General features: G+C 35.4%; 1 protein-coding gene across 1 annotated transcript; it reads left to right on the top strand.

Annotated features, from left to right (window-relative positions):
* Positions 1-31,110: 31,110 nt before the first annotated feature.
* Positions 31,111-57,972, top strand: LOC120767694 (proline-rich extensin-like protein EPR1). Its single transcript, XM_040093885.1, has 4 exons — positions 31,111-31,162; positions 35,058-35,146; positions 43,115-43,332; positions 57,615-57,972. Exons 1-4 carry the CDS (start codon positions 31,111-31,113, stop codon positions 57,970-57,972), a joined length of 717 nt encoding a protein of 238 aa, XP_039949819.1.
* Positions 57,973-66,237: the final 8,265 nt, after the last annotated feature.

Below are 66,237 nucleotides of genomic sequence, written 5' to 3'. Positions count from 1 at the left end.
ATGTAATCAACCTACCTAAGGATAAACTCAGGCTCCTGTCGCATTCTACACGGGCTGAAGGAGAACTTATATAACAAATAGCTAGCTTCTTTTGCAAATTAGCGGTTCTGCGACAGGAAGCCGGAAGCTCCAGAACATCTGCTAATTGACTGCAGAGCACTTTGCATAAAGACCCTTGTATCAATGTTTCCAAATACGGATCACATCGCCTCACTAGAAGTTAAATACACCAGAGACATTAAATTTTAGGCCTAGTATGATACAAGAGGACTTTGCAGGAGCCGGGAGGTAAAATTTGGACGATCGGCGTGATACCGCTCACATTTCGATGGAACCTCCTTTCTCAGGAAGTCAATTGAGTCCGATACTGATCATATTTGGTATATAATGTTACCTTGACATTTCTCTCTTCCAGAGCAAAAACAAACGAAATCGGAGTATCACCACGCCTACTTCACAATTTTTGCTCAATTTTAAAATCCATCAGAGTCCTTCACTTTAAAGTGTACAAATCTAGCACTACAACGGTAAATTTTTTCCGAGTTGGCAGTCCTTGACCGTAGGGTAGATTCGACTGTGCGCTTAGTGTCTATGACCAAAAATTGTCCATGTCGGAGCAAAACTATTCAGGCCATCAGATACCGAATATGTGGAAATGCATTTTATAGAAAATCTCGGTTCATCTGTGAGATATACAGTATATAGACTATATGACAAAAAATTTGGTTGAATTGGATCAATAATATCTCTGGTTCCCATATACCAAATAGAAAGAACTTCTGGTTGACTTTATACCGCATATATTGGGAAATGTGTGAGTTGTTTTTCTAATAAAGTTGTATCTTTCTATCTAAAATCGATGAAATCGGGTTAAAGCTTGCTATAGACCTCATATGAGTATAACTTACAAGCCTTTAGACCTGAATGTATTAGCCCGGATTGATCCTGTCAAGTTGCAGAAGTAAGAAATATTCTGTTATACCCGAACTTATCTCGTCCGATACTTCTTTCTACAGCATTTATGATAAAATTATTTTAAAGAAATCCCCCTCTCCTAGGATCCTGTTGAAAGCGCTTTCGACAACAGATATACTTAATAATTCATCTTCCTAGCTTTGCCAAATGAAATTTTTGGTCCTTAGGAATTCGATTATTGCCTTGGTAGCAATGAATTATGTTAAGGAAACCATATCCAGATCACATGTCATTTCGGTGTCTTCGATTCCGTTTGGGTAAATATAATAACAAAGATGCGAAACGCTTGGGAAGGCCAATTGTAAAAAATGTTAATAAAACTACGGATACGCTTGGAACATTTTAAGTGAGGCTAGATACAAAAAAAACTAAGGAAAGTTTTGCCATGTGTTTGGTAGGGCAGGAAATCATCAACTAAGAGCTGCTCTCAGCCAAACTTTTGATTTGAACCAATACTGTCAATGACCATCTGAGCGAAGCAATCACGGCCAGCTATGGTTATTAGCAGTGTAATTGTATTCCATCAGGACAACATATCGATAGTGGTTCACCAGTAACTCCAGACGCTTGGCGGAGATATTCTTATATATCCATTTTATAGTCCGGACCGGGCACAAAGTGACTAGTACTTTTTCCTGCCTATGGCTAATGAATTTGCTGATGAAAAAATAGCCCCAAGAGCAGCCTGTGAAAGTCGACAGTCACTGCGTTTGCCAAAAAGAAAGTGGATTTCTATGAGAGTGGTATTATGAAATCACCATCAAATTGGCAACAAGCTACCGAACAAAACGGTTTATGCCTTTAACTACACTTGTAATATTATTATTACCTTCTTTATTGATCTTGAGAAAGCGCTAGGTAGTACTTTTATTAATGTGAAATTCTCTCGTTATTATCTGGGCATATTTCAGAGTTGATCAGATGTGTTCGGGGATTTGTGCAGAATATTATAGAGATGTTGTCAGACATTAGTAGATCCATATACGCCTATATTTGTACGAGGTTGAATTTTGACGCAGGACGCTGATCTAATTGAAGCTTCAGAACAAATTATCATATTATCAGTAGTCACTTTTGTAGATTAAAACATACACAATTTGTTAATATCTGCGACTTAACGACCGCATTTTAACGAATAATCTATCTATTGTTATTATACAGATTTTGGAATCCAGCAACGAAGAACAACGACCACCCAACGAGGCTAATGGCAATACATTGGCGCAACGTGCCTCCTGGTTAAACAAGTTGAATGCCATGGATGGTGTGGATACGCAACGAAAATATGGCACACGTGGCATCTACGACAATGGACGTTACTATTAAATTACAAACCGCGATGGAAAGAAGTAGAAAAATATGTGAAAAGAAGTTAAGTGAAGGCGTTGACGACCAAAAAATATAATGAAATTAAACCAAAACCACATTGAAGACAAACAAGAGTAAGCGCGAAGATTGTAATGTGCCAAAATGATCAAAGAATATAGAAAGTGAAGTAAAAGCGTTAGTTATATAAAAAGATATTTTTGATTTTGGAATTGCCAATTATTATTTAATGCACGTTTTTCATATATAATAGGGTAAAAAATATGTTAAGGAAATAATTTAAAAAATTTTCAAAGTTATTACAAGCTCCTTAGCAGAAAAGAGAGATTTAGATAAAAGCTATTAGAGATGAAATCTTTCGCTTTATTAAGTAATATTAGGGCTAGAAAGCTTTCACTTTAATTCTTTTAATGGTATTGAAAGTTTTTAAAGATAATTATATTGGGGTAAAAAGCTTTCATATTGTCTGTTATTGAATTATATTATTGCTCGAAAGCTTTCACTTTGGCTCTTCATGAGCTGATAACGAAAGCTTTCTTGCAAGTTGTTATAGATTTTGTTTTTGTAAATGCCTTTGATACAAATCCATTAGCTTATAACAGTATTCACCGAAAGCTATAAGAGCAAGCATTCTTTGTGGTTTGCAAAGCATAATTTAAATACCGTTACTTGAATTTTTGATAATTGAGACCTATAAATATGGTCATTTTTAAAAGTTTTATCTTCATTTTCCCCGCTGGAGCAACCGAGCTTTAAGCTCAAATGGCAGTGAACGCTTAAGTAGGAAACATTTTAGAGGAGTGAAATATTTTGCATTTTTTCTCTGCCCTTTAAAAAGTTCTACTTCCTGAATTAAAATATTTTGTGTCTTTGGAGCTTTCAAGTTCTGTGGAAATATTTGCAAAATCACAAAAGATTTGGTATGCCTATTTATAAAACTTTTGAAAAAATAAGAACGCTCTTAAATTTTGTATTTTAATATAAAAGTTTTTTCGAAGCTTTTTTAAAGCTTTTGATTGTAGCAAGTGAACATTTAATAAAAAATTACATGTTTTATGAATTTTCTTAATCAATCTATTTAAAAAGTAATGCCATAGTCAAAGTGAAAGCTTTTGAAGTAGCTAGCTTTCAGGTTATGTTACTAATTTTCTCTTTGCTGAGGAGCTTTTTGGGTTCATTTATATTTTTTGACCATTTTATCGTGCTAGTTAACTTATTTTAGTGTTTATTTAAATGTAAAAGCATAGAACTTAGTGAAAAAAGCAAGCTTACGCCTGCGAATAGAATTTTCGAGATTGAATTGAATTTTCGAGACTCATTGATTTTTAAAATCTTTGCAAATTTATAACAAAAATACTGTTAATTTCTCCCAACAAAATTATAACAATTTGTAGTATATACATATTCATCGATCTATATACTCGTATGTATGTGCTAAACCTATTTGAGTAAAGAAAATCTTTAAATGTTCCTATATATGCATGTAACAACAACAATAATTAACCATATGTATGTATATTATATTTAGCTTTTAGTAGAAAAATGTTTGCCATGAAAATGTTATTTTTAGCAATTTAATCATTCATATATGGATATTGTGTAATTGTATTTAAGTGAGCGGCGGACAACAAAAACAACTGTTATGTATTATATGTATATGTAATATGTACTAAACATCTACTCCTAACTATTATAACTGTAATTGTAAATGTTGACATGAAAACAATAATTTTTCGTAGTTTTTAGGCCAAAGCAAATACAAACGTGGAAAATACCGAAAAAAACATTAACAAACTAAATGAGTTAACAGTAAATATTTTAAATTAAATTATATATATACTTATATATATTTATAGTCAAGACGATAGCAAAATTATACGTTCTATACCAAATGAAAACATTTTAAGTGAAATTTTAAATAAATACTCACATATATACTCGTGCATATGTACATATGTTGTATCAATCAAACTTGGGCAGCTTTATGTTTGAACAATAAATAAAAGAAAACTAAAATATTTATTCTTGTTTTAATTTTCTTGTGACGCGAGAACGATTAATTGGAATCAGTGAAATAAATATTGAAAGCTTTCATATACATATAATAAACATTGAGAGCTTTCATGCAAAAGCTCATACTGAGAGCTTTTATGCAAAATCTCATACCTAGTTATGCTAATTCGGATTAAATAAGCAAGTAAAGTCCTCTCTCGACAAATAAAGATTAAATTCTACAAATCACTCATCATCCACGTCCTGCTATATGGTGCAGATACAAGAGATTCGAGAGAAAGGTTTATGGGCCTTTGAGCATAGGCAACGGCGAATACCGTAGGCGATTAAATGATGAGCTGTACGAGATATACGACTTTGACATAGTTCAGCGAATTAACAGGCTACGCTGGCTAGGTCATGTCGTCCATATGGATGAAAACACTTCCGCTCTTCGATACCCGCCACGGGAAGCAGACGAAGACCTCTACTAGGTTGGAAAGACCAGATTGAGAAAGACCTGGCTACACGTAAAATCAATTGGCTCCAAACAGCGAAAGGAAGAAGACTTACGATATATAATAAGTGATCCGTTATGAACCATTTCTTCGAGGATAGTAGCGTTGCTTTGGGTAAATATTCTTGCCAAGTTTGAAAACTAATGTAATTTGGCATAGGGGATCGCAGTAGCAAGGGACCTGAGGCCTACAACTCTTGAGAAAATGGGTGCGGCTACGCCCTCTAATAGGTTTAATATACATATATCCTAAGTCGCTTAAGGTAGAACATCCAAATTCGCTCAGGGAAGATCGCTGGAACCTCAATGGACACTGTAAAATTGGATGAAACAAAGTGATTACCCCGTCTACTTCCCGTATAACTGTTCCGTTAAAAACTAACAAAAACGCGGTAAATCTATAAATAATTACCAAGAGGCATTAAATTTTAAAGCTGAGATGATATTAGAGTACATTATAGAAGACGGAGTCCAAAATGCGCGATGAGCTTGGCATATTCCGGTGAAAAGCCATATCTCAGGACCTACTCTATTGATATCTATCAAATTTGGTACTTGTATACTATATATAGATATACGAGGATATTGTTATCTTGACATTCCTATGTTACAGTGCGAAATCGGACTACAATCACGTTTACTTCCCATATTACACAATTTTAGATTCCATCTGATTTTTTCATTTTCCAGAATGCAAATCAAGCACCAGAATGTATTAGGATAAAGCTTAGCCCGAATAGTTCTGTGGTGTTTCATCTTATGACCAAAAATTATGATGCCTATTTGGTCATACTAATATGTGGATCAAAGTTATAATAGCGAACTTTTTATCGAAAATATCAGTCAATCTGTGAGATATACTATAGAAAGTCGGACTCAATTCTTTGCCAATTATAGTGTTCCTATATCTGAAAAATCGGTTCAATCGGATTAGTAATTTCTTTAGCCCCATATACCTAATAGAAAGATTTTCCAACATCCAGTTGACTTTATACGCTAGACCTCATATAATTTAAAACCCATTGAACCTGAAGGTTTCCCTGGTTTTGACTCTGGTAGGTTGCAAGGGTGTGATATGTACGGTTATACCCGAACTTAGCCAATCCTTACTTGTTTAGAATGCATTCGAAGAATAAACGCTTGGGCCATGGCATCACTAACGAAATGATATAATTATTTTGAAAATTTGACAGGTTTCCTAAGTTCTCTGTATACAATTTCAAGATCATTTATTAACTCGCAATAAAGTGAGGTTATGTTCCCAGTATTTTTCTTTGATTGTTTTCTTACTTTATACGGTTTTTATCATCTAATTTCTCTGTCATGAATCAGTGACTTTTCAATTATTTGTTACAAAAACAACTAAACTGACAGAAAATTTGAAGGTTTAGAAAATGAGAAAGTTCTTCTATCCCTTACGCTTTCGGACTTAAATCATAATGAATGCTTACGACACTGGCTTAAGTTTTTTTTTACTGGAAAAGCTTTACGAAGAGTTCAATCATCTTCAAACACATCACTTAATAAAATATTATAATCAATTCGTGAAACCCCAACTTGTTTACTTCACCAAGTGCTTGTGCACTTAAAGGCTATCAATGAACCGAAATTATTCTTACAAATGTAATGTAACACCAAGGCATAGTAAGTAAGTGTATTCTCGCAAACTACGTCAGTGTGGGAGATGTCTTCAAAGAAATTTCCGAGAAAGGCGTGTGTGCAATAAATTTGATGAGGAAGGTCAAGGGCCTTCACCAAAGCGCGCCATCATTCATGCGTTCGCTAAGTATGTAAACAAAGGCGGCAAAAGAACAATGTAGATGATGACATCAACGCACACAAGAAGAAGAAGAAGGAACATACAAAAAGTACGCAAGTCAACCCAAAAACAAAAGCGGTTTTTGTTAAGCTGTTAAGATGTCATAATTAGGTCGGCGTTGTCACTTAAAAGCAACTGTCTTTAGCAACGCTTGTCCCTAACGACAGCAAAATATGGCCCTTGTGCCAAAAAAAGGTATGTTTACATATGCGTATGTTTGTAAGTAACTATGTGTGAGTGTGTCGTTGTTGTCTTTGGTGTTGGCGCTGCGGTTGTCACTCTTGTTTTGCGGTCATGTTTTGCGTTGTTGCCTGCTGATGACGTGCGAAAAATTATGTATTGCCACATGGAAACAGCGAAAAAAGCTGTAAGGAACGAACAGCATGAAAAAATTACCAAAAAATAAAAAAAATGGCACGAGAAATGTCAAAGAAGCAAAAATCAAACCATAAGCTATTATTGGCTAAAAGCATTTTCTGTGCCGTTTAAGCTTGTTGGGAAGTTTTTATATTTCTTCACAAAGGACAACTTCTACCTATTACTTACGCCAGCGCTTCTTCTAATCGTTGAAACACTTCTCAAACCCGATTTTTAGGATAGCCTTTAACTCTTTCAGCGAATTTCATCTACATGTCTCGTAAAACAATGGCACCTTAGATTCTCATTATTTTTGGAAGTAGGTAGAGGTCAAATAGAGCAAGGTCAGGCGAACACGGAAGTTGAGGCATCGTTACAGTAAGGTTTTTGGGCAATAATTCTTGAACAAGCAACGAAGTGCGACGTCTAACTTTAGCAGCTGCTAGAGAAGTATGCAATGAAGACAGCTAAAGAGACATTAACTTCGGTTGCACCAAAGCCCTTCACAAATACAAAATATTCCTTAGAAGCTATGTATGGTAGCAGAGATTACACCATTGACCCCAAACATTCCTTAAAACTTGTTAAGGAATGGTCTCAGAACCAAAATATTAATATAATGGAGTGCTCTGCCCAATCCCCGGACATTAATCCGATGGAACAGTTATGCGGCATATTAAAAAAAGAATTGGAGGCTTTAAACCAAGAAAACTAGGAAATAAATTCAGAAAATAGCAGGAAGAAGTCATTATTCGGAAACTGGGTTCGAACCCAACTCTTGTAGAATAGAAGTACCGCTCCGATATATGTATCTATACTCATACAAAATTGTTAACACAGAAAAGCACCTAAAACTGAAAAGTCCGAACATCTCAGGGAGAGATCAGAATACATTCAAAGCTATAAATGAATAAGAACAGATATACAAAGGTTCTTGGTAAAGTAATCACCAGAAACAGCTAGAACTACTAAACATCGAAGTTCTGACGTCTTATTAAACAATATTGAAAGTGTTCTATTCGGGTAATGATCAAACAGAAGTATGCATGTAAGCATTTGAATATTAAGATACTAATAGCATTGACAGACGGCAGCGTTAAACCAGATTAATTGCATTTTTCGGGATTAATTCAGGAGTTAGCACAGCTAACTCCGTTGCTGAATCCAAAAATAACTCTCAAAATTTTAGGGAGTTTGTGAGATTTTCCTTGGCAACATTGTTAAAAATGGCCAATTTTCATCTATTGTGAATGAAATACAAGCAACCCTGACAGCTGTTAATCAAATTCTCAATATAATATCAATAAAACTTCTATGTTATGATGCAGTTTTAAAAATAATGTGTTGACATGTTTTTGTAATAAAAAATGGTTTGTTAAAAATTGGTCGGCTAACAACCGTAATGTTTATCTTCTACCAATTTTCATTGAAAATATTATAAAAAGGACAATGAGCTGTTTATGAGAGTTTCAAACTCGCATAGCTGCCGTCTGTCACCTACAAATTTGGATCTGATTAAGTGCGCAGTTAATCCGGATTAACGCTGCCGTCTGTCAAGGCTATAAGATTAAAGAGAGATGTTGAGGAAGCACTAGGCAATCCGAATTTAGTTGTAACTATGTTTCTAAAAGTGATAACTGATCGGGCCAAACGCATTATCTACAATTTTCCTGCAATCTCTTTGACCAAATTTTGCCAGCTTAGGTCTTGAGTCTAACTCAGTCTATCCATAGACATACAAGTATTAACTTACTAATAAAAAACATGAATTTACATTACCTTAGTTACTGAAGAATATATCACAGTCATAAGAAATTTACCTGAAATAAGAAGAAGAAAGATTAATATTAGCTAATTTAATTTGTTAATTAATAAATCTATTTAGTTAAATTATAAGAAATTATAACATAGACCGAAGTCATATCTGAGCTTGCCTTTGTAGAAAGGAATTCGGCGAATATAAGCACGGAATGATATTAGATCATCACAAGTGTAAATGAAAACCGTCACTGTCCGGAAAATGCTTTCCGTATGTACATTCTGTTCGCTCTAGATTCTTGAAACTACCAGTTTCCATTTTAAGATCCATTTATTACATTTGAGGAATGTGACAGACAGATCGAGAAGACTGAAGAAAATGTCAAAATCGAGGCACCATGGAAACAATGGAGCTTCTCTAGTGCACTACTGGCCCTTCTTCCAAGAAACAGCGTTACGAAGTGGGTAAACTTCACAAAGAAGTTTAAAGTTACTCTCGGTAGTAAGGCGAAGTGAAGAGATTCCGCAGTATGACCTAATTGATCTCGTAACTGATCTCCATCTGGTATTGCAAAGCAACAAAACTGGCCTATGCGTGGCTCAATGCCCTACGTGACTAATCTAAACTATTACATTTGAAAAGATTTAGTAATGTCCTTACTGTTGTTATCAGGAAAGCTATTTTTTCTCTTTGGCTAGCGCTCACTGAATTCTTACTTTAAAAGAGGTCAGTTTTATTTGTATGAAATGGCAATTTCTCGAAGAGATCCTTTAAAAAATTTTGATTTTATATGTACGGTTTAGCCTTTGAACTTACATACATGGTAAAATTTACACACTTTATAGAGATTTTATAAATTTGACCCTCTCCACTTAATATCATCTCGTTCTCTCTTGGAAACCAGAACGCAATCTATATACATAACGATATACCATGTAGTTCTACATAATTTCCATTCTTCGACCATCCTTTAATGACCTTAAAACTTGCATCACTTTTATATCCGATTGTGTCAATGCAATTGAGGTCATCTTCGATTGGCTTGATACGAATTTTCACTTTTGAAGCGACTTGTCAAAAAAAGAATACTCCTTTCAATTGGCTGTTTTATTTACTATTTCATTTTCATTATTTTCAAATTGGTCATATCTTCTTTTGTAATATGATTACCACATTTTTGGCAATGTGTACGCGAATTATGCGCAAAACGTGAGCGCCGATTTGTGTTGACCATGAGACCATGCCGACGATGATGATGATCGTTCACAACGATTACCGAAACGTAAAGTTTTTACTACACGATAAAAAGTAAAAAAAAAGTTGGTACAAATATTCATACTCAATAAACGAATTGCACGAAAATATCTGTTGTTGGCGCAATGAAAGCAATAAATGACTGCGTTTTCTTAATGCGAGCAAATCAATGCGAAAAGCATGCCGCAAATGATGGCCATAAACGAATAATAAAAGTGAATTTTGGCGACTTGCGAAAATACAAATAAAAAATATTGAATTGTAAATTCGAAAGAGATCATAAAAATATTGGAAATGCAACTCTGCTATTTATGTCTTGCGTGAAGTCATACAAGTAATTGCAAAGGGCCTTAGAAGATTTTAGAAATGTTTTGAGACTTGATTTGCGTACGATTTTTTAGAAAAATAGAAAAACAAAATAGAAGGCATTCCTTAGCAAAGTATAGCTTAAAAATTTGTTCGGAGAAAATGTGGCTACACTTACGAGATATCGCAAACTAATCGAACTAACTTCTGCGTATCGCCGCTGAATCGCACGAAATCGGTTAATTTATGAAATAAATGTTTATTGGTGATGAAAAAAGTCCCACCTACAATAACGTCAGGTGAAAACTGACCTGGTCGAGCCGTAACCGTTGCAAACCGTGGACAAGCCAGGATTGACAGTTAGAAAGGTTTGCTATGTGGTTGGTGGAATTAACAGGTATTATCTGCAGTATTTTTTAAATATTAATATTCTATTTAACTAGGTCAAACTCTTGACTCGGACCTCTACTGTTAGCAAATGGACCGTCTGAAAGAAGCGACTAGCTTGACTAATTGGATAGGCATTGTGTTCCATCAGAACAACGCCAGGCCAAATACATCGACAATGACTGGCCAGAAGTTTGTTTGAGAGTTACTTATACTCTCACTATATCGTCTGGGTCCAGGTCGAATTGATTACTAATTGTCCCTATCCACGGTATATTATTATATATTGCTGGGCTCGTCTCAAGACTTGATTGTCAAAGTCGACTTGATAGAGATCTTTCAGGATATAATTTAAAGGATTATAATATATGGATTAAGATGATCCAAGAATAGAGGAAGAAATTGTGCACTACGTTTTCTAAGTCGACAATACTGCAGCCTTTTTCCTCATTTTTAATACCGTTGTCTCCTAATTCGCTGAACTATGTCAATGTCGTCGTATATCTCGTACAGCTTATCGTTCTACTGACTGTTGCCAACACGCAAAGGACCATAAATCTTCCGCAAAGCCTTTCTCTCGACAGGAGATATTTCGTCCTGCCCTCGTTTACAACCAGATCCATACGATTCGCTTCCTTATCCAGTCTGATATTATATCGATGTCGTCGGCGTACGTCAGCAGTTCTTGTAGAATATTGTACCTTCTCTATTCAGATCTGCAGCTCTAATTAACTTCTCGACTCGGAGAGTGAGTTTACACACCCAACTTCAGACTTAGCGGCATAAAGGCAGTTCCTTTTCGTGCTGTCGAAAGCAGCATGGAAATCGGCAAAGAGGTGGTGTTTGTTGATCCTCTTTTCTCGGGTCTCTTCCAAGATTTGGTCTGAAGCCGCATTGATAAGGTCTAATCAGTTTGTTGACTGTGGTGAGAGGAGAGACAACCGTAGTCTTAAGACCTAGTTTTAGATTATCTCATGAATATTCAATTCGAATGTTCTATTATTCTTCTATTATTGTACCCTAAACAAGATATATTAAATATACCACGAAGTGTGTAACAACCAGAATAAAAATCAGTGACCCTCTAAAGTGTATACATGAAAGATGAGTTGAGTTTATTTTGTCATGTGTGTCTGTCCGTCCGTTTGTCTGTCTTTATATTCAGAAAAAATTCTATCAGTTCTTGAGATATTGCTCTAAGTTTTGGCACACGACCTTTTCTCTCGAAGAAGCTGCTCATTTGCCGCTCTCATACAAACCCAGGATTAAAATCAAGTTCTTGAATGGAAACTTTTTTATATGTGAAGGGCGTTCACGTTTTTTCTTGATTCCGTTGAATTTAATATTAACTTAATATAGATTTATAGATATATGTAGTTTGATTATGGCTTAAATAATAATTTAAAAATTGAAAGTAATTACATTAAATTTATTAGCCATAAAACTTTCGTGGCAGCCAAATTTTCAGTCTTCTCTTGCAGTGAAGTAGAAAACTTTGTAGCACTGACTATCGATAAATATATGTACCTAATTTGATGTTTTAGTTTTATTTCCCATAATAAATGAAATATAAAACTTTTAACTTTCCGCATTTCATAATTTGTGTGATTTGCTTTGAAATAATTTCCATTTGTTGGAGCATATAAATGGAGTAAAAGTGACAGCAGGAAATGAATTTCAAAACATACTTAGTTATTATATACAAGATATATTATTGAATTGTAAATTGAAAAAATTAAAATGAAAACATTTTTGATTTCAAGGCATATGTATGTATGTAAAAATTTATGAGACTGTTAATCGAACATCAAAAATTTGAGGATACTCATCATTCAAGGCACCGCTGAAGGGTGAACGCTGGATTTTGTATACTATTCTTCTCTCATTCAAAGACGAACATCTCGAATTGGTTTAATGAGTTTCCAGTGGTGACATGTCGATTTCTGATGAGCCACGACCAGGTGCCCTGAAATCGTATTATAGTATACAACTCAAACGACCATACGTTTTACATCCTACATGATATACTGGGCAATAGAAATTCTTCTACACCATGTTTGCTTTCTCCGGACAATAAGTCCAACCGTGAAGTTGACGTGTTTGACGTTGATCTAAGCATTTGCGTCGAGAACACTTCCAAAACATTGATGTACTGGTACATACCAAAGACCAAGGAGCAGGCCAAACAGTGGACTTTACACGGCGAACATTCGGGAAAATTTCGAGAAAATTAAACTGCTGTATGGGTTGAGGAGGTGACGGAAAGATTGAAGATATTCTGAGATTCACGATGTTCAATCTACTCCGACTATTTTGAGAGCCACACAGTCAAAGAGCCAAATTGGTTTAATGGCATATATAATGGCAATGAACAGCTACACCATCTACCGTCCTATTCTGCACATTTTAGAAAGTCAATTCATGTGCAAAAAATTTAGCTGAATGAGAACTGACTTTGCTGACCTCCGAGACAGTATTTTTCAAACAGCTTGAGGAAGATTAAAACCCCCAAGCCAAGCATATTGGCCGACAGGGGTAATGCTCGAAAATTCTATGAAAAGATGCGTCGACTAACCGACTAACTTTAAAGACCGGAGCTTACTCTTGTAGACCCCCAGATCTGTTCTGGTGACTGATGCCCAGAACATACTGAAAAAATGGACGGAACACATCTCCAGCCTACTGAACGGCAGTGGAAGCAAAACACTAGGAGATCGTGAACCCGAATCCCCAATCGATGACGATAGAGCAGACGTTCCATTGCCCGACCATGAACAAAAGCAATTACTCGTCTGAGGAACAACAGAGCGGCGAGGGCCGATGCATTGCTGGCCGAGCTACTCAAATACGTCAGCGAAGACTTAAAGCTTGGTGGAGAATTTAAAGAAAATTTGCAAGGCTCCAACCTCGTATATACTTGTATGTATTCTAACTATGGTTTGATAATATCAATACCAAAATTATACAGCACTCGGGTCTACAATCTATGGTCAACAACTAAAATCGATTCCATTGGTTACCATTATGCATTCAAATTTATACTGAGTGCTCCTAAAATTTGTTTGGTTACAATTACATATTTTTTCTGTCGCAATCCCATATTGCACATCACATGATATAACCAGTATCAAACGCATAGTTCGCATAAAATCCCGAAATGTTGGCAAAACCGCTTGGAATCCAAAATTTATGAGCATAAAAATGCTAAAACTTTATTCCTCCGCGGCAAAGGCACGTCACTCATTCACAAGACAATATCATTGTACGTTTAATTACTACTCACTAACCAACCAGTGATATGTCAGCCAATGTACGAGCAGGCATGAGACAATGTAACAAAACTTCGCATGGATTCGCACTCGTATTTGTCTATTAACCGGCGATAATAAATGCGAAATGTGAAAAAGCCATGTTCGCAAATGCCTCCATGCCTGTGGGTATTAAACATTAAAACTGACAGTGTACAAATTCCATGCGGTAAGTTTTTATAAATTTGCTTACTAACAAGCCACATGCGAGCCGCGAGTGGATTCTGTGCTGTCACATAGGCCCTGCTCGCTGCGCATGCGTGAATGCTTAAACGCAAATAACAAATCGTAAAATGCACCATCGAGCGGCGCCACGAGATCCACAGTTTGTGTGGATTCCACAGCAGCACACATATTTATTTACATTTGAGCTGATGACTGACTATGTCGATCCACGGGAAATTTCGCGAAATTTATCAGGTGCACGTTGGCGAGAGAGACGCGGCAAATAACATAGTTTTAACTACTATAATCAAAACAAATAACAGCATGTGATTGAGTTGGTAGGCAACATATGAGAGCAGATTGATAGGTCTGTGGGATTTGGATTTAATATATTTGTTCGGAAAACATGAAACAAATTACTTTGAGTAGAGAAAAGCTTGAGAAAAGTTGGTTGAGTTAAGCTTAGGCATCGCTACTGAGGGTAAATTGTTGAAAGAAGTAGAGTCATATTGGAATCATCGTCAGAATAACCAGGTATTCGCGAAGGATACAATAAAAATATCACTCAGTGATTCCTCCGGCAGACCCTTTATGTGTTCGAGAAGACATGAGAACACCTACGATATAGCGCAAACCTCCTGTTCAAACTCCAAACGGTCCAACTTTAACGAACTCTATATGTACATAGATATACATCTTGAAAAAAACTTGGTAAGAATTTGACTAAATCAGTTTATATCCTTCCAATTTTAGATTTCAATGGCTACTTTCGGATGATGTTACCCTATAGACGTGAATGGATTTAGAAGGAGAGGATGTTACTTCCTCCATCCATGCCGACGGGTCTAAAATATACTGGGTCAGGGGTATACTCCAATAATCTTCACATCTCTCTTTCTATTCGACTGTCAAACTCAGCCAGCATTTTCCAAGCGGAAGTACTAGGCACAGAGCAGCCCTGCGGAGTTTTATTGAATAACTAGAGGAGGATACAGAAAGCAACCATATACACGGATAGCCAAGCGGCAATGCTGACCTTATCGACACCACAAATTAATTCCAGCGTAGTCAACAATTGTAAGAAGATCACTGGCAGGTCAACTCCACTAGTTCACAGTTTGAGTCCCCGGTGAACATTTTCGGCAACGAAAAGAGAGAAGAGTGGGTAAACCTAGGAGCTTTTTTAGACGAATCCGATACGGAGATAATACTATGCCCGCTGGGAACGACCAAAAGAGAGCTTTGCAATCGTTCTGAACAAATAGCTCAAAACAGAACAGTCAATAACTAGCTGCAATATAAGAAAGGAGATATCACCCAAGTATGACAGGAATAGAACTAAGAACTTATTTAGCTACAGAACTAAGGACTTATTATCTCTAGCTCTATCACAAACCAGACACAGAATACTTGGAAGTCTTCAGACACCAAGCCTGGAATGGCTGTCCACAAAACGCGTTTTCATTCTCTAAAGCATAACGGATATAAATAGTGTCACTGTGAGCACCATGGTTTGAGCGGAAACGGAACAGCCAGATTATATGGTCCTACGATAGTTTCCTCTAGACTGAAGACTATGACTGGGGTTTCAAAGTCACGTATTGAAATTAGTCAATCGAATGAAGACTATATATCATGTCATATAAGAAAATTAGTCCCTGGTAAGCTACCGTAAAGCTTGGACAATGCCTAACAATTCTCGAAAGTCCAACTTCCTACAAATTTGATTTATCCAATCACCTCATACCAACTGATATTAAACTCAAAACATTTATGTAGTTCGTAAGTTAAAAAAAAAATTCATTCGAAATTTCGTTGACCGGCTTAGCGTCTTTTTCGCATTGCCCAATTTAAGGAAGACACAGCAGAGCGTTGAACGATGGCAAGAGTCAGTTGCGATGACACCAGTTGTATGAATTCCAGGCTTGCCGCAGGCACCATTTCATACAGCGTTGGTGGTGAGTGTTGTGGCCAGCGTCAATGGCTGCGGCGTTGACAGTTGCAAATGTGCGAATTAGTTGCATACGAGCTGGTACAGAATGAAAGCGCCGATTGAAAAGTGGCACCTAAGGCGATTTTAATAAATGCCGTGCCATCTTGCCCCACCTGAACTACATTTATTCGAAATGAGGAAGCGTCTGCTGGCACTTGTGCAACCAAGCAATTGGTGACGGATTGGCCAGATGTTCGGCGAGGTTTTTGGGCATTCACAAGTTGACCATTTGAAGGCGCAATTTTTATTTTTTGGTTATGTCTTAAGCCTATCGTTTGTAGATTAAAATCGAATTAAAGTGGTGTGCAGAGATTTATCGTGTGCAAGGAAGCTTCAGTTATGAAATTGGTTTTCGTCACACACTGCACCTATTGCTGCAATGCTCTACTTCCCTACAGGCTGAACTGGTTAGCATTTTGGTGTGTAGTTACTGAGTACTCTTTGAACAAGTTGTAGACTTGGTTGATAGTAGATCTCTGCGACTATGGATTACTGTGTGATGGTTTTAAGAGTATGCTTTGTCTAGTCATCCATTTGAATTAAGGAAGAGCGTGTTTGGCAGTTGTGAATGAGTTGCACTTCTAATAATATGACGTATTGCCAATCGTAAATCTCTTTTGCAACTTGAATACAGTGCTTCCGATTAGTTCAAGATCCAATACTCTTCCGCTTCCTATTATGTATATATATATTTATGCACTGTACATGGTTATTAACTTTGCCAAGAAGTTCGTAATACCCAGAAGGAAACGAAGGAGATCCTATAAAGTATTCTTATATATAATTGGTCAGCCTGACGAGCAGAGTTGATTTAGCCTCGTCCGTCTGCATATACGCCAACTAGTCCTTAACTTTTTGAGATATCGACCAGAAGCTTTGCACACGGCCTTTTCTCTCCGAGAAGATGTCATTTATTGGAACCATTAATATCGAAAGAACGGTTAGAATCTAAATCCGAAGAAACTCGGTCAAACTCATAATTCGGACATGTGCCGTTAGCAATTGGACCATCTGAAGGAATCAGTAAAGAAGTGAATATTACTTTGCCCAAATTGACTGTCTCCTCTATCGCTTCATTATCATCGACGTAAGTTCTCAATTCTGTTTAATCAATTTTACCTAGTTTCAAGAAATTAGATCTCAGCAGCCCTACGACATCCCTTACCATTAAACTGGGTTCCCGATTACTTAAAAAAAACTAGATTATTTGAAGGCTCATTGGTTCAAAGTAACTATATTAAGAAATACAACTATCACCATCAAATACTATTCGATACTCCGGAAAAGGTTCGACATTGATTGGACTCTCAGTAAATACTAAAAGACTTAATGCTAAATTCATGACTAAAAGGAAGAAAGTACCACAGAAGTAAACACCGATTTGAAGAAGACTTAGATATGTAGTCAACATAAGAAATATTGAGAGGATAAATAAAGGTGGAGAAAAATGAATCAGGCAGAAATCTAAGTAAAACCTCCGGACTTCTACAAAAGTTACAGTGATTCCACAGCCATCAACGCGTCATAACCATATTTTAATAATTATTAATTATTTATTAAGGCCTACTACTCAACATATACGAGATTATCTGAGTACTGTTCTTGTATGGAGGAAGGAGAAGTGGAAACATCCAGACATTTTTTTATCCTTTGTTCAGCTTTCGCAAGCCTGAGGTTAAAAGATCATGACAATCATTCCTTCGGCGAACCAACAGAGTTAGGCGAAACTAAGCGGCTACTCTTCAACAAATATGTGAATGACTCATAGTGCTTTGTCGATGTTTGAGAATCTTTTCGAATAATATGGCGCAATAGCTGGACACTATAACCTAACTTAACGTAGAAGTACTTATAGGTCACGATGGACCGGATTTCTCAGCTGTCCAAGTGACATCCGTTTTGGGATTGACCTATTAAGCTATTGTTATTTTATATATATGTATAATCTAATATTTCCTGAAACTTTATCAATAACTATCTTTTAAAACACCCTTTACTTCAACTCGGCTTACGTTAATATTATCTTTTAATGACTTTATCCTAATCAATATTTTGAAATTTATTCACATATTTTTAATATTTTTAAGAAAAGTGTTATGATGACAAGTTCATTGTTATGCGACTAGTCTTTTAACAAGCGATTCATTGTTCAAAAATAATGGATTTTTAATAACTGTAAACAAATTTACTAGCCAAGCTTCCAGCAAATGTCGTGGAAGTGATTGGCGTACGAACAAAAGAGTTGTAATGCAATAGTTAAGTACAAGGTAACTTCGAGACGGTTAATCATTCAACTAACACAATTGATTTTCAACGCTTCTTACGAGACAAGCAATTTAAAGGTTTCGTTTTTCGCCGTCTAACCACAACAATAGAAAAGTGTAGTTTGTAATGAAACGATTGGTTGCGGGCAATTCGAAGTGAAAAGCAGCAACAAATAATCGCGAATTTCAAAGTGGAAAGCTTCTCACTCACTTAATTTATTTTTTTATACTTTAATTATAATTATTTTAGTAAGACTTTATTGCAAAAATGCGATAAAAATGAGAGACCTTGTATAATTATGATGAAATTGAAAATAATAAAATTTACATAGTGCCTCACGATCTTTGATTTCAACAAACTTTGGTTGTCTATTTCTTCGTATCTTTCGAAATAATTTTGATTGGATTCGCAATGCTGCGAAAGTCTTGCCATTTCATAAGTTTGGCACAATTATAGTCATTAGGTTCAACTATACAAGGCCTTTTTAACTCTAGGAAGCCAGGTCCGCCTATGACAAAATATATACTTTTCCAACACCAGGAGACTTACGGTCTTCGAGGAAAGAAATTCTTTTTCTCTTAAATTTTCAACCGTTATTTAGTATCTAAGGAAAGAAATTGGCTCAAATTGAAAAAAAAAAAAAAAATCATGCTACTAGACCTACTGATCCTTAGCAATGTCAGATGGAGGCCCAGTTTATTTTGAACTTAAGTATTCGTCATACTGGATGACAAAGCCTTTTTGCGAACTTTAAGTGCCACCTGGTATCTAATTTTGATACCTCATCTGAGTCTTGAACTGTGAAGCTCATAGATATCTGAGACAGGTTTTAGTAAAGGCTGGACAGAAAGATTGTAGGTGTTCCAGCGTCTCTCTTATGCCTACTTCTCTTCTCTTCTATCGTCGTTACTTAAGCCCATTCGGCTCGCTGCGTTGTTAGCATTCTTAGCTGCTTTCCTGAACGCAAAGATTATTCCGAAAGCTTATTTTTTTATAAGCTTGAAGATTCGTGAAGCGGATCCAGTCATTTATAGTTCTGGATGAGTCCGTGATTCAGAAAAAGCTGAATGAAAGCCGGGCCTTTTCTCAAATAAGCTTATGTTAGTTAAAAATGCCTTCTCAGCTTAATTTTTTTATTGCTATTTGGTTAACGCCTTCTTTAGACATAGAAGATAAAATATCTGTATGTTAGAAAACCTAGCAATTTTAGTTTCAAAAGAATACATCAAGAGAAAGCAAGGATTGTTTTTTAATATTTAATGATTTACAGAATCAATGATTCACCTGATTACTTAAGACCTCATAAAGCCCCGCCAGCCTCCTTTTGTGAGAAATTAGCCGACTCTTACGACCATTAGATAAATAATGAGAGAGTCTACTTCTGCCAAATTTTCTTCAGATAGAAAGCGACCCTTTAAGCGGTTATAGAACCGCTTGGGTCTACATACCTAGTTTGAAGACGATTTTATATCTAACTAAGCATTAAAACCAAAAGTGCATTCCCAAAAATACTGAAATTTCCTTTAATGCAATAAATGAAGGTGCTTCTACTGGAAGGTCACCTACCTAAACCACTTTTTTTCATTAAAATTAAAGTAATTTAAAACAACTGAATCGAATTCGTAAATACCACTATTAAAAAAACAATTTTTGCATGCTAAACAAACAAAGTTGCAACTTAAACTTTAAAATTACTTAATTATAAAAGCTACAACAATAAAAGTCATGAGAGTGCAGCATGCTCCCAAGCAATTTCACACCTTCTCAAAAACGCCCTGCGCCACCTGAACTTATGTGGAAAGTGATGGAGGGCGACAGCGGGCGGTCTAACTTGGCAACAAGTGTTAGCGATTGCAGTGAAGCTACCGTACAATCAACGGTAGTGTGAAGATTCGTGATGTTAAACCCGAAACGTAGAAATTTTTACTTAGTTTAAAGTTAACGAAAGAATTTGAAAATTATGATGATTGTGAAGAAAATTTATATTGATATTAATTATACATACATTACATAAATCCCGAAATACATTTGGATATGAACATTAGTAGTTTCGGGATTACTACTTTTTGTAAACTGATTAAAAAGGTTAGTTGCAAAGGCTAAAAAATATTAAACTTCCACAGTTATTAACTATCTGCGTTGCGAAGGTTCAGCCGACATAATACCAACAGAATTTTCCAATGGATGATATTGCTTCAGCATGGTTTAGAAATCAGTACCGAATTACGTCTTACTTTGTACAACTGTACAATTTTTTGTAGATAAGAATGAATATATGACCATGTGGTATGAAAAATGAATTCAGTCTTTTCGGGACTGCCTTGAACCCATACAAAATAATTAAAATAATTATGACAATCGCAATCCCGAAAATTCGGTATAAAGTTTAAAACTGCTCTATACTGCGTTTAGCTATCGTAAAATAACATCAATAAAAACATAAATCCCGAACATAGTACCGAAATTTCGGGACTGTAAATAAAATCCCGAAAAATTTCCAAAAGATACTATACATTTTTTCTAATTTTGGAACGCCTGAATATATTTGGGATTGAAGATTGTGTTCAAACTGCTACAGATAGTCGAAACAATGCAACGTTCGGTTCAGCACAGACTTGAAAGAATGGGTTCAAACAAGGACCTTCGCGATACATTTTGTAAAATTATCTAAACTTGATAAAATTCACTGTATTCCCAGTTTTCAACAATTAATTGAATCACGAAAATAATATCAAAAATTTCGGGACAGCAAAAATCCCGAAACTTTTTTTTCGAATTGTTGCATTCACTTCACAATCCAAAGGACGATTGCATTCAAAGTTTTATGCAACACAAATTGTAATCCCGAAAATAATCTCGAAATTTCGGGACTGCAAATAAAATCCCGAAAATTTCCTAAAGGTCTCAAACACGAATTTTCGGTATAAATTTTTGAAATATTTTGTAAACCTAGTAAAATCCACTGTATTCATAGCTTGCAAATAATTTACTCACGAAAATAATCCCGAAATTTCGGAACTGCAAAATTCCCGAAGGTTTTTTCAAATTGTTGCATTTACTTGACAATTTAATAGAACGGTTGCGTTCAATGCTTTCTGCACAAAAATTGTAATCCCGAAATTTCGGGACTGCAAATAAAATACCGAAAATTTCCGAAATGTCTCATTATCTACACATTTCTAATTTATGTACGCATAAATACATTTTATGTGCATATGAGGAAAATTATACGCGCATCTATTTGGTAGTGCAATGAAACGCGAAGAAGGCGTAAAATGTGTAATGAAATCTCTGCTGTGACGCGCCAAACTCATCATAAACAATTACGTGATGTATCACAGCGATAAGAGGCAGCTTCGGCAAGCACACAAGCTATATGTGGTAAACGCTCGCCAAACCAACGCCACCAACAGCGCTGGTGGCAATTGACGCGGGAAGCGTGCTGCTGCTGTTGCGAGATGGCACGTTGCAACAGCACGGTAAAAGTGACAGCCAAGAGGAAACGCCGCCACGGCAGCCGCAACAGACAGCACCTCTATACACTTGTAAAAGTATGGCGAGTGATGAGTGTGTGCGTTTGTAAGTATGTCACTCAGGCAGTTGGTAAGTCAGACGGACTGCAATTTTGATGCAATCTCTCAACTGCTAAGTTGCAGCGGGGAATTTGGAGTTTACAGCTTGCTGCGGCAAGCCGCTAAGTGGCGAACAAGCGTCTTTGACTTTTGTATTTTTTGGTTGTTGCAATTGTTTTTATAGTGTTTTTTCTTCTCTTGGAGGGGGAGAGAAATCACCAGCATTAATCAAAACGAAAATGTGTCGAAGTCTAACAATTGACTACCAGAAAGCTGGCTGAAACTCTTCTTGCCCTCAATCCACCTTCCGTCGAGTGCAGCTATGTAACGCGTTACATAAATCTCGACGCCACTTGTAGACGAAATGCAATTGCATGGAAAATAAGAAAATTAGGTTGGCACGCCGAAAAGCGCATTTCATTTTTAACTTGAACTCTTTGGCGTCGTTTGCTACGTATGTGCCCCTACGGGCGGTTAGCGCTTAGTTAAAATAAAGAGACTTAAGTGAACACACTTATCGACAACTAATTGAAATGTCTGGAAAATAATGAGATTGAGGTTAAAATCAATTAGCAACGCTAACATGCATAATGAGTTGCATTCATTTGAAAAGGAAAAGAAAAACAAAAACAAAAATACATCCAAATCATGTGGAGAAAATATAAAAAACAAAATTATATAAAATAAGGAAGTGCAACTTCGAATGCTTGAACTTTTAATAAGTGAAATAAAATGAAGAAAAGTGAGTGGGAAGTGAAAGATGAGAAAAGCTCTGAAGGATATATGTTATCTGGCAAAGAGAGCTTTAGATGAGATTGTTCGCCAATCAAATTATTCGTTCCCATCTATACATCTATCCATCTTTTCATCTTCATCTTAACTTTCCTTTCGGAAGCATTTTTGGTGAAGCTGTCTAGATGACCGGATGATTTTTGTATGATTTAGATTTTATAAACCTATTTGCTAAAGGTCATCTTAATTTGAAGTGTAGCTTTCACTACATTTACTCAACAGAGTCCTGACGTTCCGCAAAGCATCCAAACTGGTATAGCGAGTACAATTTTTAATGCCAAAGAGAAAAATTCAAAACTGATTTAACAGTAAATTCTTAATGAGAAGCATGAAGCTATATAAAATCTCAATTCCGTGGAGGTTCCCTCTTTGCGATAATTCGCAAGATATATTGTTCGTAAGATCAGTCTGGTTAATTTGAGAAAGTCAGTTTTGATATACCTAAAAATATTAAAAGGGTCAACAGGGTTGGTTTCTCTTAACATTCTCCAGCAGGCCATTGCCTTATTGGCGTCCATACTGTAAGGGGAGGATTCTTACCAGACGCCATCTGCAGAAGTAGATAAGGTGGAAACAACACTTTCTTCTTGAATGTTCCGATTGTGAATGGTCAAGACTTAAATACTTGTGAGCGCATACCTTCAGACATCTCTCCGAACTGGTGGGAATGGAATTTGAACGCCTGTGCAAATTTGAATTGGCTACTAAGCGTTTTGCTAATTACATCGAACACAGGTGTTCTTCTTTTCTATGGCTTCACAAATAATTACATATACCAGTCCTCGGGGAATCTCTCTAGATCAACCGTCTCATCTAACCTAACCTTCTACAGCTGTGTCTTACGCAACCAAATCAAATCTCTGTCGACCACACCAATGTTAATTAGGTTATTAATGATCAGATTGTCTTTTCAGTCGAAGAGACCGAGACTGTTATCATTTTATTGCGAATACCTCTAGTAATTGTGGAACAACCCGAAAAAACTTCATTAAAGTAGTAGAAGCGCTCTTCACACAGATCTCCTAGCTCATGGGTTTATTTCTGACATTCTATTCGAATTTGCATTTCTCAAATAGGGTCTTCACTTTCGGAAAAAGATAGATATCAAAATTATTTCTATGTGGAGATGGTGTGGCCCTTGCTTTTTCCCTGACTAGGTTATGTTAGGTCGAAGGATTGATCTAAAATTGATGAATCTCATTTGTACTAAAAGCAGATCACTAGATCCTCATAGTTCGAAGAAACGTTTTGAGCTCACCACATATTTATTAAGGCGGGCATTATGATTTTTGGACACTTTCCTAGCTTCTCCAAAGGTATTCGAGATATTACAGCGATTCCGCTGTGATCGGGACCTATACAAGTCTGATATGGAAGAAGCTTGAATTTATTGCTAATGAGGTCATGCACTCCTTGAATAGTATTCAGCGCACGGTCAGCCAGCTCAAAACCTGTGTAGCCGCCCGACTATCGGAGTGAAGAGATGTGCTCTCAAGGAAGCTACAGAGCTCTGGTGGTCTGAAACTTGAGCTGACGGGTGAATTGGATTTCATTGACTAAAATGGACTGAAAAAATTTGAAGAGAAGAGACACTCTAAGAGGAAAACTAGTAAGCGGAGATCAGTTTAACATTTTTCTTTCCGTTTCATTTGGACACCATCTCGAAAGGTAGAAAAAATGGTTAGCATTACTGGAAACAGTTTTAGTGCTATAGTACAAGAAAGTCCAAGGTTTTAAAAAGTGCCATGAACAAATAATACACAATTAATCAATGAGTGTATCCTCAGTTGTACTTGACTACCTAAACTCTCCACATTTTTATATTTTTCATTAAATAACTTCATTAATTAACCTTCCCTGGCCCGCATACCATTCCTTGGTTTTATAAGATGTTAAGTTGATACCAATGTACCACATGTATGTTATGCAACATGTTGCCATTCACAAGTTAAACTCTAATTTGTTCACCACGCAGGTTGGTCGAGCATGGCATGAGTAAGATCCAGCGATTCAAAGCAAAATCGGTTACATAAGCTTACACACAGCTTCACATATTTCTTGTTTGAGCGCATGCCATTGGATTAGCTATCCGTCTTCGGTGCACCTACTTCTTCATAGATGCCTTAATTAGTTGCAAGTTAGTGTCGCGGCAGCTGTTGCATGCCACTATACACAGAGAACAAACCATTTGTGTGCTGCGAGAAAAGTCTTGGAGTTCACTTAACAAAACAATTAACAGAATCTGATCAAAAGAAGAAGAAAACTTCTCAAAACTTTTGGTGTGATAAGCTCGTTGCACTCGCTTCTATAAGACTATTAACAGAACCGGGAAAGAATACGGATAAGTCTGACCAGGGATTGGGTTGAAGAGGTGAGTTATTTCGGTTTTCCTTATCATTTCAAACCTGGCGAAGACCTATTTCTATATTCAAATTTTTGGGCGTTACCGTTAGAGACCTTGGTATATTGCTAATTCCAACGTATTTAAGGTAGCCGAATTGGAGAGATTCTAAAGCTTCTAAGAGGTAAGCTCCTGTGCTGACATGATTGGATTTTCATTTCTTACCTCGGATTACAGTGAAAAGGTCGGAATGAAATTGTACAGAAAACTTGTCATAGAACCATACGATCTTATTATAGAGGGAGAACACATTCTCAGAGAGGTTTTAAAGCTAGGAACAGAACACTAGCTAAAACAAATAAAAAAACTTTTAAAATTTCTCTAATATCGTCAGCGAAAATTTACACGACTTGAGCGTTCTTTTGCCATTCGCTTACTAAAAAAATTATACAAATCTTAATTGCATCAAATACGAGTACCACAAAATCATTAATATTTCCTAGTGTGCACGTTGCCAGTTGTTGCACGCATGAAAATCCATATTGAATCCAATGAATATGTATACAACAGTCCTTATATGGGATATAATTACATAGAAGAGCAATCACGAATACTTTGATGTCAGGGGGACGTAGCAAAAAGTATGTAGAAATATTTTGGTGAAGATGACGAGGTCCACGCCGGTCGCATGCGCAGCATAGATACAAAGATGGGAGATCAGATGTTCGCCTAAAGCGCCACATGTGGTGCCACAAAATTAGTCGAAATGCGCGTGCTCAGCCAAAGCTTACTGACTGTATAACTAGGTTATTATTTTCTACACAATCAAAATGCCAAGCGAATACGCCAAAACATGCGCCACATTACAAAGTGTTGCGTACAAAATATGTGGGATTCTGTTAGGCCGAAAATAAAAGTAAACAAATAAGAGTTGAGCTAAATAATGTATTGTTTGAGATCAAAATAGAAATAAACAAGTACCAACTGAAACTAAAATTAAATCATAGTGTCAGCATATTGTGCTTAGAACTACCTACAATGCCTAACGGGTTTTTCAATAAGAGCTCTACAAAAATAGCTTTAAATAAAAACAAGAAAAAACGTTAACTTCGTCTGCACCAAAGCTAATATACCCTTCACAGGTGCATTTCTTTTAGTAACTATGTATTCAGTTTGTATGGTAGCTATATGCTACAGTTAACCGATCTGACTAATTTCTTCGGTGATTACATTGTTGCCTTAGAAAATAATCTATACCAAATTTGGTGAAGACATATTGTCAAATGTGAAAGTTTTCCATACAAGAACTTGATTCCGATCGTTCAGTTTATATGGCAGCTATATGTTATAGTGGTCCGATATCGGCCGTTCCGACAAATGAGCAGCTTCTTGAAGAGAAAATGACGTTTGCAAAATTTCAAAAGGATATCTTAAAAACTCAGGGACTAGTTCGTATATATACAGACGGACGGACAGACAGACAGACATGATTAAATTGACTCAGCTCAACATACTGATTTTTTATATATGTATATACTTTATAGGGTCTCCGACGCTTCTTTCTGGGGTTTACAAACATCGAGACAAACTTAATATACCCTATTCAGGGTATAAAAAAACGGTTTGGGTTATCAATGACACTCTTTATTCTTGTGAAAGTTAATTTGATGCCATTATGTATGTAACTCGATTTTTTTTGCATGGTCACCTTGGACACAGGAAGTAGTCTAAACGGCGTCAAATTGCACGACCGAGGCAGCAAATTGACTGGGCCAAACTTGCTATTCAATAAATCGATTGTTTTGGAACTACATATTGTCCAAGTCAATATCATCTAATTCGGGCCGAAAATATTCGGTTATCATTAAGCGGTAGCGATTCCCATTAGCAGTAACGTTTGGACCGGGTCTTCGTCAATTGATGCGCTAGCGGCAGCAATATTCTCGACGCCACGGGCACTTCTTTGTTTCACTGGCACGGGAACGTTTTGTACTGTGCCTGTAGATTTAAATCTTTTTACTAGACGCTCAATTGTAGATCTGACAGAACGATTATGACGATCATAAATTGAGCGTAGCGCTCTTAAAGTTGAGGCCATTGACTGCGAATTTTGGAAATAAATTTTAAAAATTTCGACGCTTTGTTGGATCGTATATTTTTCCATAATGAAATGGCAAACTTTACTGAAGAGAAATGTCAAAAGAAAAAATATCTTTATCAAAATATCCTGTCAGTGATATCAGTCTACTTTTGTTGAGTCCCTATTGAAAGCACGTTATATTAACATTAACATTTTAAAATTTTTCCTCCATAGTTTCTATAGGATTCGACAAATATCGTTCTGTGCCAGCAAAATCTATCACACAGACATTGTTTTGGCATAAAAAAATTTTCAGAACATCCGACAATTTTGGAAATTTGCGAAAATTTCCATTACTACATTAGACTGCTCTAGCTCAGGTATATTTCACACCAACTTATTTAATTAAATAAAAACTAATAATAATAATTTTATTTCAATTAACGAATAATGAGCGTGAAATTTAAGTTCGAATAAAAAATGTAACTTAATGACCGAGCGTAACCTCTAAACTACCGAAACTGATTTATGATTTATAAAAGGCATGTGCTTAACTTTAATCGCATGCGAATATAGTTAGTTCAAAGGGCAAGTGAGCAAGTAAATCAGAGTTACTAACTTCTAGGCTAAAATTTTATGAACTGAAAAGTTCAAGTGCACGCGTTAGACTTAAATTCAAATTAAACGCTTGCTATGTATGTAAGTAATGAGCGCATAAATAAACATATAAACAGCAATTGAGGTGACCTTCAATTTACCAAAGTCGCACCAGCAGACGGCGCTTAATGGCTGGGCAGTGGAAGAAATTATGCCACATATAAAACCAGAAAGCCATTAGATTTGAAATAGATATTTTTAAAGGCATTTTATAATGTAATACTTATGTATATAAATACTTATGTATATGCTATATAAGTATGATGGACTTAGGGCTATATACTGCATAATTGACGGTTACATTTGCTTGCGCTGAAATGAATGTGAAATGAAAATGTAAGCAAATGAACAGTGAGCATGTTAATTCCGATTCGCGCTGCCTTCCTTTAAAATTACGTTTGTACTGGGCCCAATGAGGCTGCAAGCGCTCATAAAATAGCCGCTTACATACAAACAGACATACATATATACAAGTATGTATCTATGTAACTGTAAACTCATGTAATATGGCGACGCATGTAATTTCGTTTATCTTCGCCGCTACGTGCAGGTCGCAACGCTCGCTCATTAATGTCTACAATGTTGACCATATGTTGCTGGTGTTGCTGTTGGCAGTATTTACTGCCTTAGCCGTCATCAGCGCCCGCCGTCCAGTTTTAATAGTCACGCCGGGTTATGTTTGAATTGGGTTGAGCGGCGGCAGTTCACTATGTATAAGTATATGGATGTGTGCATATAAATACATATGTATGTGTGTGTACGTTATGTTTATATACATACATACACGTGTAGCTATTTGTAAGGGCAGACCTTTGATTTGCGGACGTCATCGCCATCATTACAACGGTCACAGCGCGTCAAGTAAGCAAATCGTTGTAATGTACAATGTTGCACGTTGTGTTGTTTTGTTGCAACAGTACAAACAAACAAGCTTTAATTATGACCACACAAACATAGAAATTAGTGTTTGTGAATTGTATTTGCTATTTATATAGGTTTCTGAGAGTATAAACATTTGTGCATGTATAAATGTATGAGTGTTAGTAAATGCAGTGATTTGACTTCCTCGAGACAACAGCTGCTGCGGATAGCATCAAACGCATGCACTATATCTTATGGTATACACAAATACAAATGAAATTTTATAATAAAAATGTTGGAGATGAACTCAACATTCATCATTAGAGGAAAATTCGCATCGATTACAACAAAAAAGAAGGTCACAAATCATTACATTAGGTATATGGGGATTAGCCAGACATTTGAACCGATTTAAGTTACTAACAAAATAAAACGTTAAAAAACATTTTTCAAAACTTATTTGTTTTAGGTTTGGCCTTGGATTTATTATACCCTAAAAATATTAAGTTTTCCACTAAGTTTGTAACAGCCTATAAAGTATGTATGTATATACAGCGAAATCTTCCATAAGCGGAGACTGGTAGGTTAGTCTTTCTGTTCCTTTAACAGATTGGCCATAACATCAAAAAATGTTGAGATCGGTCAATACGCACGTTTAGTGGTGATGTCGGCTTAATAGAGCGTCCGTTTAATGGAGCTTTCACTTTGTATGTATATAGATGGCATTACTTTCTCACTGAGTATCTCCTCACTGGTCGGAATCAGCGATTTCGGACCATTTAGGATGTAGCTGTCATGCAAACTAACCGATCAAATACAAATTCTTCTATGGAAGACTTTCTATTTTTTGAGCGTTCCAATTTCGGAACAAATTCCGGACAATCAGACGACATATGCTATATCATATAAGATCTCAAAAAGTTGTGTGTTGGCTTTGAAAAAACTGTAAAAATATGACGATGGTATCTACTAAATTTTACAACTGCTGGCTTTGTCGTTGACATCGATACCTTTGGCCGTAACAACCGCGCCGTTAGTTCTGCTTTCTCCAGGTTGAATAAAGACGCGAAGCAAATTGTTCTGGTAGTGAATGACTGCAAGACGAAGAATCTCCTCTCCTCAAGAAAACAGTCGTTGCATACATTACTTGGCTCCAACGTCACTGTTGAAAATCATAACTTCGAAGTCGTGTCCTTGAAATCCAACGTAGAATAACTCTTGCCAACAGATGCTATGTCGGACTGATTAGAAAATTGAGAAATAAAGTTCTCTCTTGACGAACAAATCCCAAATTGTACAAGTCACTCATCATTCCTGTCCTGCTACATGGTGCAGAGGCATGGACGATGACAAAATCCGATGAGTCGGTATTCCGATTTTTCGAGAGAAAGGTTCTGCCATAAAACGTCCTTTGTGCATTGGCGACGGCGAATACCGTAGTGGAAAGAACGATGAGCTCTACGAGATCGACATACAAGGTGCATTCCAAAGTAAACAGGACATTTTGAATCTAGCGCCCCTGGTGGCGCCTTCTATATGTCGATTAGTGCGTTAGAATCTAATATCTTTATCGATTATCCAGTGAGAATTTCATGACATTTCATTGCTTGGAAGTGAAGTTAATGCCTTTTCAGTGTCAGTATGTATATGAGCAAAGAGCCAACATTAAATTTTGTTTCAAAATTGGTAAAACTTTTACCGAAACGTTTAAATTGATGAAACAAGTTTATGGCAAGTGATGATTGCCTATCTCGTAGCAGAGTGCACGCGTGGTTTCAAAGTTTTCAAACTGGTCGTGAGGACATAAATGATGATCAACATGTCGGCCAATCAAAATCTGTGATCAGCGGAAATTCCATCCAAACTGTGCGTGAATTCATCAAAAATCAGCCGAAATCATCATTGAAAGTCATGGAAATGGAATTGAACATCTCCAAAACGATTTATTGCATTGATCGAACATTTGGGCTTACGAAAGGTGTGTGCACGGCTTTCTCCGCACAAATTGACTGACGACCAAAAATTGCTCAGAATCCAACATTCGAAGAACGATTATTTGACCAAAAATGACATTTTAACCATTAACGACTCACGGGATTCACCTGAAATGGCACCTTGCGACTACTTCCTTTTCGGAAAAATGCATTTGACCATGAAAGGAAAGTGTTATGCAGACGTAGAGGCCATTCAAAAGGTTTGCACCGACGTACTGGCGACTATACCGGCCAACGAGCTAAAACACTCGTTCGACATAAAATAAATTGATTTTGCCGAAAAAACCATTTGATCTGTTCTTTTTTTAAAGTCCTGTTTACTTTGGAACGCACCTTGTAGTTCAGCGAATTAAGAGATAGCGGCTACGCTGGCTAGGTCATGCTGTCGGAATGGATGAAAACACTACAGCGCTGAGAGTATTCGAGACAGTACCCACCGGTGGTGAGTGGAAACAGAGCGAGAGGAAGACCTCCATTCCGTTGGAAAGCCTAGTTGGAGAAGGACCTGGTGCGGTGCGGTGTTGTAAGCTCAGCTGTAGCCACATAAGCGGTGTCTACGTCAATAAAGTATAATATAATAAGAAGACACATAATGAATGCAATAGTCCAAGCTTAGATTTTAAATAATACACATTTGCTTAGTGAGTGCGCAGGTATCGTCTATATTTTCCTGCTTTCAATAGACTTATTTTTTCAACCCAAGACCTCTTTTCTTTCGCACGGCGGATACGTTTAAAATATAACGGTACAACATTTTAGAGACATTTACTAGTTCATTTCTCTCCGATGGGAAATTTGGAGACATAAATCTGCCAACAGACTGCGTTTACTACAACACCACCTCCAGCCTGGAGCTAACTCCGCTTGGTGATTACGCAAATAGATGACGTCTTTGTGTCTGCGATCGCCGCGTTTGCCACCGCCTCGACACTACTGTCCGCTGGCAAAGCTGTTGACACTATTTTGCCACTAATTTTTTATGTCTAATGTCGCCAACATTACGCTACCGGCACGATATTGATGCAATTTTATTGCTGTTACAATTGCAATTGTTGCTCGAGCGTTCGCCTGCGCTTGGCTGTTGACAGTGCTGTGCCGTGCGGCATGGTTTACGGCGTCTGTGGCATTGTAGCTGTTGCAACATAACGCACTTGAATTCAGTTGCTCTCATTGCGCATGCCGTTGCATGTGCCGCCATTAGTGGCAGTGGCAAATGTTGCCCTCAAGTGCAGCAATCAACAGCAACTGGTGCTGTCGCATACATTCATACATGCATACACTTGTAAGTATATGTAATATTGGTAGCAGCAACAAAAAGAAATACAACAAGCACTTAACGACGTAGTTTTTGTCTCTCCAAGTTTTGCTTTTGTTTTTGTTGCTGTTTCGTTACAATTTCCAATCATCGACAGCGGCGTGCTGCAGGCGGAATGTGGCAAGCGACGTGTGTTTCTTGAGTTTTTGCCACTGTTGTTGCAGCTGCTGCCGCGCTTAAGCATTTATCGACTGCTTCGCGCATTTACAACAACTTCGTTGTTGTTTCTATTGTTGTACAATATGTTGTAGTGCGACCGACAACTTGACCAAAATATGAATGCACAAAATCGTCGCAGTTGTAGCAGCTGAAGCAGTTGCAACTGTGGTACGCGTCTATTTCGAATTTATTTTTCCGATTCTTCTTTCATTAACCCTTATGAGATCAATCGGGTACCAATGACCCCATAATATATTTTTTTTGCCTTTTTATTCTGCTTCATCTTTCGGAGATCTTAAAATGGTACGGCCCATAAAAGTATCTCTGACTTTTCTATATAAAAAAAAATAAGGTTCCTCAGATTTTAGAGCTTGTCAAACTATCATTACGACAAGAAGGGTCGCTATTAAATATAATTTTTTACTTTACGTTATTTAATCCGGGATTGAATAGCTGTTCGTGTACGAATCGATTATGGAGAAACAAATCTAGAATTAATGCTTCTGACTGTATGAGTGGAGTCCACATATTTCGATTGAGAGTTGGGTTTGTTTAATCGGAAATTTTATCCCGCAAAGGACTGTAGGTTAAGCTAAGTTAATTCGTAGGGTTGATACAAAATAAATGGAACTCACAATATCAGTCTTTTGTGTTACTCAAAAACTGCTTAAATTGTTTTACCTCCTTGATCGAGGAAGCGTTTTCAGCTTACTATAAATTTATTATGTTGATTAATATCAATCCCAGCCACTTCGCAAGATTCACCAAAGGTGTATAAAGAAAAATGTGACAAATGACCTAGCCCAGCACAATGTACCACGTGTGTACCAGTGTCCAGTCAGAACCCCTACCATAGCTGTGTGATTGAATTTGCTTTGTAACAGAAGTTCGGTGGACCAGAAGGATTTCGCAGTCGCATAAGTTCTGGTTGTTGACCAGTGCCTGCTAAGCTTATTGAAGGTCCATAGTTTCAGCGCTAGAGCCCAAGGGGATATCGGACAACGGACTCGAATGCATATTTCTCAGAAGGAGACTGCACTTCGGAATAATATATGTACCTAGCACCACCTTGATGGCAGCCACCTCCGCTTTAAACTCACTACAGTAGTATGCAACTAGAGTTGATAGGGAGCTCCCGACTGAAGACCCCACCTCTTACGCTCCCTCTTTATTATGATCCATCTGTGAAAACGCTCACTGCAGCTCTTCTCCAACGGCTTCACCCCGCTCACAAATCCTTCGCAGCTGTATGAGCAGAGAGGGTATCGCCAGGTGAAGTTTCGCGATGCAGTGGTCTAGAGTTTAACGAATGGTAGCGACGTAATGGAGGATTTCAATGTGTCCCTGCCCAGGGCCCCTCATTTAACCAGCTTTCCTAAGTCTAATAGTATGTAGTAGCAGTTTTAGAGTTACTTAGTACGCATATTGCGCAGGCGGTAAAGGACTGTAAGCTCGACAGCTTTCCACAAAATTATTTCGATATTTTTCAACACATCATAACGGTTAATATTTTATATTTATTGTGATTTGGTTTATTTTTTCCAGTCTTCCGCGGCAGTTATTTAAACGCAAAGTAGTTCAAAGTGATTGTAAAAGGCGAACATTGGCTGCTGTTGCTGAGCATGCTGTGGTTGTTGTTGTTGCAAAACTAGATGCACTTGTGGCAGTCAGCTGCTGTCTAAGCAGCAACATTATGCAGCTTCTTCGCCAGCGTCAATGGCATTTTCCCATCGCATTGTGCACACGACTGGCCACTTTGGCCATTACAACAGCAGAAACAACAACAACTATAGGATAAGCAAAAATAACAGTAACAACAACAATGTGGCCATAAAAAGAGCGATTGCAAATGCGATCATACGTCTGTGATTTGACTGTTGCCACTTCATTTTGCTCGCATTTTGTTTTTTTTTTCGCTGCGATTGTTGCTTATTTCGTGCCTGCTGCCGATAGCCTTACCTTACCTTAGCTTTATTCAGCTTTGAGTGCCTGCTTTGCCATCTGCGCTTGGTTTTTGTTGCGCTTGCTGGCTGGCCTGTAGTTGATCGGCCGATTTTTTAATGTCAATAACAACTGTCGTGTGGGGACTGTAGGAAGAAGGCGAAAAATAAATAAGTGCGTAAGAGAAAAAATAAATTTCTTGCTGCCGTTATTGTTGCTGTTGCAGTGACTGCGCTTGCCGCGCATTGATCGCTATCGGTTGCCGCGGAATTGCGCCGCATGGGGTGCGCTTGCGTAATGCGTAAATTGGCACCTCCACTGCAGCGCCATGCCGATGCACTGCACTTTCGAGCGCGAGTGTTGCCATAAACAAAAAATAAATAAATGAAAAAAATGGAAAAATTACAAAAAAAAAAAAAATAATGAGAGAATAAATAAAAAAATTCAAAATATCGAAAAAAATAATAAAAAAAATATATTTGAAATAAATTTAAAAAAAATTAAAGAAAAAATTATAAAAAATAAAAAATAAAAAAAAAAAATAAAAAATATCGAAAAATGTTATAAAACATAAACAAAAAAGTTAAAAAAATAATGAAAGAAAAAATTATAAAAAAATGGAAGAAATAAAGTACATTGTAAAAGAAAAAAATTCGAGCAACATCCATAGCATTCCAAAAAATGTAACTGTTTTGATGTAAGCACACCAAATACGTAGGTTGCCTTTTTTATTTCGCAATTTGGCTACCCTAGTGTTGTAATCTGGAAACTCACAACTTTATCATATAGTTCGACATTTTCTATAATTTTCACATACTATGCTATTTGTGCTGTTTACAGTAACTTAAAATATTCATCTCGGTAAAAAAATGGAATTAAATTGCAAATATTTCCCCTAAAAATCAATTATGGATACCCCAAGGTGAAAATCATGGTCTACAGGCAGACGCCGATGCTGCAGACCGCCTAACTTCGGAAAAGAAGATATGTGAAGTGGAGAAGGATCCCAAGGTTAGTGGTCATCGGGGTTTAAACTTGTACACAAACTCTTAAAATTATATACTGAGTGACTTCCCTTCGATTGCTCTAAAAAGGATGCAGATGAAATAATAAATAATTTTACAAATTAACCTCGATCTTAGCAAATGAGCTTCGTTAGCCCTATTTAATCGCATGGCAAACGAACAGTTTGATTTGGTTCTCCTTTCGGAGCCATTGGTTAAAAGGATCGCATTTGCGGACTGAGGACAGCGAACTACAAATAATATATGGCTAACTGCGGTCTTACGATTAGCGCTCGTATTATGGCTAGGAAAAACCTTAAAGTTTTTATGTTACGTAGCCATACCAACCATGACACCACAGCAGTAAGCGGACAGTCTAGAGGACACGCAGAGCTTTCATGGGCATCATTACACACCGGCCTAGCACTACTAGGGGCGTGATAATCAATCAAAAATTATTTGAATCTATCTTCGTGCCTCCGCTTTTAAGCTCCGGATATTTATATAAGTATATGATCATCCAAGAAAGAGATAAGAAAAGCAAAAAATAAATTTAGGAAATACTTTTGTAATGATATCGAGACTATGATACAAGCTTGAGCAATACACAACTAGTACATAACATTAGGTACCTTCAGAAGTCAGACCACATCTGGACGCCATCCAGTTAAGAGTCTTAACTTTTGACGTGAACTAATTCGGCAACAGCTCACCGATGAAAGTAATCTAATTTTTGGTGAGAAAGTTCCATGAAGGAACAGTGTTTATCGATGATATGGTGAAACCAAACGTGGACGTAAATCAGTTCTAGACGATTTGCGTGAAGGTTGTCCAAAATCAGTTCTTGTACCGGAAGAAATTGGTGCTGGGCGCAAACGGATATTGTGTGATGTGACCTATCATGAGATTGAGACAACGATACTCGTTAGTTGGATCACACATTTCATATGGCATGAGCATTTAGCTGTAAAAAATGTGTTCACGGTAGATCTCATACAATGTTTCAGTCGCTCAAAAAAAAGTCGTATTGATTGGTCGAGAGAAATATTACAAAAATTCGATAGCGGTGCTTCCATACACGTTTATGACACATTGACAGGTGACGAATCGTGGATTTAAGCGAATAAGGACGAAAGTAAAGAGGATGATTTGTGGCCTCAAAAATATCAACTTGTTTACCTCATCTTACCTCATCTAAACTAACCTAATAATGAATTGCCGAACTCCACTTTTTCATCATCATCAAAATCAGACTTTATGGCTGTTTTCTGATGAGTGATATCTCAATCTGAGCGGCAAGAGTGCTTCGACAAACGGTTCAAACGCATGCCAAAGTGCATAGATCATAATGGAGAAAATTTCGAAAAATAAAAAAGTGCTTTCCGTTGATTAATATTTATTTTTATTCTCTAATTCCACAATATAAAAGGCAACCCTTGTAAAAAGCTTTTAGGCCAAGCTTGTGAGATTCCTTCCGCTCCACATTTGCATAGAATGCTGAAATATTGACTTTTCGAATTCAAGCTGATTGATATAAAATGCTTTCATTTGGTGTTGTCTTTCTTCGCTTTCCTTTTTCTAATAAAATGTTTATTTATTTATTTTTGATTTCATTTTGCTCTACAATGAGAAACGTGTAGTCTCATTGCAGAGCATGTTGTAACCACATGTTGCATCATCACACGCACACATCCGCATTGTCAGTGTTGCCACTTAAAAATGCCATTACATTTGACATTCCAATACACAAAATGGTTTGATTGAAGATTTCTTGTTACAGATTTTGTGTCGAGAGAAATAAAACAAAAATATAAATAAAAAATATGATTTTATTTTTAGGTGAAAGTGTTTTAATTTTTTACCTTAAGTTTTTGTTTTTATTATTGCAGCAACAGTTAACGTTGAACATAGTTTCAAGTGTTTTTGTTTTATTTTTTTTGCTTTGAAAAAATTGTTAGCCTTTGCTTTCCGATAACGAGCAATTGCATAAGTGCGCGAGGAAATATGGTTTCGTGGGTACGAGCACATTACGAGCTCTGATAGATTCCCACGATCTACGCGCTTGATGTGGTCTACTTGGTCACTAATTGACATTTTGTCACTTTGCGATAGAGAGCACGAATATTAGGTAACCATTTAGTTAGGTATTGGATTCAAAAAGTGTCAGCAATAACCCTTCTCTTTTTATTGCCGAGATTTTGAAGGGTCGAAATGTTAACCACAAATTGATTTGATATACTTTGAATAGCTTTAGTTATGTCATAACAAATGTTTAGAGCACAAATTAAATTATCCTTTGTGAGGCTCCGTTTATTCATCAGATTGTGAGGGCTAATGAAAAATGGATACATTACGACAACCCTAAACTCAAAAAATCACACATGAAACCTGTCCCACCAGCCAAATCAACGGCAAAATCGAATATACATGATGGAAAGGTTCTGTATTTTATGTGATCAGAAGTTCGCGCGGTATTATTAGCTTATCGCAACCATTAATAGAGAACGCTGCCGGCACCAACTTTAATCTTGAAGCGAACGCTTGGGGGAAACTCCAGGAACAGTCTAGTAGACTGAGAAAAAAATTTTCCAGCATGGTAAAGCTCGGCTTTATGTTTCAAGATAGGTAAAAAAATATTTGGGAAGACAGCGTAGAGAAAGTTTTGCATTGCCTTTGTAGTGCAGACCTCTCCCCTTCTGCTTAACATTTGTTTCGGTCGATGTAGAACGACCTCACTGGATACGGTTCAGAATTTCACACGTAAAATTGGCTTGAATCTTTATTAATCGCCAGCAGGCATATTTCTTCTAGGATGGAATCCAAAAATATCGATGACGATGACCTTAGCATTGTTGTCCTGTTCTCAGAACTCAAGGGGTTGGTGGCTGATTTCCAAAATACTATAGTGTATTTAAAAAAAAATATGGTAAGTAATTCACAAACAACTTGAGGACCATCCACTCAGATAACAGAGCGTTCAGGGCTGGTCAAAGAGTGCCTAACCTCGATGCTATTGATCGCGAGTGTCTTTGTGATAAGACTGGTATGGGTGCCAGGTCACAGCGGAATCGCAGCAAACTGAAAAAGTTGGTGAGATAGCAAAAAAAGCACCCTAGAACCGCTATCGGTAGTATGGGAGCGGATGATGGTGGATTAGAGTATATTCAGATCATGTTATGGTTAGTGGTAGATGCACGAATATGGGAAGGAATAGGAAGGATTATACATGAGTTCAGTTCTATTATACAATGAAAAGGGTAAAAATCGACCCCGTTTCGGTTGGTCGGTCGTACAGACTCGGAAAACTCATCATTAATGGATTTGGCTTAATAAGGTAAAAAGTTATAGTGGATAGCTGAACGACGGTTTGCAATCGAACGATGTCCAATCTGCCTGGCAAGAAGCCGTGAACAGAAGCGGCACCAAGGTTTAGCTATATCGAAAACTGTTAGCCTGACGACCTTGCAATAAAGGGCACCCTTACTCACATACCATCAGGCTGGAAAGGAGCCCGTTCCTTTGCGTTCTAGCGCTGGACCTATGAACCTTGGGTGAGCTCAGCACTGTCCTATTGGCACTGACATGGCGAATCTAAAGATTTTAAATATTTTTTATTGGAGGACATAACTTGTCCATATTGGTTAGAGGAAGTTGAGGGGCAAGCATCAAGACACTTCCTTCTCCATTGTCCCATTTTCGTCAGACCCTAATTTCATACCTTCAACAAACCAGACGAGTAGGCTGGAGTTGATATTAGCCGCTTCAATATACTTGAGGCAGGCTCAAGCAGCTTTTAAAATTTGTGAAAGTAATTTTGATCCCTAGTTAGGAGTTATGGTCATCACAATGAACAGTCGCTTCTAAGCTGTCTTCGTGGGATGTTTCGTGGCCTAAAAAATATCAGCCTGTTTACCTGAACTAAACTAACCTAACAATGGATTGGCGAACTTCACTTTTTGTATCTTTTGGGTATTTTTCTATTTTTCGAATATGGGACATAAAACATGGTAGTTTTCTCGGTATATGAAGCTCAGTAGAGCTACTCTATGGACAGCTGGTCTGTTAAGATTTTTCTTTCCTGAACTAACTATCTGGTTTCGCTGTTTCGACTCACAGAATTTCGGATATTCGCAAGATCCAAATATACTTAAAAATATATACTATATATGGATGTTTGCTCTAAGATACCCTGTTTAACCCTGATTAACCCTTACTGAGTTGTGAGACCAAGCGCCATCGCGGAAAAATCGGTTTTTCTGATAGCGTGCGTCGTGTGCCAGAATTTTCAAGTCTCGTGGCTTAAAAATACAACCATTTAGAGAAACACCTCAGACAAGTCCCTTTTAGTAACGTTGGCTTCATTAGCATACAATAATGAGTACTGCGCAGTCACTCTGAAGAATAAAATATGTATTTTAACACAGACAAGTGATTTCGTTCGCACTTTATCACATCTTTTAACATAAATTCTAAAGCACTCATTTAGGAAAAGATCACCAACATATTAAGACAAAATATTAACCCAAATTCCTCTAAGCCACGATCCACACAGTCAAATGGGCCTCAAAATCCTACTCAAAACCACGCTTAACGTTCCCAACTGTTGCTGACTGCCTGACGACCATTTGAGTGATCTTCAACCAAGCGAAAGTGCGAGCGATCGTGCTGGCAATGAACGTTGTTGCCAAAAAGCCAGCATCTGTTTGACTGAACGAACGTAATGTTTGCTGGCGATTTGACCGCATGCCGCTGCCACTTTGCGGCATTTGGTCTAATGAGAGCGATCACGAGACGAGCCAGCCAAGCAGCAAGCAGACCACAGCTCAAACAGCCAGCTGTAAGAGTGTGGAGTATGCAACATTTGGCATGATGAGATTGTGGCGCATGACGAAGATGTTGCAGCTGCAGATGAAATTCATGAAATTCAGTTGGAATAAGCAAAGTACAAAAACATAAATAAATAAATAAGTAAAGTAACGAAGCGAAAGACAGCAATTGAGCGCACACACACAAAATGAGGGAAATAAAATTGTAATGTAAAATAAAAGCAAATAAGAGAGCAACGAAACGTGGCCAATGAGGTTTGGGGCTTGATGATCATTTGGGTGGCAAACAGCAGAAGACCACAAGACCAACACCACCACCAGCTGAGTTGAAACAATAATAGTAACATTAATAACAATGAAATGAAAATGAAAACAATAACACCGCTGAGACGTAGCGGTGTGGAGAGCGGCGGCGATGCGCACGAAGAGCGCGCGCCGAAGCGCAAACGTTAAGCGTTGGAAAAACTTGCGAGCTGCAGAGAGTTTGGGCTTTTCTTACGCTTAGGTGAGGTAATGAAACCGAAAGTGATCGCACACGTTCCACAAAATCAACACCGAAAAAGCAGCAACAACACAAACACCAACTGTAACAGCAATCAGCAACCGGCGCGCTACAATAACATTGGCAACAATGAAAGCAAAAGCGCAGCGCTTGAAGTCTTCTTCAATTGCACCCAAAAGCTGGTGTACCCTCACCCCGCCACCCGTGTGCCAATCTGCCTCATCTATTGCTTGAGCGCGCGCGCGCGCATTGCAGATGCTCTACGCATGCGCAGACAATTGGCTTTGCTTTTGCGCCGTGTCTTCGTCGGCGTTGACTTTGCCGAAACGGTTTTTGCGACGCGTACCTATATAAACGACAAACTCCGCAGCAGAATCATGCAGAAAGACGCGCCGCGCCGTACAGTCAATTTGGTCTCTTGTCGACTTTGTGTACTTGTTGTATTTGGATTTAAACTTCCGCAGTAGCGAAGCGCCGCACATCCTTTGAAATTACACCGTAAAAAACTAAAAACTGTTTTCGAAAAACTCAAACAAAATGAAGCGTTTTTGTGCGGTACGTGTATGAGAGGAGTCTTAACTGTTAGACAAAGTGTATTTTTTCCAAAAACTTAATTGTTAAACAAAATATTAAAAAAAAAATATAAGAAAAATTGTTTATGTGTGTAAAAAAAACTCAAGCAATGAAACATCTCATTCTCAGCCAAATGCATAAAAAAAATTACCAGAAATTTATGGAAATAAACGCCTAGTCCTATTTAAGGATCGAAGCATTATTAAGGAAAATGTGAAAAATAACGGAGTTTTAAACATGTGTCTTAACTGTATTAACTTTAAACCCCAATATTTTTTAATAAGCATATAATAAATTATGAAAACTCTTATATAAATATAAAATCCAAAATGAGTTTTGAAATAAATAACTGAATAAAATAAAAAAGGACCTTATTTTGATTAAAAATGGACTGAAGAAATTAAAAAAATAATATCAATCAATTTGGAAAATTTCAAAATTTAATGCTTTCAAATAAATAAAATGAAAATGCAGTGCTGAAATTTTAGAAAAATCCCAAAATTTGGCAATAAATAAGTTTAAAAAATTTGTAAAATTATTTCCTAAACCATATTGGTTTATTTTGAACAGATGAAAAATTTTAAAGTTAAATTTCAAAAATTCGAAATCTCAAATTCAAAAAATTTAAAAAATTTTCAAATAAAAGGAATGAAAAAAATTGATTAATTAAACAAAAATTAATTTCGAATTTTTAGTTTGGTCATTTAGAAAATTATTTTCTAAATAATGTCGTTACAGTTTTGAAAACTAAATATTTTTGAAAATTATTTTCTAGAAAGATGCTCTTGCATTCTATATTTTTTTTTAAATTCAGCAGCAGAAATATGTTAGCAACAATATTTTTACTTCGATATATTTTCTAAATGCTGAGAATTTTTTAAAAAGTACGAAAATTTTTGTAAGACTTAAAATAATATCAGAGTTTTACAGTTTGGACATTTCTAACATTTTTTCTAAAATGTTGTTATTATTTTTGAATGTATATAAAATACAGTTTTAAAAGCAAAATATTTTTCAAAATTTGTGTTTAGAAAAATACAATTCTTGCTTTTTTCTTTTTTTTTTTAATTGGAAAAAACCTCCTTCGATATATTTTTCAAATGCTCAAAAATACTGAAACTTTTAACAAGGATGAAAATGTTTCCGAAAAATTAAATACATTTCCAAAAATTGACAGCTTGGAACTGTTTGGAATTACCTCCTAAATAAGATTGCCTTTTTTTTTGAACGTTGGAAAAATAAGTTTTGGAAACCATATATTTTTGAAACAAAAGTTTAGAAAAATAAAACTCTGGCTTTCTATATCCAAATTTTAGAGAAAACCTTTATGATATTTTTTGAATTGGAAACACTTTCTACTTAAATGCTGGAAGAAAATTCGAATTTTTTAAAACGCACGAAAAGATTTTCAACCAAAAAACATAAATTTCCAAAATTCACAGTTTGAAAATTGTAAAAATTATTTCTGAAACTATTCTTTTTTGTATTTTGAATGCGTAAAAATGCAGTTTTCAAAACAAAATATTATAAAAAAAACCATGAAAAAACGTTTTAGTTCAAAATTTTAGATAACTAAAATTCGTTCTATATACTTATTTTAGTCCAAAATTGTATAATAGTTTTTGTATTGAATAATAATTTCTAAATGCTGAAAAAAAATCATAAATTTTAAAAAGGACAGTTCTAAAGACAAATTATTTGTCGAATAAAATTAATGCCATTTTTATTTTTAAATACCACAATTTTCTTATTAATAAAAAAAAAATTGTTAAAAACCATATCCATATGAAAATAAAATAGAAAACAAAATCGTAAAAAATCACGAATATATAAGACTGAATCACATTTTATTAAAAAAAGCTACCTTCACTAAATAAATGTTTATTCCAACAGAAGTTCCACACGTTGGAGACATAAGTATAAAAATATTTACCAGTAAAATACATTACTTCAAGTACTTTGAACTCAAAATCGGCTAATCAAACCATTATTTCTATGTTGACGCCCTCATTTATAACTTTCGATGCCAATTGTGCTCATACATGTCTTTCACTGCACTCTTCTCTTCCCGCAGGTTTTACTTGTTTTGATTGCAGCTGGCTTGGCCACAGCACGTCCAGAACCACCACGTGACAGCTACAGCGCCCCACCCCCCAGCAGTTATCAACCATCGGCGCCCAGCGGCGGCTATGGGCCACCACCGGTATATGGACCACCACAACAACCACCTGTGGTACATAAGCATGTCTATGTGCATGTGCCACCACCAGAACCAGAATATCAGGCACCAAGGTAAGTCTCAAAGGAAATGATGAAAGTGGGAGAGAAAAAAGTGGGAAAGTTTAAGTCCTTTGAAAACGACGCTTGAACATTTCCTAGTTCTTAACATATAGAGAATATTGGCGAAAAGTTGAGTAGCACCAATTAAGGCTTTCTTAATATACATATGATATACATATTTGTGTTATCTAAATTAAGCTGAAGTTTGATTGGAAAACTCTTATTTCCTTCCTTTTTTCTTTGAGAAAAACAATATTCCTTCAGAATAACTAAGTCTTTCTGCTCTTTTGATTTCAAGAAAAGAGTACTGTGTAAGTGCTGTAAATCAGCTGGTGACAGACTGAAATAGAGAAAGTCTCAAAAGTCATAAGTTGGATCTTATTGGTGAGGAAAATCTTATAAGCCCAAATGCTATAGACTATCGGACCAAAATATTTAAGATCTAATTTCTTGTCGAACATGTTCCATATGAAAGCTGGTTAGACAGCTGAACTCAATACAAGCATTCGCATTAATTCGCATAACCGCTTGCCATTATTTATTTGATTATGCCAGTTTATGTAATTTATACCAGTTGTGTGTTCGATTCGCCAAAATTTTTCGAATCGAGGACAGCTAATATGAAATGTTCTGCGGATTCATAAATACTTTTTGATATGAAAATATATGCACATACTTATGCTTATATTTTCCTCTAATTCTGTCAAGATTGTCACTTGTTTGCATTTTTGTTTTTGTCATTTGAATTGTGTTATTGACAGTTTCCTTTCAAGCCGTCATAAACCAAGACAATGCAGTAAAACTAGCGCATATAAATCACAGAAATGCCGGACAATGAAAAATATTTACGCAGTTGACAATTACAGTGGCGATAAAAATTTCATAACATCGTATTTTTTATAACGGCAGTAATATTTTAATGAACAAATGGCTTTTGATGGTATCCATCAAGTTTTGCTTGTGTCGATATTGCGTAGTTGAGACACACCATTGATAATAATTAATCGAATACAGGCCAAATAAATAAAAAAATAATGAGAGGGAAAAAATACGAAGATACATATGTATATTCAAAATTATTATTCGCACATTTTCTTCAATTAATTGGTTTGCCAAGAAGTCTTTCTTAAAGTAGTTGTAGGACAATTAGATACTGTTGACTAAAAACTGCCTCCTTTTAGTCTTGGGTAGTCGTTTACTACTTTTAGATCGCGTAACCTGGCGTTACCCTGTCTATACGCTTTGAAAGAAGCCTCACTCTCTTGTTGATGTCTTCCGTGTTATTCTACAATTCGAGTTGCCACGAAGTCTTTCGGGATCTTCAATTAGATATAATTTTTCTCAAGAGAGCTGTTTTCATTGATTTTTCCGATTAAGATCTGCGTATAATTAATTTTTAATTTTTTTTTATAATTTTCCGTTATTTCACTTTAATTAATTTCTTACATATAGTTAGCAGGGTTACCCTGATTTTTTGTATACAAATTTTAAATTTATTAGAATTAAAAAGTTTGATTTTTTTAGCGTTTCTAGTTATATTTTTTCAGAATTATTCATATTTAAAAAAAAAATTAAAAAAATAAGTAAAATCACAAAATCACTTTTATAGTGTGAAAAAGTGTTGCCACCTAATTTTATATTCAAAATCAGAAGTAGATTGTTTAGCAAAATTGGCAATTTAAAAAAAATAACAAGTGAAACTTATTAGCAATCAAAAATTGGAAACCAAAAAAAAAATGTTGCCACTTAATTTAATTTTAATGTTGCCACTGAAATTATTTTTTATGAGAATCAGCATTATATTTCACAAAGAAAATTTGATTTGACAATTTTTGAAATTAGATTTATAAAATTTACAGAAGCGTTGCCACCTAATTTTTAAAAGATAAAAGTAAGAATTTTTTCGTTCAAAATCAAAAAATTTAATAAAAAAAATTGTTTTACAACTTATTATAAAAAAAAATATAAAAAAAAGTGTTGCCACCTAAGTTTCTACAAAAAATCAGAACTATTTATTTAAAAAAAAATGGACTGTTTTCAAAAACAATGTTTATAAAATTTAAAAAAGAGTTGCCACTTCATTATTTGTTTTATGAAAAATTAGATATTTATCGAGAAAAATAGGCATATTTAATAGAAAAAAAATAAAATTTAATTTAAATTTAAATATTTAAAACTTATTATTAGAAAATTTTAAAATCTAAAAAAGTGTTGCCACCTAAGTTTTTTTATTAAAAGTAGATTTTTTAGTTGCAAAATTCAACTTGCAACTTTCAAAAAACTTTAAACTTGTTACTAAAGAAAAAATTTCTAATTTCTTTATTAAAAATAAATAGAACTGTTTTCGAGCGAAGTTGGCAAATTTCTAAAAAAAATAATATTGAAACTGAAATTTATTAATATTAAAAACATATATATGAAAAGTGTTTAGCCACCTAATTTGCCATTTAATATTATTTATTAAAAATTAGAACTGTTTTCGAGCGAAGTTGGCAAATTTCTAAAAAAAATAATATTGAAACTGAAATTTATTAATATAAAAACATTTTAAATATTTAGAAAAATGTTGCCACTTAATTTTTTTTTTATTAAAAATTAGAAAAAAATTGAAGTAAAAATTAAAATTAATGTTATCACTAAAAAGATTTCAAAATTTAGAAAGGTGTTGCCACCTAATTTTTTTTGTTAAAAATCTGAATTTTTTTCTAGCAAAACTGGCGAATTTTCAAAAAATTAAAGTTATAAAACTATTCAGCCAGCTATCTTCATTAATATATTCAAATATTGTTATTTAATTAAACCAAAAATGCCACTTAATTACCGCTTCCTTATGATCTAAAACCAAGCTGACACAAAAAATAAAAATTAAAAGATCAAGATATAAACACGTTCAAATTCCACACATACGAGACGGCATTTTCAAAACCTTAAAACGAATTCGCCGCACTTAGGCGGAAATTAAGCGCACATTTGCTGCTTGAACTTAGCACCGTTAACGGTAGCAGCGTGAACCTACAAGTCGTGCAAAAACGAAAGCCAAAAAATCCAAAATACACGAGTGCAATTGCATGAGCCCGAGCAGTAATTGCCACAATGTCAGCGCCAACAAACGAGTTGATCGCATTAGACTGACAGACGGCAGCTGTTTGAATGACAATTGACGTTCAAATGCGGCAAGCTGTTTATGGTTATTGGAAAATGTGGCAAATAAATATGAAAAGGCATGAAAAAAGTTTGTAAAAAATTGCAAAAACGCACGCGAACTGCACAAATGGTCTGCACATGCATACTTAGACAATGGTGGCAACGCTTACAAGGGGCACGTGATCAAAACGAATTCATGTACATAAATAAATTGGTGTTTTGAAATATTTGGAACGTGTTTTTTGCGGCAGAGTAACTCAATTCAGTGACTAGGATTTGAAAAAACGGCTCGAGGTTGCTTTTAGGAGGAGTTTTTATAGCAACAATTTTCCTTTTATTTCACTTCAATTTTGTCTATTATTTAATTTCGGTAGACAATAGCATGTCAGCAGCCACTTCCTTATTGCAAAACAACTTACTTTTTCATATAAATACAGACAGATCTACATGTTGCATATGCATATCATGCATTGAGGATCACTCTCCGGTGAAAGGCAGACGCTTTGATGCGCTTTAATTTTATTGTTGTTTTATTAAAGTAGCAGGTGTTAAATGTCGATACGTCTACACCATTGTGATTATGTAAATTATAGTTAAGAGAGTGCTTAACGTCATTTAGCATGAACTTAGTGTTGACATACATATTTACATAAAATGATAAGTGCTTAGCAATTATATATGAGTAATTGATGAACTGTTGGATGAGTTGGCAAGGAAAGGAGGAAGTGCAGCAATGCTAATTATACAGAAAAGCTTTCTATTTTAATATAAATAAATTGTATGATTTTTACCTCTGCATGACAGTGCGAATCTAGTGGCTTTAGGGCTTGTAGAGGTTATGTTAATTATTCACTGCTCGTCATCGTCTATGTCATCGATTATGTGTTGATAGTATGATGTCATCAGCATTAAATAATTTTTTCAGCATTAAAAATTTACTTATATTATTTAATGATAATTCGATTGTAATCTTTACAAAGAAAATTTTAAAATATGACTGCTACCTTCTTGGCATTACTGTTTTTGTAATTTAGCTGTGACATGATCATCCCGAAGCATGTTTGAGTTAAAATTTTCATACTTTGGATCATTTTCTGTAAAAGTTTAGAATTAACGTTCACTAACACCCACAATCTGATCAACCTACTTATAATTTCGTCATTCTTAGAAGTGAACGACTTGATCATGACATGATCATCAATTTTCCACAATATTTGGGTTCAAAACTTTTAGATTATGTTCAGTTAGTTATGGTCCTCTCTTAGCGATTACTGTTAAGTTCTGATACGCATGATACGCAGACTGAGTCATTTATAAAATTAACCCTAACAATGAAGTGATCCTCGCATAAGCAGTGCGCGCTATGATCAGTTTTACACCCTTCTTTCACATTTTTCTTAATGATGTTGTTTTTTTCCAAAGCATTTAGAGAACAATCTTTACACAAAAGCTTCACTATTGATCGTTGATTTACTACATGAATAGCTACTGTTGTTTCTTATGATATTTCTGGCTTGAAGCTTAAAAATAGTAAACTCATAAGTTTTGAGCAGAGTTCAATAATATTTATTTCTTGCATTATGATTGCTATGTTCCATAGAAAAAATTAAAAATATTAGTCGTTAAAGTTGATGTACATTTTTTAATATTAACGATCATTTGCAAGATCGCTTTTAATATAATCACATCTTTAGCTCACTTTTCAAGGAATTCACGACCAGTTGGCTCCCACGAGTTGTGCTCAAATATTATTTAGGGAATTAACTTTCATTACCATTGTTAAGCTCAGGAAAATTATACGAAAGCTGCGATCACTGGAAAGATCGCTATAAAAGATTAGGCTATCTATGTAAGTAATCGCCTCTAAAGCTCACTTTTTAATGCATTCAAGATATTTCTGGCCTGACAGAATAAATGAAAATATTATTCGAAAAAGCTCATTCAAATTATACGAAAGCTGCGATCTCTTGGAAGATCGCTAAAAAATATTGAGTCATATAAATAAATAATCGCCTCTAAAGCTCACTTTTTAATGAATTCCAAAAAAGAATAACTTTTTTGATTAAATAAGCTATAATTTTCTTCTCTTGACTAATCAAAAATTTCAGAACGAAAAATATACAATATCATTTGGAAACGAAGATCATTTCAGGATCAAATTATAGCAACTGTTATTTATGACAGAAGTTTACTTGAAATATACAAACTTCAATGCTGATTGTTAACTTATGATTGCTTTTAGCTTTCTCAAGCGATATTTTTGACTTCCAGGTTAAGAATTATGAGCTCATAGGCTACAAGAAGCGATTGTAAGAACTCGATCGTTTTAGTAGCTAAGTTTTAAATATTTCCAAAAATAAATGCATGTAGTTGTTAATGAAATTAAAGAAGTGTATAAATTAAAAACTCTATTTAAGTGCGTCCAAGCTAAATTACATTGAAAATATTAGAAAAGTAGCTGATCTTTAACCACGATCACTTTAAATTCGAAAGTTTAGATAATTTACTGATCGTGAGCCAGAACCACAAACTCATTTAAAATTTACAATTTTTGAAAAGTTACTTGACGGGACTTTTATGCGGCACGGCAGAATTTTATGGCTTTAAGTGATGTCGCTCTGTTTTAAGAGTTTTCGAGTCATAGAAATATGGTGTAAAAGATCAGTTGAAGATTCATTTTAAATTTTTTTTAGATCATCATAGTTTAAAAACAACTTAAGGGACACAATATTATGAACATTTTAGCAGACTACTTAGTTTTGAGCTTCCTTAAAGATGCTTGAAATAATAATTTTAAGCAAATACATAATTCAGCAATTAGCACACTGTGCCGGCTAAAACTGATATTTTGGCTAATTATTAAATAACAAAAAATACATTAATGTATAGGTAATACTAAATATATTATAAGTGGACATTTATATATATTTTTACATATACATATGTGCTTATATTACATATATATGCATGGTATACATATATAAAAATATACCAAACACGAATATTTGGGCATTAAGAGCAATTAGTTCAGCTACAAAATATTTTGCTTTAAATTTATAACTTTACTTTCATTTTAACTTCCAAAAAAAGTTGCAAAAAAGGAAAAACAAAAACAAATATGTGTGCTACGAATATAGGTACACAAATGCCTTTGGGTGACTAGTACAAGTGGTACCAGCAGCGACCGCCAGCGACGGCAAAAGCGATAACATCATAACTCCAAAAAATCGCATTATGCACAATTGTAATGAAACTAGTGCATATGTATGTGTGTAAATGCCGTTAAACACAGCAATCAGGAAGTACAAAAACTTAGCGTAACTCTCTTTTGTTTTTGTAAAATTTTGCAGTAGGCCACATAAGGCGCTGACAACATTGTCGCCATGGGCGTGTGGCGCGCCGGTATTTCGCTTGCTGCCTTCTAAGCGCTGAAAATGGTTGAAATAGTTTACGCTGTTGTAGGTTTGCTATAACAGTTTTTCGCTTGTTCATCAGGCTTTTTATCAAGCTATGCCGCTTTGTAGTTATTTTTGGTATTTTCAATATAAAAGTGAGCATTTGCCTTGATTATTTAATTTTTTTAATTAAGTTGGCAGTGTTGCTAAAGGCACAAATAAACAAATTATAGCAGCGCTGGCATTTAAGCATTTTAGCGTTGCCAACTGCCATCTTGTCGATCATTGATCCTCACTAGCATGTCAAAAATAAATACTTTCAAAGGCTTCCCGTGAATTTTTCAATTTTCCATTAACTAATATAGCGAAAAATAGTACAAAAGTGATGAAAGAGGCAGCTTAATACAACAAACCACACACCAGCAAGTGAGTAGTGCAGGTAAAGCGCTAAGTTACGCCTACAAAATCAAACAGTTTGCCAGCTAAGTGATCGCTTGTGGCTCACATTTTTTTTTCATATTTACACCGCATTTAGTATCTCTTCCTTCTTATGTAACATGTAATCTGTGCTCTGTTTGTGACTTTGCGGAAAATGCATACCATAAGTGGTGATGTGTGGGTGTGTTGCTGGTGAAGGCATCAACGTTTAACTGCATTTCATGCTTTCTTGGGTGTTAGTTAAGCAAAAAGAAAAACGACTCCCAGACAATTAGATGAAGTTACAGCAAAAAATGCAATAATGCAAAACTACTTGTATTTATACATATGTAATACTTTGCTGTCATCGCCCACGCGTGCAATTAAGCGACGTAAGCGGTTTTAGACCGCAAATAAAAAGCGATATGTGTGATAAGTCACATGTGTGAGAAGTTATGATGAATTATGTTATTTTTTGTCTCAAATGAAATTATGCCATTTTTATGCGAACTAGTTGCCAACTGGTTACAAGTGAACCACTTTTGTAGCCGGTGCTGAAAGGGTAGTGTTTAATGTGTAGTTTCATTTATGTTCTCATGTTTGCAAATTATTGTAAACTGTCTTCATTTGGTCTAGTTGTCAACTGGTTATATGTGGACCATTTGAATAATCATGTTTGCTCCTGTTAATAAAACAGGAATATAGAAGCAATAGCAAAACTTTTTGGTCATTGATCTTAACACAATTACAAAAAATTTTGAAAAATTTCAATAAATGAAAACAAAGGTACCTAAAAACAATATTCAGCTAAATTTGTTTTGATAACATTGTTATGTTTCTGAGCATAATTAAAAATGACAGTCGAGGAAGCTCATGAAAATGATTTGAGATCAGCGATCACTTGTAAGATCGCTAAAAAAATACTAGTCCATCTAAGTATGTACACTAAAGTTCCCTTTTCATTGAATTCAATACAACAACAACTGTTTGGTTAAACAATTTTAACCTTCTACTAAAATAAAAATTTCGAACCGTATAATATTCGCTAGCATTTGCGATCGCAGATCACTCAAAGGATCATGTTATATCAGTTGATATTTTTGCTAAAGGCTTGCTGAAATAAATAATCTTGCCTTTTTCAAATACCGAACGCATTACAAGGATCGAATGAAGGTTTTGACAATTCAGAATTTGAAGTCTATTTAGACTAAAGATTGTAAAAGATATTAGTTATTAGACGCGATCATAAAAATTTCTCACACCGAATATTAGCAAGGACAAAAGGTGAATGTTGTGAAGAGCCAATTTACACTCTTGACTTGTCAGTGTAATTCATATTTTTATGAATAAAAAAAATGCCAAAATATCATAATGAGATCGAACAGAGATCACTGATCCTATGTACAGGAGATTTTTAGAAAATTCGACATTTTACTTATGAGGAAAAGACAAAATTAAGTTTGCCGTTGTGCTTGTAAAATACTCGTACAATGATTTATACTGAGTTTAAAATTGCATTCAAATATCTTAAGCAGATCAACGATCTTACGCTTGACCATTGGAAGTATTACATAAATTCAAAATTTGAAATTTATCGCTGAATTTGGTAGCAGTGTAAGGATCATCAAAATCACTGGAGACAATTTTTAAGAGACAGAGTTTTTAAAAAAAAATTGAAATAGTATTATTTATTGTTTCACTCTTTGAAAAGTATATGAAGCTATAAGAAATAAAAAAAATGTATGTTGAGGACCTTAAATTTACAATAAAATTTTTTGACCTTTACACCATTAAAATTGATAAAGTAAACACTGAGTAGCTCAATCATAATTCCATCATACAAATTTATTTTAATCTTGCATAATTATGACGCTCTTGATAACTTGCATTGCAATTTGATGCGACTATCACTTAGAAAGTAAAAGTCGTCATTATTTCAGCAAATTCGGATTTCCTTCGCAATTTATTTTAAACTTTTGCATCTTGGCATTTCTCCGGCAATTGCTGTGAGTCGCCACTTATGTAAGCATATATTACAACAAACAATGTTGTAATGACAACAACAATTTTAATAAAAATCTGCTAGTGAAATGACTTGCCCATTTTTATTTTATTTTATCATTATTACCATTATTTGTTTTTGTAATGCAAGAAGTCACGTTGATGGATCTGTTTGCGCTGAAAGCTCTTCACTCGCTTCACAGGCTTTTTGTATAATTTACAAAATAATTTAACGCTTGAGGAACAGTTGCGGAGTGAAAGGCTCGTGAAGGTGTTTGTGTAGCAAATTTAAGAAGAAATAGCAAAGAGTTGCGAATAAAAAAGTGGCGAAATGGGTTGAGCTGTAACGGGCTGCTGTAGTGCTATCGAATTACTTATGTATATACATAAGTATACTATACATATATATATGGATGCCTGGAAATGTTTATTTAAGTACTTTTGTTACAATCGTTTTGTTGTTTTTGAAAGAGTTAAGCGCTCAGTTTGCTGGTAAATAAAATAAATTAAATGTTGCTAAGTTGCAGAAAAGTGTTAGATTCTGCTAAATAGTGACATGTCATGGCGATAATGTAAGGAAGTGAGTTGAAAATACAAAATATTAGTAATGAAGGTGCTGTTAATGATAAACAAAAAAAAAAAATATATATATATAATTAAAAAAATTAAGAAAGTCATTAAGATAAGTAAATTTTCGAACTTAAAAAAAATTTTAGTAGAATATACTACTATTTTTATGAAACACTATGAAGCGAAAAAATTATATAATTAAAAAAAAATTATAAAAAGAAGCAATTTTTGAACAAAAAAAAGTAGTAGAATATACTACTATTTTTTTAAAACAGTAGGCAGCGAAAAAATAATGCCTGAGCAATTTTAAATTGGTTGTGGCTATAACTGAAGGAATTTTTAATGCTATTTTATGGATGAAAGCTAGCATAGAAGTATATACTACCTTTTTAAGTAATTAAAAAATAGTTTTTTCCAACACTTCAAGCAATATGAAAAAAATATTTATGGCAGAACTATAAATAAAGCTGCAATATAAAGCTTGACTTTTGGTAAGCGACTGGCGAAAGGAACCCTTAATGAAGCTATTAAACAACAAGGAGATAGCAAACATATGCTCCATTTTATTTATTGTTAATGTGTTAGGAGATTCGAGGTAAAGTAACTCGAATATATTGCTGCTACTAAGTTATAATATAATATCTTAGGTCTCTTATTTTTTTCCATGCGCGCTGAGTTCGGAAAATTGTAAAAAAGTAAACACAAACAAATTCGTAGTAGACTTAAAACGTTATACCAATAATAAGGCTGCCATAAAATCAGACTTTTTACAAAATTTGGCCGATTTTTATTAAAAATTAAAAATAGTAGTAGCAAAAAAAGGTACCTAGTAGAAAAAAGTGTACTAGAAAAAGTTGTAGTAGAAACATAATTTCTAAAAAAAACGTATGTATAATAACTTTTAAACATGCTTAGAACGAGAAAATAAAATTTAAAAAAAGTAGTAGAATTGAAAAATCTAAAAAAGTACTACTAAAAATCACTAAATATTTTTTCACTTCAAAAAATATAAAATTTTTATTTCTTTTAATATTAGTCATAATATCTTTTAATATTTATGTTGGAACACATATTTTAAGCAAAGTTACCGATTTTTATAAGTTTTAAAAGTAGCAGTAGCAAAAAAACGTAGCAGAAAATATGGTACTAAAATTATAATTTTGAGAAAAGTTTTTATAATTATTTAAAAAAAACCGTTATAGAACAACTTAAAAAATAGTAGTAGATTTGAAAATTCCAAAAAAATTAAAGTACATCATTGCAAAACGGCACCAAAATTTTTTTCCAGTTAAGTTTAAAAAGTAGTTGTAGCAAAAAACGTAGTAGAAAAAATAGTAGTAGAAACATAATTTCGAAAAAATGCGTCATAATTATTTAAAACACTTTTATAATGAAACAATAACTAAAAAAATAGTAGTAGCTTTTAAAAATCTAAAACAATAACAGCACATCATTAAAAAAGCACCAAAAATTTTGATACAGCTCAAATTTTTTTATTTTTTTTAACATTAGTCAAGCAATGGAAGCAGAGAAAAGGTAAAACGCTGGATTATAAATATTGAAAAGCTAAATACTGAGAGCTAGTTAAGATCACCAGCGGCGCATAAAGATCTAAATCAACCGGCAAAACTTGGCATGAGCTACGAGGTCGTAGTACACCAGCTAACCGTTAAATCATGCAACCAGCGAGTTAAAGCAGCAATAGTAGTTGTAAAACAGTTATGCGTTCAAACCGCCCACCACCACCCACTTAAGTTTCACTTGTCTGTACTTTGAACTACTTGAACCCAATATTCATGTGAAAAGTGGGAAAATGCAAATGCGTACGCGAACGCTAGGGAAAGCAGCTGAGCCAGGCAGCCACAGGTTGTTGCCTGAAACTGTGTCAATTCGACAATTCAGAGCCACAAGCAGGCAGAGAAGGGGTTAACTACTATGTATACATATATAGTATATTATGTGCATGTTGTTGCTGGCTGCGTCTGCGCACAAATTGCCACACAAACTCACAGCACAAAGTGAAACCAATTAAAGTGTTGCATTGCGTTCGCGGCGCCACTCCCAGACGCAACAGAGTTGCGGGAAAAATCGCATAAATTTTGCGCAAATGAAATGTGGACGGACAGCGGGTGGTGCACAGTAGGCGCGCACAGTAGTTGCAACAGCGGCCGCAGCTACTGTGAAAGATGAGCGCTTGAGATATGTGGCAAGCTTGTGGCAGGCCTGAAAGATGTACAAGTATGTATGGAGATTTGTTGGTTTCCCAAACCAGCCAGCCAGCAAGTGATGCATGCGTACTACGACGAGTGGAGGCAAGTGGGCGGATGATGCTGAAAAATGGAGCATAAAAATGATGAAATGAAAGAGTTGAGTGTTGGAAAAAATTACAAAAAACAAATATAAAAAAAAAAATAAAAAAAATCTTAAAAAAAAAATTGAAATTAATAGCAAGCGCTTGAGGCAAATGAATTAGTTCAACTGTTGCCACATGCAACAAAGGCAAATCTCTGCAACATAATGCTATTGTTGTAAAACAAAATAAATTAAATTAAATAAATAAGTCAGCACACACATGCATACATATACATGTGTGTTTGTAAGCACTTCAACAAAACTTGCGCGCAATCGCCTGACGTTGCACTAATTTGTACGCTGTTGCAAGCGCTTAGTTTGCATACTTAATTTCTTCACACACACATATATATATACATATATATATGTATATACATATATATATTCATATAATGTATACACATGTTTACTTTAATAATTACAAATGTTGTGATCGCTGCCTTCATAATTCATTTTCCCATCTATCTGCCATACACACACACTAACAAGCACACTTTTACTTGGTTTTCGTTTTTATTTTCTTTCTGCTGCTACACAACTAATCACAAGTGACACTAATGAATTGCTGGCGGTGCTGAGCTGTGGCAAAACAAACATTAACTGATTTCATCGACAATGCGAGGTGTTGCCTCATTTGCATACGCCGCAGGTGGCAATCACTTGTCTTCGCTTGCCTTGCGGCGTGTCTTGGCCAAAAGATAATTAAACTTATATTAAAAAAATAGTTAAAATAACACAACATAAATTTAAATAAATGACAATGTGCTTAAAAGTGTAGCGATCATTAACTGCGCTCGAGTTCGCACACAGATTCGTTGCAGTCATTAAGCTGCTGTAGGCGGTTGCTGGGGAGGGCGGCATAATTATGGCATAAAAGGTATGAACTTTGATGAAAGTGAAAGATATGACTGATGGTGATGAATTTTCTGGTAAAGAAAATAAATTAAAAAGCAATTTTGTGAACAATCACGGTGCTGGAAACAAGGAACTTAAAAAGCTTTTACTAAATAGAGCTTTCGAAGCGATACATTTTAATAGCATATGCAATTTTTTTTCAAAAAAACGAAACTGTAGTACATTTGTCTAATGCCGCTTTTTAATAATCCACCGAAAGCTTTATTCTGTGAAAGCTTGACTATGCTCTAAAGAGTTGCTTTTAACTTTGAGGATCAGTCAGTTAAACAGCTAGTTAGTTAAGCAAATCACATAAAAAAGTATAAACACTAATAATAAAATTTATTCCTGGCACAAAAACGAAGTTTATTATTTCGGGATCCCGAAAAATTGAAAAAAATATTTTGGGATTATGTTTAGTTCAACAAGCTGGCATACAAATTATGAGAATAAATCTATTTTCAAACACTGAAATTCGTGATTGACGTAAAATTTCTTGTATAATCTACCGAAAGCTTTATTCTGCGAAAGCTCGACTGCGCTGTAAAGAGGCGCTTTAAACTTTGAGGATCACCAAGTTAAACGGCTAGTTAATAAAGTAAAACATCTTAAAAATATGAATACCAATAGAAAAAGTTAAGCTGGTGAGAAAGTTAATTATTTCGGGATCCCGAATAATCAACAAAATATTTCGGGATTCTTTTTACTTAAACAAGCTAGCATACAAAATATGATCATAAATCAATTTTCAACCACAGAAGTTCGGGATTGAAATAAAATTTCGGGACTAAGTATATTACACAAGTACATAAAACTATTTCCACTAATTACATTAAAAAAAAGTGCTTTATGTTTGCTTGTTTCCCTTTCACATCAAAATCAGAAAAATTTTAATGAAAGCTTTTAGTCGAAAAGTTTTTTAGTTTATCTTTGCAAGCTTTGAAGTTAGTTTATCTTTGAAGTATATATTTACTCCCTAAGAATTAAGTGAAAGCTGATTAAACCTACTTCTTTCATTCGAAAGCTGTAAAAGTTCCAACTTTTAAATAATTTTTGGTGATAAATTCAACAATTTTTAAAAATAAGTATAGTACATAGTGCAGCAGCTCTTTAAAAGCTTTCAAAATAAACCACATAAAAAGAAGTATAAATTTCGTCCTACGACTAAGAATTGAGTAAAAGCTCTCTAAACCTATCTCTTTCTTTCGAAAGCTTCCAAGTTTTAATCAATCTTTTGATGATTAGTTCAACAATTTAAAATCTCCATCCCAAAGCTTTAAAAGTAAGCTTGGTAGCCACTGAAGCTGCTCTTGGAAATCTCTTAAAATTAACCAGTACATAAATTGAAGTATAAATTTCGTACCACTACTAAAAATTAAGTGAAAGCTTTCTAACCCTATCTCTTATATGCTTTATGAGTTCATAACAAGATTTTTTATTCACAACAAGTAAACTTAACTTTATATTGTATTAATTTACTAATTCTCTACTGCTCTTTCTCTTTTTTCACCCTCTCTACAGAAAACCCATTGTCTTCCCACCACCACAGAAGCACTACAAAATCGTTTTCATTAAGGCGCCATCACCACCAGCACCAACCGCACCAGTGATTCCAGTTATACCACAAAACGAAGAGAAGACACTGGTCTATGTGTTGGTCAAGAAACCCGAAGAACAACCCGACATCGTCATTCCCACACCGGCACCAACACAACCCAGCAAACCCGAAGTTTACTTCATTCGCTACAAGACACAAAAGGAAGAGACCGGCCCATACCCGAACAGCATTGCGCCACCACCATCGGGCGATTATGGTGCACCAGCAGCGCCATCGGCACCCTCAGCGCCCAGCTCATCATATGGTGCACCATCGCACTAAATTTTGTGAGCGCAGCAAAGGAAGGATGAAGAAAGGATGGTTAGGAAAGAAAAGATCCAAAGCATATTTTGTTCATACTAGAAAGAAAGTAATGCATGAAGCAGCAATATGGTGTAGTTAATAAGAAAAACATTTTTTAGAGGGGAAAAGATAAAGTTTAAACGGATGTCAGGAGAAACGTGTGAAACGTATGTTCGAGGAGTGTAAAATGTTGCAGATTATCCATTGAGTAGCGTGTGGCAGTGTTGTTGAATGTGTAGAAGAAACGAAGAATCCATGAAAACCCGTTTTCACATAATTTGATAATTTGTAGTCTACTTTTGCGCGCCTAAACTACCTAAAAGTTAAGTTTGTTGATTTTTTGTGGAGATTTGCTCTATTATTTTACTTGTACTTTGACTAACATACGCTACGATTTTAATATTTACTCGTTTTTATTATTAACTGTTACAATAATTTCTAACTAAGCAAATGGAAAAGCGAAAAAAAAAAACTTTTTTTAACGTGTGACAACCAACAACGCCTCGAAGGTCCAGTTTTGCTGGTCCGCAGTTAATGTTTTTGTTTTTATTTACGAATATCAACGCATTTTAAGTTTTTTTTCGAAAATATTTGTGAAAGCACAAAAGCTTTAATGAAAGCACAAAAGCTTTAACGAAAGCTCTTTTTGAATTTGCCAGCATATATTTGTAAAATAGTTATTTTTGTTGTTTTCCATAAGCGTCGCGTTGATAATGTGCGTGCTTGCGCTCTTTACAAGCCGCCCTACTCTCCGTCTCTCTCTCACTCTCTTTAGCGGCTTCTTGTTTGTGCGCGCATTTTTCAACGCAATTCGACTGTTTGTTTCATAAATTATTTTTGTTTTAATATTTAGTTTGTACGGATGCGTTATTCATAAACAAAAAAAAAAATACAAAAAATATATTTTTATTCTCTTTGTTCTCTTAGTTTTTAATATGTACACTCATACACTCACACATATTTGTTAATTTTTTTTATTCACACCAATCGTTTATTTTTAAAGCATTTCAATTAAACTCTCCGATTTTATTCTTGTTTGTGTAATGTTCTTAATAAAAAAGTACATACATACATACATACATACACGTGCATGTGTACTGCAACTGTACTTGTGTAGGTATGTAAGTAGATAATTAACATATTACGAAAATGTAAAGGAAATGTTAGGTTGATGATGGATTTAATAAAGATCGTTTTTATACATAACAGTATTTGATGTTGTTGTTGTTTTTATTACTTTTATTTGTCTCACTTTGACAGAGGACTTAAGGAAGTGATTTCATTTTAGAAATTGTAGTAAAGTATGGAAATTATTAGGGTGTGTCCGTTTGTTGTAGAAGAAAGATTTTATTGTAGCTTCAGCTCTGGAGCTCTCCAAATCCATTGACCCTGATAAAATAAATATGCTGATGCTAAAACAACTAGGCTCGACGGGAGTAAGCTTTCTCACCAAGCCTGTCGCTGATCACTCTTCAAATACCTGATGTGTGGAAAATCAGAAGAGTGGTTCCTCTACTAAAACCAGTGAAACCCGTCAACAAAGGGGAGTCCTAACGTCCGATAACTCTCCTCTCCTTAGTACGGAAAACACTTGAGGCCTTGCTACTCCGCACCTTAACTTACCACCTGAGTCTAGCAAACCACCAGCTCGGCTTCCGTAAAGTGCAGAGCATCACCATAGCTATTGGCGTCATAAACGCCCAAATGGCCACAAATGGATGGATGGACACACCTAGCGTTGGACTTGTCAAAAGCCACACAACGGTACTTGAGGGCATTCAAAAATCTACGCTCCCTATATAGCTATAACTACCTGATCGGTCGGCAATTATCCGTACTGTTTCGAGGTAAAAATTTTAAATTGAGAAGAATTAAATAGAGTTCCGCAGAGTGGTGTCCTCCCCCCGTTGCTGTTTAATTTCTAACTTTCGAAACTCCCTCAACCACCAGAGGAACCGCCATAAAATCCTTAAGTCCCTAGCCTGCAGTTAATGGGAAAAAAGGCAAATAAACGTTGTTGTCTTTAATTACACCGCAGCAATGTCGCGTGGATGCAGTGAAACGCAGACGAGGAAGGATCTGGATCTCCTATCGAGCATCTTCACAGTGAGGCCCGTATGCTCTCAGTAAAGAAGCATAGTGATCCCCTCTACAAGCAGTTTCTGCTGGGGTATTTTTGTAAAATTTATCTTTGCAGTCACCTGCGTGAAGAGGAACCGTATCACAGGAGTAGGTTCTCCCTTGACTATGTCGACGGCTTAAGGCAATACGACGACCAGACTCCGGACGTAACTAACTTCAGACATGCACTGACCGTCATTCACAGTGAAGCCATATACATTTTTCGACTCTCTCTGAGTGAATGGGGCACTTGAAGTCAAACCATTACCCATTGTAGGCGACGAGCTCGAGTTGCCGCGAGAATCGAGAATGACCCTTGCGCAGATTAGTTCTGGATACTGTAGCAAGCTGAACTCCAAATATATGTCCTGCGTGCAACAAGTCCCCGCATGACTCTAACCATTTGTTTACATACCCGGCATTTGTTTGCATGTAACCCTACATTCCTGACATCCCTCTCCTTATGGTCCGACTCCATCAAAAAAGACGTTTCCCGATTATTGATTAACGTAAACGGGCTGATGGGAAAGGCTGACACTCTCATTAAAGGAACTATTCAACAAGTATCGTTCAGAAATATTTGGGACCAGAACTGCTGAGTGCAAGGTAAGCGCCATTCGAGCTCACAACCTAGATTTGTTCAATAAAAATAAACCAGAATCTTTCGTATATATGTAATATTTGAGGAAACAAGTATTCATTATTTCGCTAGGGAGTCTAGCAACCGGTAGCACTATTCATCATTCTGAGAACGAAGTTGTAGAAAAATTGTGGTTGTGTAAATCTGTGTCATAAATAAGTAAGAGCGATGGCACATAGAATTATTTGTACTGACTGATCTAGATCTGAATCTCAGTGACTTTTTCCTGCTCTATGACTTCAATAGAATGCTCGTTCGAAAAAAAAAATGTTGTGACTTTGAAGATGTAGTCATCGAGATTGAGCCGTATTTTGAAGCAAAAGAGAAGTCATAAAATAAAAATTGTATTAAAAATATGGGAGATCGCTATAATCTCCACACCAACCTTAAAATAGTTCAATAAAATAGAATTGAAACACAAATTGTGTTTTTCCTAGTTTGCTTTGAGTCACTGTTTATAAAAGTACTATATATATAAAAACTGTTCCTTTTCTTTTAATATATTCTAAAAGCATCGCGTTCCACCCTAATTTGCTCAAACTCTACATAAGACAAATCGCTGCTTGCTGCTTCAAGTTTGACTTTCTGCCTTTCCTGCACCACCGCTTGTCTAAATTTCCCTAAAAATAGTTGTGTACGTGCAAGTATATAGTACATGTGCTCCTTGTAGCATACTTCTGCCACTTGCTACTTGCCATTTAGCTGTCAATCAATTTGCATCTCTTGAGTGATGAACAACGCACAAAGAGAATGCTTAATGAAATTTACGCCATTAGCTGCTTACATTCTTGCATGGCTACTTATGCTGGCACTTGTAGTACTTGAATGTATCTTTTTGACAGCGGCGAACTAGCTAACAGGTAGGATGTCTTCTAAGTAATATTGCTACATAATAGCTCGGAAAAGCATGAGCATAATCGAGTTGTAGACGTCTAACAAAGAGAATTCGAAATTTGATTGATTTTTGATAAATAATTGTATTTTTAGGGAGAATTTTCGGCGAGAGAGATGCTTATTACTTCCACTGTTGGAAGGAAATGAGAAAATTAAGAGGGCAAAGTAGCTTGTTTTGTTGTACTTGTATGTGTATATATTTGACAAGCATAATAGAAATGTAGACGCCTGCAAAATTTATAAGAAAAGCAAGGCTTTGTAAGTACTGCATATAAGGTGCAGGTAGAACTCTATTGCGTTCAGTTTTAGTACGATATGACCGATAAGAGTTACATCTTCATTAACATTAACGAGACAAATTATTGAAACTATGGAAATTCGTGGATTTATTTCATTAATTATACTCTCGCAACAAAGTTGCTAAGGAGAGTATTATAGTTTTGTTCATATAACGCTTGTTTGTAAGTTCTAAAACTAAAAGAGTCAGATATAGGGTTATATATACCAAAGTGATCAGGTTGACGAGTAGAGTTGAAATCCGGATGTCTTTCTGTCCGTCCGTCCGCCCGCTGTACCTTGAGCAAAAATTGAGATATCATGATAAAACTTGGTACCCACTTTTCTTGGCTAAATCGGCCTACTGCCACGCCCACAAAATGGCGAAAACCGAAAACCTATAAAGTGTCATAACTAAGCCATAAATAAAGATATTAAAGTGAAATTTGACACAAAGGATTGCATTAGGGAAGGGCATATTTGGACGTAATTTTTTCGAAAAAGTGGGCGTGGCCCCGCCCCTACTAAGTTTTTTGTACATATCTCGGAAACTACTGTCAACCAAACTCTATAGAGTCGTTTCCTTCAGGCACTTCCATATACAGTTCAAAAATGGAAGAAATTGGATAATAACCACTCCCCCATACAAAGGTTATGTGGAAAATCACTAAAAGTGTGTTAACCGACTAACAAAAAACGTTAGAAACACTAAATTTTACGCAAGAAATGGCAGAAGGAAGCTGCACCCAGCCTTTTTTTAAAAATTGAAAATGGACGTGGCGTCGCCCACTTATGGACCAAAAACCATATCTCAGGAACTACTCGACCGATTTCAATGAAATTCGGTATATAATATTTTCTTAACACCCTGATGCCATGTACGAAATATGGGTGAAATCGGTTCACAACCACGCCTTCTTCCAATATAACGCTATTTTGAATTCCATCTGATGCCTTCTCTGTATAATATATACATTAGGAACCAATTATGATAGCGGAATAAAACTTTACACAAATACGGTATTTGAAAAATATGTAAATGACTGATAATGAAATCTCGATTATCACTTTATCATGCGAACTTAGCCCTTCCTTACTTGTTTTTAGTTCCAATTCACTGACGAAAATAAAATCGGTACACGAAACCTTGCGAAAGATATGGTCTATTGCACGACGTTTGGTAAAAATATTGTAAGTATAGTTTTGTTGACTACCCGATCCAAACAGTGGTTTGGATAAATTCACGTAGATTCCGATACCGCAGAGCTCACTATCATGTAAATTATTCTCTAAATAGATAGGGTGATTGCCCGATTTTACCAATTCCTTAATTTTATAAAAGTTTTCATAGAAGTAGTTGTGAAGTTCGATTTCATAATAATGTAATATTCTCATACTTTTAAGCTTTTTTTTAGAAAGTTCTGGCTGAGAGGCCTTAAGCGCAGTTGCGGTCGGATCGTGGTTTTAATTTTTCCCGCTGTAAAATAAGGCATTACCTAATGGGCTGTAATATAACATGTACAATTTCATCTGGAACTCAGCAGGACCATTCTTTTAAATGGTCACGTTTAACGTTAAGAAGCAGTGCTTACTGCCAATAAGTGGGAAACTTACGACTATAATAATATCAGAAATTAAAACAAAAATTATCTCAACAATTGAGAATTTATATTATTGTGAAAAAATGAAACTAGGTAAAATCTGGAATCTATTCGAAGGCCGTAATCACCGAGCGAATAGAGCATTTCTAGAATAATTCTTGCTGAGATTCTAGCATAAAAGAGATGATTAAAACGCAGAGTCTTTACAGTAATAAGAAAGCTTTTACATAAAAAAAATTCCTATCCTCTTCTATGATATAATTTTATACTAGAAAAGAAAAGAAAAGTTCTAAAGTTTTTCGCGGGTTTAGGTTTCATCAAAAGAGTTCTAAAATGCCACTTTACAGTAGGGAAGAGCAGACATATTGTTGAACGTCAGTATGTAAGATGAATGAAACCCAACGCATCAAATGACAAAATACATACATAAAATAGAATCAATTAAACTTTGAGTACATTAAAGTGACATGGGTTTCTTCGAGCAAAACACGGCCTATTTTTAATAATTATTTTTTTCTTATACAAAATTAAGTAGTGCATTCAAACTTTTTATACTTCCAATGATATATTTTTTACAAGAACTTTGTGAAATCTTCAAATTCAACCATTACCACGTAATTTCCGGCATTCCCGCAAGAAAAAGGTAACTTCGTGTGCTCAGTAGAACTTCTTATAGAACCACTAAAATTAAAATTAAAAAAACTATACGTGTTTCAATTAAGACGGTAAACTAGGTATTGAACGAAGGAAAACCAAAAAGAGTAAAAAAACAAAATTTGGTGAAGATTTCTGGATGTTTTTTTGTTATAATTGCAAAACAAAAATCTCACGACATTGTAAATTATATCTCGAAGACGAAATTTCATTAAGATAGATTGAGTACTTGGCGAGTAATCTTGACAAACCTTTTTGAACATCGAGAAAAACGCCTTTAAAGCTTTAAGTAACTATGGAGCTGAATTCGAGCGCGCAACTTTCCAAGGCTGTATCTCCAAAACTATTACTCGGATCAACGTGAGAATTTAAAGACATATTTTAAAGATAATAAAATATAAATACTTTTGGTAGTTGTGTAAGCTATTATGTTTGTCAGAATGTAATGATTGTAACACGTCGGAGAGCCTACAAAGTATATACATACAACGTGTTTTCCAAAGTAAACAGGACTTTTCGAATCTAGCGCCCCCTGTTGGCGCCATCGACTGGTTCGTTAGAATCTGCTATGTTTATCGATTGTCCAGTGAGAATTTCATGACATTTCATTGATTGGAATTGAAGTTATTGCCTTTTAAGTGTCAGTATGTTTGTGTTATCGGTGCGAAAATGAGCTTCGAACAAAGAGCCAATATTAAATTTGGTTTTATAATTGGTAAAACTTTTACCGAAACATTTAAATTGATGAAACAAGTTTATGGCGGTCGTGGTCGTGAGGACATAAGTGACGATCAACATGTGGGCTAATCAAAATCCGCTATCACCGGAAATTCCATCGAAACTAAGCGTGAATTCATCAAAAATCAGCCGAAATCATCATTGAAATTCATGGAAATGGAATTGAACATCTCCAAAACATCGATTTATCGCATTTTGACCGAACATTTGGGCTTTCGAAAGGCGAAATTGACTGACGACCAAAAATTGCTCAGAATCCAACATTCGATCGACGCTTGTGACCGATTATTTGACCAAAAATCACATTTTCACCTTTAACTACTCCCTGTATTCAACTGATTTGGCCCCGTGCGACGTCTTTCTTTTCGGAAAAATGCATTTGCCCATGAAAGAAAAGCGTTATGCAGAAGTGGAGGCCATTAAAAAGGTTTGCACCAGGAGACTGGCGGCCATACCGGCCAGCGAGCTCAAACACTCGTACGACATGCTTTCGGAGCGTGCAAAAAGCTGTATTGAAGCAGAAGGAGACTATTTTGAATAAAATAAATTGATTTTGCCGAAAAACCCATTTGTTCTGTTCTTTTTTTTTCAAGTCCTGTTTACTTTATATATATATATACGCACTTTGTATATATAAATGATCAACGTGACGAGCTGACTCGATTTGGCAATATCCGTTTGTCCGTCGGTCTGTCAGTATATATACGTATCAGTTCCTCAGTATTTAGGATTTCGATTTAAAATTTTTCACATATTCTTTTCTCTCCTAGAAGCTGCTCATTTGTCGGAACGGCCGATATCACACTACTACAGCAAGTAGCTGTACTCAAGTTTTTATGGAAAACTTTTTTATAAGAAGTTTTCATGAAATTTGGCATGAGTCAGTCATCAAAGTAACGCTAAAATTACCGAACAAATTGGTCAGATCGAATCACTATAGCATATAACTGCAAAACAAATTGATCAAATAAATATTTATTTACAAATATAAAATGCTATAAAAAATGCATCTCCGAAGATATTTACATATATATTCGGTAGAGCTGAAATTAACGGTTCTTCGGTCTTATTGTGATTGCAAAATCATATTGAGATCTTCTTCTTCGTTTATACGCAGAAATAGAAAAAAAGTAGACACTAAACGACGATTGCGTAACAAATGTATGGAACATCTTACGACGCATGAATTGCTGATATTCAGAAGAGATGAAATGAAACTTCAGTGTACAATATATTCTTTGTTCTCAGGTACGAAATACATAGGACGCCATAATTCATGTCCATCAATACAATTTAATGTGAAATTCATGTCCATAAATA

The sequence above is a fragment of the Bactrocera tryoni genome, chromosome 2 (assembly GCF_016617805.1).
Source record: "Bactrocera tryoni isolate S06 chromosome 2, CSIRO_BtryS06_freeze2, whole genome shotgun sequence".
Lineage (NCBI taxonomy): Eukaryota > Metazoa > Arthropoda > Insecta > Diptera > Tephritidae > Bactrocera > Bactrocera tryoni.
The sequence above is the reverse complement of the archived record's forward strand: the minus strand, read 5'-3'. Positions and strand labels throughout refer to the sequence as shown.

Excerpts from the sequence above, each read along its gene's own strand:
- LOC120767694 (XM_040093885.1), top strand. The coding sequence starts at position 31,111 with ATGGATGAAAACACTACAGCGCTGAGAGTATTCGAGACAGTACCCACC. Across the intron at positions 35,147-43,114 it reads AAGTGGAGAAGGATCCCAAG|GTTTTACTTGTTTTGATTGC; the intron begins GTTAGTGGTCAT and ends CTCTTCCCGCAG. Across the intron at positions 43,333-57,614 it reads CCAGAATATCAGGCACCAAG|AAAACCCATTGTCTTCCCAC; the intron begins GTAAGTCTCAAA and ends CCCTCTCTACAG.